Raw genomic sequence first — 53517 nt, forward strand, 5'->3', positions numbered from 1 at the left:
TAGAGCTCACTGCAGTTGTGTATGCATTGAAGTTATGGCACCATTACTTATTGGGGAATAAATTTGTACTTATGACAGACCATAGCAGTCTAAGCAGTTTATTTAAGCAACCCAATTCAAATGTGTAGCAAGCTCGATGGACAACATTCCTGATCGAGTTTGATGTTGATATAAGCCACCTTAAAGGCAAGGAAAATTGAGTAGATGATGCCTTAAGAAGGAAGGTTCAATGTGTGTACGAAATTTGATATCATCGTGTGGAGTTTGATGTGACAGAGAAGCTCAAGGAAAATGCCCTTAAGGATCCTGAATATACATTCCTATGGCAGCAAGCTATGCAAATGCAAGTCTCAGGAAAAAAAACTGAATAGAACATTGATGATCGAAAATTATTGAATATTAGAGGAAGGGTGTATGTCCCTAACAGGTAAGCTTCAAACAAATGTTGTTAGATGAATTTCACCGCGGTCCTTATGTTGCAAATCCAGTTTATCAAAATCTATTATCTACAATCAAGAAAAGGTATTTTTGGCCTGGAATAAGCAAGTACATTATTGTATACTTGGCAAAGTGTTTGAAGTGCCAACAAGTTAAAGTTGAGCATCAACACCCTGCTGGATTGCTCCAACAACTCCCTATACCTGAGTGGAAATGGGAGATGATTACATTGGACTTCATAACTGGACTTCTGCAGGGAGGTAGAGGATAATATTCTTTGTAACTTCCCCATTTGATATTACCATATTTCTAGACTAACACCCAATGTAATCATCTGCGATCGCAAGCCAAGGTCTTCCTAAAATCAAAGGATGTCCACCAGATGGGGATTGGGTATGTAAAACCAAAATGTCTTCAGGGTATTTCCATAAGTTTACTGAAATAGTTATATCTTCCAGTTTCCCTACTAATCTTGTAGTAGAATGATCTTCCATTCTAGGACTAGTAAACCGACCTCATGGATTGATATCCTCTACTTGCTACTTCTTCTTCCCTGAATCGCACTTCTATTATTAGGGGAGGTTCTAGTTGTGAAACTGATTGCCCTCCAAATCTCATATGAGATCTCACCCTAACAGTATCTCGCGACGATGCTCCTGACTCAGATCTAGAAATTATCTCTTCGATGTAGGTATTTCTGCCTAGATCTCTCCCTCTTCTTTTCGGGGGTCTTCCTCCGCCCCTTTTATTTTCATCTCTATTCATGCAATCAGAAAATAAAAATAAAACATTCAAGCAAATCGAAATCTCAGGACCCAAAGCAGGGTAAGAAATTCCCTCCCTAGGACGAGAGAGTGGCCCCTAAAAATAAAGAAAAATAAGAAAATAACCCAATCACAAATCTAATCTCAAGACCTGAAACAGGGTGACATAAAAACTTCCCTTCCCAAGACGAGATATCAGTTCCTATGAAAAAAAAACAAGACAATCTAGTGCTCAAGACCTGGAGCAAGGTGAAAACTTCCCTCCCCAGGACAAGATAGTGGTCCTAGAAAAGAGCAAGAATCAAAGCAACCAAAACGATCTAATGCTCGGGACCTGAAGCAGGGTGAAGAACTCCCTCCCGAGGATGAGAGATCAGTCCTATGGTCAATACTGGTCATAATTCGCACCTTTGATTGGCTCCCCGACAACAATGCCAAAATGTTTGTGTTCAAATATGAATCATGCAATTCACTCAATTCCACATTAATTGTGAAACCGAAGGATCTACGAGTTATTTCAAGGCTATCATGCAAGTTACATGCAGGCCACAATTTTCGTACCTAGTATTGAACATTCAATTATAAACTTAACAATGTGTAACAACAAGCAATAACTGTAATCACAAATAAGAGTAACAACAAGTAATGATTGTAACAACAATAAGAGTAACAACAAAGTAAGACTCACAACAACACACTGATAATCATTCACAACAATAAATAACTCAACCGAAATAAACTTATGCACACATCTATCCAAAAACACCTGGTCATGAGAGTAGGCCCAACTCCCTGATCAAGGTTGTGGCAAGATCAAGAAGTCACAAAATGCTCAGAAGATCAAAATTTCATTAATCAAAAGGGTATTACAACGTATGTTGTTACAGACTCAAAGTTAACGTAATTCTCTGTGATCTTAACTGCCTGCTTTCACAGCCTCGTAACTCTACTTATACAATTTGTTAACACTAACAACTCTTAGAATTATGGAAGTTGTCTGCCTACAACTAAATAGTGGCTCCCAAAGCAAAAACAAAATATAAAGATAGCAGTGCATTGATTGAGAGGTCGATCCACCCTTGCATTTGATGTCTCAGGATATCGTTGCCAGCTCGATGGTCACCATTCGTTGAACAATGGTTCCGATCATTCTTCCTCCAAATTTGCAAGAATAATCGAATTACCAAGCCACTTAAACAACAATCCCTTATGACTATGTTTCATAGATTCATGATTCATAACGACATGACAAGAGGTATACTTATGCAGTTTATAATGTAAAATGACCAACAATGATGAACCTGTCTAATCTGCAATGCACTGCTAGGCCCTCTCCAATCCTCAATGTTGATATAATGGATTTTGACCCTTCAACTACCACTTTAATCCAAATAATTAACATGTCATCTCTTCACCCCTACAACCACAATATTGAGTCGTCGGCACCCCTACTGCTCTTCGATGGTGAAATATAAACTCATTCCTGGTCTGACTACATATATGTGGCCCTTCTTTAATTTCTTTTGCATGGCCTTCACCGTCCACGACCTTAGAAAACTTTATCCACGTCAATTGTGAGGCCGCTTGGCCCCAGCGACCCCTACACAACCCTCTTGTGGACTTTCGTGTACGTAATAACGAAAGTACATCACTGCCGCTGCTCAGAATCAGATGGGTTCCCGCGATTCTTAATCAACTGAACCAATTTGCGAATCCGTAGTCCACTCCATTAACGAATATATTTACCATGCTTTTGTCAATAACTAAAAATCCCTGTGTAGTAGTTTCAATATTTCTTCTGCTACAACATGCAAGGATCAAAATATTAATGGTCTTTAACTAGAATTTAATAATAAATCTTTTCATTAAAAAAAATTTGGCTTTTAAATACGTTTTTAATATATAATTAATTCAATGCTTTGAAAATAGTGTACCGAGTTGTAAGCTCTGTGCATGCTAGAATGCACGTGGAAAAAAATGCAAAATTTTACTTATCCACTAATTAATCTCCATTATGAGCTTTTCCATATTCATAATAGTTTATATTTCAACTTACTAAATTTGTCCCGTGAATCTCCATTACCATCTGGGTATTTATGATATTTTCCATTTTCAAAACAGTTTATATTCCATTTAACTGTTGTTGTTATTGTCTAAGGCCAGGATTATAGATATTAATGGATTATAGGTATCGATTGATCGAGACATCTAAGTTTTTTCTTAGACAATAAATATCCTGGATGGGTTTGGCTCCGCAAATTTAGCCAATCAAAATTTTTCATTTGTGTTTCTTAGTAAGTGATATTTTAACCACGTGGCATTGTCCTTTCCATATCGCAGCAGAGTGCGCGGCCAGGATTCACAAAAACCATAGCGGCGATGAGCCCAAGCTTTCGATGGCGGATTTGTTGGAAATCATAACATCGTAGGTGCTGAATTAAGTGCCCACATGCCTTCACCTCTAATTAACTGTTGCATAAGGCCAATGCCATAGTTGTTTCGCCGACACCTCCCATATGGTACACCCCAATTAAAAAACACCTCTCTCGGGTAGAGTCTTCTAATTTCAAATCCCGTAGTCTAAGAGGAATGGTTTGGAATGGAAATTTTGGTCATATTTAGAAAAAATCCGGTAAAGATTTTTGTAAATCCAAGTTATAGTTTCAAAATTTTAGGTATTTTAGACGTTTTTGATGGTGTTAAATCCACTCCCATCATCAAAAACACGATTCAAACACTGCCTCTACAAAAAAATTGATTTTTTTTTGCTCGGATTCCAACCACTTTTAACCGTCCCGACCATTCCTCCGGCTGAGTGGACCACTCCATTTAAAATTTGTTTTCTAACGGCAATTCAAAATTAGGCTTCACTTACCATCATAACTGCCTCGTCAACATCTCCATTAAACCTATCATTCGCACCCATTTGTTGAAGTATAATAGGCTTCTCATGGGGTTCTATATTCGCACCCATTTGTTGAAGCATAATGGGATTCTCATGGGGTTCTATAGGGAGTTTGAATACGTGTTTGAAGATTGTTTCATTCTTCTTGCTCTCATCCATTGTCTCAAAATCGTAAAAATGGCGAAAACCCTTCAGCTCTGCCACAAGAGTTTTCACCTCAACGAACATTTTGACAAGCATGTGATACTGCAGGAACTCACATATCTCCTCCTCCAGCGGGTGGAATTGAAAGGCATCTCTAAGGTTATGAAAATGGTTGGTTTTCTCACACCATTTCATCAATTCATGAGCATGTTTAGGAAGCGTGTGTTGATGGTATTTTTGAAATTTTGTAAATCAATAAACAGATCTGGAAAAATATTTGAATAATGCTCGTCAGCGATAAGGGTCAGTAACATAGTATCTCAAAATCGAATTCATTGTAGCTTTTCTCCTTTTGATATATCTAGCGATTTGTTCTTTACTTCAAATCGTTCTAACTTTAGTATGCAGTTTCCTCCATCGAAATTTTATCATAGTGCAATGTATTAGTTGAAGTTCAAAACAAATATTTATAACTATCCATGGGTAATCGTAGTGAAAATGTGAGTAATGTGTTGTGGGTCGTACATTCAAGGCGATTTAATTATTAGTTCACCTCACTTTTCATGATATTGCCTTAGCCTAACCGTTATTTGGAAACTTTTTCGGCATTTGGTTTTTCAAATTTTAATGTGCTGGAAATTATGAATGTGATATTTAAATTTTTTTATAATTAATTGAATTTATTTATATATTTATATAAAATTGAATTTATTTCTATATTCCAAAATATATTTTAAATAATAAATTTTTATTGGCAAATTGAAAATATAAAATAATTCAACAAAAAAATTAACATCTATTTTTCTATATAGTTATGTGGCATTTTTTTTCTATGCAATTACCTGATATTTACACAGAAGGTGTTCTTATGATTGGTTTAGTTGGGAAAATTCAACCAATCAAATCTTTCTATTTATGTTTCCCTCTAGCAAGTGATTTTTTACCACGTGACACTCTCATTTCAAAAGATTATGTTAGTTGAGATTTAGTTTACTTTGGAATCTATTATAATTTATTTAAATATTTATTTGCAAGCTTTAGTGGCAATATGTTCACATTAAAGATAAATTGTTCGGTTAATAATATCTCTAAGTTTAAGAGTGCTTCCAACCTCTGGTCAAATTTTAATTTACCTCTTTGAAGTTGTCGTCGGGATTGTACTCACATGATTTTCTTATACTCTTGTGAAGTATTCAAAACATTGGCATGAGGCCCTCCAAATGTCATTGAAACCCAATGATTTTCTTATAATCTTGTGAAGTATCCAAAAAATTGGCATGAGGCCCTCCAAATGTCATTGAACCCCAAACCTCTGAGCAAATTTCTTATACTCTTGTGAAGTATCCAAAAAATTGGCATGAGGCCTTCCAAATGTCATTGAAACCCCGTGATTTTGTTATAATCTTGTGAAGTATCCAAAAAATTGGCATGAGGCCCTCCAAATGTCATTGAAACCCCAAACAAACCTCTTAGCAGATTCAATAGCCATGTCTACTTTGAACTCTGTCAGAGACTTCGATATTTGTCAAAGCCAACAAATGTGGCCATGACAACCTTAACACCTCTGACACCTCTTGGATAGAAGTTAGACTATTTTATTTATTTTGGTTGGTAAACAGGACTCTGAAAAGTCCAATGACATTTTAGATGGACATTTAACGATAATAATATTGTTTTCTTTTATGGAAATTTAGAATTCAAGAAGGGAGACCGAAAACGAATTCCAACCTCCAAGCAGTTAGGACTGAAAACAAATTCCAACCTCCAGACAGTTAGGAATGGTTACACCTTTCTTTCTTGGAGAAAAAGAGATCTTAGTGGGAAGAAAGGGTTTCAGTTTTGGATTTTTGGGAAAAAAAGCAGAAGTGGAGTAATCAAGGAATATCTAGAGCTGGACTTGCTCTAGTGGATAACCTCGTTATGAGAAGGAATCAGAGGTTGGAAGACTAGACTAAAGTCCTGAGGTCTGTTATCTAAATCCATAATAAAGATAATTGTTTCCTGTTGTCTGGAGTGGAAGCTCAGGGGTAGAAGAGGACGACATTTCCCTTCTTATGGTTGGGTGGAGAAGGTCACCCTACTGAATTCACTAAGTTAGCATATAACAAATAAATACATGACTAGAATATGTAAATTTTGTGCATGGGTGGATTATTATAGTACATTGTCCACAGAATAGATTGCAGTTGTTCTGATTTTACATTCTGTTAAAAGGAAAAATTGAAGTAGTTAATTCCAATTAAGGGAAACCTGGGTATAAGTATGTTATAGACTTGTAATGGAAAATTGGAAACCCAATTTTGTATTTGCTGAATTAGACCCGAAAAAGGGAAATTGGAAAAGAACCAGTTGTACTGGTAGGAATAAAACATGAAATGGAAACTAAAAACCCAATATTGTTTCTCGTAGTTAATAAAGGGGTCTGTTTGTGATTGGTAGTGAATGTCATATACGAGATTAACATTTCTTTTTTAAAACCCAAGAATGTGAAATGTGGGAAGAGGGTTTGGGTTGTTATACAAACTAGCCATTAAGACTTAGAGTCTATATATGTATATATATGAGAAAAAGAAAATTGATTGTTAAATCATTTATATTTCCTTAAGAATGTGAGTCATTAACGATACTGGGTGATTCGAAAGGATTAGCCAACAGGGGTTTAATAACATATTTAAAGGTCGCACGATTAGGACTAGGTCACCTTAGATACGATCAACCATGTTCAATCCCCAAAGAAACCCTTCTTGGGTGTTTGAAACCGCAGGAAAACCAAAATGCAGTTCAGTGACATAAAATGAAAACTAAAGTAAAACGACAATGTTGAAAACACACTGAGATTTATTCCTAACTTAATAACTGTACAGAAAGTGAAAGTTGTAAATTATCTCTGAAATGATTATGCGTGCCAGTAAAATTACGGAAATATAGAAGAAAGGCACAGTGTTATTTTCCAAAACGGATGCAAAGTTTATAACATTAACAACTTCCAAAATTGTCTTTCAAACTAGTGAACCTTAAATAACATTATAGAACATGCAAACCACCATTCCAATCCTTATATCATATTCCTTTAATACAAGAAAAGTAATAAAATGAGGAGACGTTGCTCCGTGAACTATACATGTATACTCACTGCAAATGAAAACTCGGAAAATGGAAAAACCAATATGTTAAACTTAACTGGTCAAACCCAGAAAGAATTCATAAACCCGGTGGGATTCTACAGGCAAGAATCACTTAAACAATACTGATTTTTGGTTATTTTTGCAAAATGAGAAAACCCTCATCTAAAAACCCTAACCGCCAACAATGACACACAAAATAAGAGAAAGTACCTAGAAAAATCAAGGATATCAATGTAAACATATGCTCGACTTCTAAGGCTGGTATACGTAGCCTGAAAAGAAGTGAGGAAAATGAGTAGGCGAGAATCACTTAAACAATATTGATTTTTGGTTATTTTTACAAAATGAGAAAACCCTCATCTAAAAACCCTAACCGCCAGCAGTGACACGCAAAATAAGAGAAAGCACCTGGAAAAATCAAGGATATCAATGTAAAAATATGCTTGATTCCTAAAGTCAGTAGACGCAGCCTGAAAAGAAGTGAGGACAGTGAGAAAACGTGGAGAGTCAAGTTTTTTAACCATAATGAGATAGGAGGAAAGAAATTACCAATTACAAGTTGTGTGGGGTCGACTCTTTGAAACAGAGATGCAATGAAAACTCCCTGCACACGAGGTAGCATAGCCTGTAATAGATTTGCAGCACGGTCATAACCTTAATCACAACTAGGAAAATTATGTGTGATAACTTGCGCATGTGAAAAATCAGTTTACCTGTGAGGGATAGCCACTCGGAAGCCACCTTTGAACCCCGACGAACGCCGAAGATGAGATAATTCAACCATGGTTCCATGGATTTGTAGAGATTTCCAGTAATAAGCCAAACATTGAAGATAAGGACCCTCTTCCCAAAGGAAATAGAGTGTCACCATATATTTGCAGAGCACATTGCGTAGAGCCTCGAAGGGAAATTGAGACATCCGGGAGGCGTTGATTCCAAGGTTGGTTAGCCTAACGGAGTGGACAAGCACCATAACCATCTGATCAGTGGTCAGAGAAACCATGGTGGGGATGTGCCCATCTGTCCTTGAAATTGCATAACAGTTGTATGGCATATCCTTCTCTCGAAGTTTCCAAGCCTCCATCTACCATGGGTTAAGGCAGTGGTGATTTAACCCAATAAACAATGTGATTATAACTTTACCATATAGAATATACAATTGTGGACACATAAATCATATGAAATTTTAACGTAAATGATAGGAGGTATAATTATACAAAGTTTGAACCCCAATGTTTAAATCAATCATGTTTTACCTTTCACCTAAGCCATGAAGGTATAATATTTTTTTTTTTGTATTGTTATGTTTTGGAATAATGTGTGATGCATGTTACATGTGGTATTAGAGCCATAGGCTCTAGCTCTGTGGCCTTGCGCAAGAAATCTGTCAATAGCCAAATGTTTAAATGCACAGAGAAGAGCAAAAAGGAACAATATGGGAAGGGGACGAGGGACCACTCCAACTAACCCAGAAATGTGGGTTCATTTGTGGGAAAATAGGACGAATGAAAATGTTGTATTACTGGAGAAGGTTCAACAAATACGAAAAGAAATGATGAAATAGTGTGCTAACAACGAGAGACTAAAGTTGGAGCAAGAGAAAATCCTAAAAATTCTCTCGGATCGACAAAACATGAGGGATCTAAATCCTAGTGCAAACAATGGACACAAAGAGGAGAGAAGACAACAACATAGACTTCCTCCGGAAATAGAGGAAACCTAGATGAATAATAATGAGGCAGAATCTGGAAATACTTTTGGGGGTAGAAGGCCTAAAAAGTCGAGAATTGAGTTACAGGGAGAATTAAGAAAATAAAACCACCATTATTTGACGGCAAAGCGGAATAGGCAACAGAAGCTTGGTTAATTAATATGAACCAGTATTTTCAAATATATGAATCCAATGATCATTTAAGAGCACTATTAGCTATGTACCAATTGCGAGGTAAAGCCACCCTTTGGTGGGAAGAGATAAAAACAGTTCAAAACGTATACGATGAGGCGGTAACTTGGGATACCTTTCAGAAATATTTCAAAGATAAATACTTGACAGAAAGGTTCTATTGTCAGAAAGTGAAAGAATTCCATGACTTGCAGTTGGGATAATAGTCTATGGATGAATTTATAGTCAATTTTACTTCCTTACTGCACTATGTTCCATATATACGAGAAAAAAGGCGAAGGTGCAGCGCTTCCTAAGTAGTTTAACTTCTCATTTGAACTAGCAAATAGAGTTTGATAATCCAAAATTGATGGATGAAACTATTCAATAGGCTTGTATTTGTTACTAGCAGATGCAATAAAAAGGTGAAGGTAATAAGAACTAGTGAGGAAAAAGAGGATAGAAAGGATTTCCATGAAATTTTAAGGGTAACAGATCGGGTGGGAAAAAGTCTGTACCCAGGAAAACATGGGGAGGAACCTTTGGAAAGTATCTTCCGCGAAGTCTAAACTTGAATGAAGCAAAAACAACATAAAATCATAATAAGGAAGAACTTGGACAGCTGCCAAAACCACCCGTGAAGTGCAGGGGGTCTGGGGAACCCCATTATTACAATAAATGTCTTCATCGTGATAGAAATGGAGTTACAACAAGTTTTCAAGAGGCTTCCACAGTTGGAGATGTGGCCAGAACCATTCGCAAGATCAACACTGCCTTGGTCGATCATCAGGCAGAATATCATCTTGCTATGGTGGAGTTTGAAGGTAAGATAGCTAAGCAGACTGTGTCTATTTTGATTGACCCAGGAGCCAGTGTTAGTTATGTTAGTCCAAAAATAGTTGAAATGTCAATTATCGAGTATGAAATTTAAAACCTCATGGCTAGTGCAATTAGCAACAAGTGCAAAACGTAGAGTGACAACCTAGGTAGAAAATTGCCTTGTGGAAATTGCAGGACAATCCACCAAAGTGAATTTAAATATATTACCTTTGGGTTCTTATGATGTATTAATCAGAATGGATTAACTGGAAGGACATTGGTCCTTATCAAATTGTAAGGATAAAACCATCAGTTTCCTCATAGAGGACGGAAACACACAGGAAATACAGGGTATTAAAAGAAATATTAAAATACGGTCAATCACCGCTAACCAATTGAAGAAATGTGTCCGAAAAGGTTGTCAAGTATATGCGTTTCAGGTTCGATATGCCAACTCGAAGGATAAATTATCAGCTTTGGGAGATATACATGTGGTTCAATAGTTTAGTGATGTATTTCCCGAAGACATACCTAGATTACCGCCAAAAAGAAGTATTGACTTCACCATAGAGCTTGTTCTTGGGGCTGCCTTGGTGTCAAAGACACCTTACTGCATGAGTATCCTTGAGTTGACTAAACTCAAAATGCAGCTACAAGAATTACTAGATAAAGGGTACATTCGACCAAGTGTGTCGCCTTAAGGAGAGCCTGTGTTGTTTGTTAAGAAGAAGGATGGGACATTGAGACTTTGTATTGACTATAGGAAATTAAACAAGTTAACCATAAAAAAAAATCCTCTACCTCGAATACATGACTTGTTTGACCAGGTCAAAGGAGCCATTGTATTCTCTAAGATTGATCCACAATCGGGATACCATCGAATTCGCATCAAAGACGAGGATATATGTAAAACAATGTTTAGAACATGTTATGGTCACTATGAGTTTATTGTGCTATCATTTGGGTTGGCTAACGCCCCAACAAGTTTTATGAGTTTGATGAATGGGATTTTTCATCCCTACTTGGACAAGTTTGTTCTAATTTTTATTGATGTTATTCTGATTTACTCAAAGAATGCACTAGAACATGAGGAACATTTAAGGATTTTTCTCCAAACTTTTAGAGAAAATCAACTCTACGCCAAATTAAGCAAATGTGATTTTTTTAAGGAGCAGATACAATATCTGGGGCATGTGATATGTTTTGAAGGCATTGTTGTTGACCTGAAAAGATTAAAACCATTTTAGATTGGACTATTTATAAAAACGTAGCAGACATTTGGTCTTTTATGGGCTGAGCAGGTTATTATCATAGATTTATCGAGGGGTTTTCTAGAATTGCATACCCCATGACATCCCTACAGAAAAATGGTAGAGATTTTAAATGGATAGTAGAATGTCGACTCAGTTTTGAACAATCAAAACATTTGTTAACCTCTACCCCAATCTTGAAAGTCGCTGATCTAGAAAAGGATTTTACTGTGTACACGGATGCCTGCCAGCAAGGAGTTGGAGGAGTTCTGATGCAGGATGGTAAAGTGGTGGCTTATGAGTTAAGGAAGCTCAAGGAACATGAACACCGATATTCAACTTACGATCTAGAGCTCATTGCAGTTGTGCATGCATTGAAGGTATGACGCCATTATTTATTGGGGAAGAAATTCATACTTATGACAAACCATAACAGTCTAACCAATCTATTTAAGCAACCCAATTCAAATGTGCAGCAAGCTCGATGGACAACATTCCTGATCGAGTTTTACGTTGATATAAGCCACCTTAAAGGAAAGGAAAATTGAGTAGATGATGCCTTAAGAAGGAAGGTTCAATGTGTATACGAAATGCGATATCATCGTGTGGAGCTTGATGTGACAGAGAAGCTCAAGGAAGACGCCCTTAAAGATCTTGAATATACATTCCTATGGCAGCAAACTAGGCAAATGCAAGTCTCAGGAAAACCAGCTGAATACAACATTGATGATCGAAAATTATTGAATTTTAGAGGAAGGGTGTATGTCCCTAATCAGGTAAGCTTCAAACAAATGTTGTTAGATGAATTTCACCTTGTGCTTATGTTTTGAACGCAGGTTATTAGAATCTATTATCTATAATCAAGAAATGATATTTTTGGCCTGGAATAAGCAAGGACATTATGTTATACTTGGCAAAGTGTTTGAAGTGCCAACAGGTTAAAGTTGAGCATCAACACCCTATTGGACTGCTCCAACCACTCCCTATACCTGAGTGGAATGGGAGATGATTACATTGGACTTCATAACTGGACTTTTGGATGTCTAGACCGACACCCAATGTAAGAATTTGTGGTCGCAAGCCAAGGTCTTCCTAAAATCAAAGGATGTCTACCGGATGGGATTGGATATGTAAAACCAAAAGGTCGTCAGGGTATTTCCATGAGTTTACTGAAATAGTTGTATCTTCCAGTGTCCTTACCAGTATTATAGTAAACTGATCTTCCAATTCTAGGACCAGTAGACTGATCTCATGGGTTGATATCCTCTACTTACTACTTCTTCTTCCTTGAATTGCACTTCTATTATTGGGGGAGGTTCTAGTTGTGAAACTGATTTCCCTCCAAATCTCGTATGAGATCTCACCCTAACAGCATCTCACGACGATGCTCCTGACTCAGCTCTAGAAATGATCTCTTGGATGTAGGTATTTCTGCCTAGATCTCTCCCTCTTCTTTTTGGGGGTCTTCCTCCGCCCCTTTTATTTGTATCTCTATTCATGCAATCAAAAAATAAAAATAAAACATTCAAGCAAATCAAAATCTCAAGACCTGAAGCAGGGTAAGAAATTCCCTCCCCGGGACAAGAGAGTGGCCCCTAAAAATAAAGAAAAATAAGAAAATAACCCAATCACAAATCTAAGCTCAGGACCTAAAACAGGATGACATAAAAACTTCCCTTCCCAAGACGAGAGAGCAGTTCCTATGAGAAAAAAATAAGACAATCTAGTGCTCAAGACCTGGAGCAAGGTGAAAACTTCCCTCCCCAAGATGAGATAGTGGTCCTAGAAAAAAACAAGAAATCGAAGAAACCAAAACGATCTAATGCTTGGGACCTGAAGTAGGGTGAAGAACTCCCTCCCCAGGATGAGAGATCATTCCTATGGTCAATACTAGTCGTACTTTCGTGCCTTTGATTGCCTCCCTGACAACGGTGCCAAAATGTTGGTGTTCAAATATGAATCATGCAATTCACCCAATTCCACATTAATTTTCAACCCAAGGATCTACGAGTTATCTCAAGGCTATCATGCAAATTATATGCAGGCCACAATTTCCGTACCTAGTATTGAGCATTCACTTATAAACTTAATAATGTGTAACAACAAGCAATAACTGTAATCACAAATAAGAGTAACAACAAGCAATGATTGTAACGACAATAAGGGTAACAACAAAGTAAGACTCACAACCACACACTGATAATCATTCACAACAATAAATAACTCAACCGAAATAAACTTATGCACACATCTATCCAACAACACCTGGTCATGAGAATGGGCCCAACTTCGTGATCAGGGTTGTGGCAAGATCAAGAAGTCACGAAATTCTTAGAAGATCAAAATTTCATTAATCAAAAGGGTAATGCAACGCACACGGTTATAGACTCAAAGTTAACGTAATTCTTTGTGATCTTAACTCCCTGATTTCACATCCTCGTAACTCTACTTATACAATTTGTTAACACTAACAACTCTTAGAATTATGGAAGTTGTCTGCCTACCATTACATAGTGGCTCCCAAAGCAAAAACAAAATATAAAGATAGCAGTGCGTTGATTGAGAGGTTGATCCACTGTTGCATTTGATGTCTTAGGATATTGCTGCCAGCTCGATGGTCACCATTCGTTGAGCGATGGTCTTGATCATTCTTCCTCCAAATTTGTAAGAATAATCAAATTTCCAAGCCACTTAGGCAGCAATCCCTTATGACTATGCTTCATTGATTAATGATTCATAACGACATGACAAGAGGTATACCTATGTAGTTTATAATGTAAATTGACCAACAATGGTGTAAAATGGATACAGGAAATAGAGTAAAAAGGGCGTAAAAACATGCAAATTCAACCACTAACAGCCTATATGGCCCTTTTCAATGTGCAAGGTGACCAACCTCCACATGGTACGATTGCTCATCCCTCTGCAATCTACAATGCACCATTCGAACTTGTCTAATCTGCAATGCACTGCTCAGCCCTCTCCAATCCTCAATGCTGATATAATATATTTTGACCCTTCAACTACCACTCTAATCCAAATAATTAACATGTCATCTCTTCGCCCCTACAACCACAATATTGAGTCGTCGGCACCCCTATTGCTCTTCGATGGCGAAATATAAACTCAATCCTTGATTGACTACATATACGTGGCCCTTCTGTAATTTATTTTGCATGGCCTTCACCGTCCATGACCTTACAAAACTTTATCCACATCAATTGTGAGGCCGTTTGGCCCTAGAGACCCCTACGCAACCCCCCTGTGGCTCGTTGACTAATTCTCCACTGTTGTGGTGTGGTAAGTGTGCCCAATCATCAAATATTGAATCTGTGTTCTCTATGCGATAGGTTTGCAAATATTTGGCCCTACCTTCAGAAATGGAACAACTTATACAAACTTGAGCTCTCCTCTTCAACGTGCAAATACATGATTCCTTAGCCCTCAACTTCAACCAGACTTTTGTATGATCTCTCAGCCCTCCATAGAATTGATGTGATGCCCCCTTCTTAATTAGTTGTATGACTTCACAATCCTCCACAAAACTTAAATCTGCAAGATAAAAACCCTCAATTCTTAAACAATTACGAGTGGCCATAGATCTCTACTGAAATAAGCTTGATCTTTGAGACAAATGATAGATCTCAACCTCCTACACAAAAAATAAGATTGATTTCTAAAAGGGGCAATAGATCTCAACAATTGATAAATAGATCTACCCTGTGAGTCTACAAAAATCTTCAACATTAAGTCACAATAAAATTTATTGATGGATATCGCACTACTTTTTCAAATATCAACTGGGGTGGATGTGAATAAGCCACCAAAATTGATAGATTACTAGCTAGGGTGATCATGGCGAATCATTGAAAACTAGTCTCTCCTAGAACCCTTTATCATTCTCAAAGTTATTCTGCATTAAACCCTCAAGTTGGAAGGAAAACCAGCTCTAATACCATTGTAAGATCCCAAACAACAAAATATTCAATAGTTTTGGCACATTATATAATGTTCTAATTAAAATTCCTACAAGCAAAAACATGAAACATAAAGGAATATGAAAAATCCATCCACTTATTCTATTAATAACTAGAAAAATACTACATGCCAATATAATTAATAGTGAGGCCCTTGCCAATCACAGGCATGACTGCTCATCAAATGACTCAACTAAACACTGAAGCACACTTGTGAACCCTAGATGGATCCACCAGACAAATATCATTATGGGGATTTTGTCCTGGGATCAAGCTAGAATTGGCCCATTCAAGTTCTCACAAATACACAATAAGATAGATTAACTCAATATCCTCCAAATACCTTGCTCCTTTCGCCTTTTATAGGCTTAATGGACTCTCTAGAAGTCTTTATTTTGTTATTTTTCTCTAAAACGAAAAGCAAATACCATGGACAAATACCACAAGTAAATATCATCCATCTTAACTACATAAAAAAATGGAATATTACAACATAAATAATAATAATAATAATACAAATAAATGAGAACATGTTTCACACTCCTCCAATTGACTCAAATCTTATCTAATGTTACTCTTCAATCTAGACCTAGTTTTCCTTCTCTTGACAAACAAGTTGATGGTCATATTAGATATATAATGTCTTTTTAAATTTAAATGCTTTAGCTAGAATAATTGAGAAATTGTTTGACATACTACCAAATGACTTAGATATGACTCTAAACCACTCAATTTACATTTTGTTTTTTGTTTTTAAAACAAAATAATATTAAAATATTAACCTATAATTTTAAATAGTTATAGCATACATTTAAAATGTAATATATTTTATCTATTAAAAAATTATTTAATTGTAAATATTAAGCCTTGTTTTTACATTTTATTTATTGAATGAGAATAAAATGACATCCAACGATAAATATAATAAAATAATTACACCAAAGGCGTTATTTTAGGGGAAGGCTCGACCTATGAGAAACCACCACCTGTTTATCTCTGCGCATTTATCACCGACTTTTAGACAGAGCCGCAATGGAACTGAAATGCCTACAGTTGTAAACCTACTTCATTGACTTGTACTATGTTGATTTGTATTTATAGTATAATGAGATAAACTATTTCTAAACTTTCATCTGGCAAGCCAATCAGATAATGTCGCTGTTGTTGTTAAAAACTCCACTATCAATTTTGTTAGTGTAGCCTCTGCCATCCACTGTTCATCGGTAATTTGCAGCTAGAAAGAGGGACTTGATCCATGTTCAGAGTTAGAGTCGACATCAGCATCATCCAACACTAGGGAATTCTCCAACGAACCGAGTTTAAAGCAGTTAATACCATCATTAAAGAGAAATTAATACTTTACAAAAGGTATTATTCTCTACATTCACTTTCATTACCAATTCCATGACTATAATAACAATATGCAAAATGGTGATCCTCAAAGCCAAACTAGACAAATTAGAAAATTTCTGAAATAATTGGAGTACCTAACAGATATCAAAGTTTTCAAATATCACTGCAACCTTCCTAGTAACAATTTTGGCCAACAGTTCTCCTATTCTATCAACTAAACGCAACTTTGTAAAAAACAAAATCGGTCAGAAAACTCATGAAAATGCTTGAACGGACCGAAATAGAAGACTGAATAGATTTGAAGTATTTTTAAAGTCACTATGATGCTTGTTAACAAATAATTCTACCATTATGGCGAAATTCCAAGTCTTGAGCCAACAAAAAAGGTGAGCAAAAAGAAAAAGACAAATTAAAGTCTGGATAAAATCCAAATCTTGGCAATGAATACACCCTGATTCGAGGGCACAACTCTGTCCCCTATAGGCTTATTAAATAAACAAATATTCTTTCTTTTATAGTTTCTGGTTCAAATATTTTGTGTCGCTGTGACATCAAAACTCAACTGACAACTCTAGGGTTCCAGCGAATAGGGTACTTGCATCTCCTAACAAATGCAAGAGTCCATGTGACATTTAATGACGTGCTTACATGTATCATGAAAATGGAAATCTTTTTGTATATTGAGCTAGAAACATACTTTAAGCCTAGCATCTAATAAAAACCTAAATATCACAAATTACTGCAACTTTTGAGTTGTTGCAGAGATGTATTATTGAATTCGTGGCAACATGATACCTCAGCCTAGAAGTGATAGTAGACTCAAAGTTCCCCTGTTTTGTTTAGGTTTTGACGACGTAAAACACTTTTGACAAATATGAAGAGAATAAAATATTTTGTGCAAAATATGATCGGAAATATAAGCGTAGTAAGGTTTTAGGGATTTCGCCGAACTCCACATTATTAATTATAAGGAGAATAGATGTGCCTAGATTTTTGTAAGTAAGAGAAATTGGTTCATGAGTTTTACTATTGGCTATTTCCCCACTTGGAACTTTCTTGAGACAGGTTACTTGGTGAAGATCCCTCGAGGCTAGAAAGCATTCCCTCACTACGAATGCTACAGGTGTGGGAGCGACCGATCAATGACAGCAAATTCGAGTTGCCCACTGAGAGCGGGGCGATCCTTATACATAAAATAACTATGCACAGGGAATTTTTACAAAATTTTCCACTAAATTTCTGATGAAAGGGTTTGAATGTTCACAAAATTTTGTGCAAATATTTAAAATTCAACCTTTTGCTTTGCAGAAACCTACATGGGCAATCGCCTCTGGCTTCTAAGTATAAAATGATTTGGGGTAGTTTGTTTGAAAATTTATGAGATAACCCGCAATCCCTTTTGATATGTTGGATATCCAGTAAATCAAAAGTTACCTTTAGATATCTCTATCATGTATAAGTTGATAAATACAAAATGAAAACTATATTTATTTTTTAAATTTTCATTGATTCTCCAACTTGCCTTTTGATGACAGAATAAAAAATAACACATTTTCTTTTCCCAGAAAAGATACTTTTGATTATAAAAAATATTATCTCACTACATGAACTTGTTCGGACGGAATAAAAAACAACACATTTTCTTCTTTATTAGAACCTGTCTTGAAGCATCTTAGAACATTTGATTAAAATATTGATATTACATATAAAAAGCCCCATCAACAAAAGGAATGTAATTTATGAGAAAACCAAACTCAATGCCATCAATTCAACTCACGTTACTCTTATCATCCATAACTTATGTTATGAATATACCCATGATACTTTATGAAATATACCATTCATTTGACCTAATTACACATTGTTAATGAACTTCTGCAGTGCTGAAAAGTCCAGTGTATTAAACTCTTTCACAACTATCAGAAATCGAGAATCATCAACTTTTCCCACTGTTTCTACCATATATAACCGAATTGCCATTTGAGGAGCTGAAATGAGAGAGAAACATTGAGTGATTTAGAATCTTCCATTTACAACTGCGTACTTCCACAATTCCAATTGTTAGAGGTTGCAATGACATGGAGGAGCTAAAATGAAAGAGAAACATTGAGTGATCTAGAATCTTCCATTTACAACTGTGTACTTCCACAATTCCAATCGTTAGAGGTTGCAAGGACATGGATATTAGAGGTATGTCTCTACACCTCTCTATAGTGTGCCTTTATAGACAAGGAAGTTATTTTATCTTTTTTGAATTTTTTGTTAGTTCAATGATCATTTATTAGGATAAAAAAGTCTTTGATTAACATCTTCTTTCCATGCTCAACCATCTTCAAAGGCTTAAGATCTTTTAGAAAGTATTGTTGAATCCATGTGTACTAATTACAACTTCCAAATAATCAACATACATTCATGCAAATGATCTCTTCCATTGCATTGATGTTCCATCTAATTTAGGCCTAAGCTTTTCTCCATTACTATTGTTTTCTTCATAATTTAGGGACTTCATTGGGCTCACTACACTTATGAACTTTTAGCGCAGACACTATTTCATTAGTCTACTCTTTATTTGCATGTTGATGTAATCATTCATGGTCACATCCATGTTATGTTTGGCATTCCATGGAGTGAATGGAAATAGATGGATCAAGTGGGTCAGAGTTCAAAAATCAAGGGCCTTAAATCGCCACATGTTTATCCAATTATTTAATGTGGATTTGGTGTGACCTATCTATCTACAACCTATTCGTCATGGTTAGGGATTGTCGACGTTTATAAGTTGGAAGTAAGAAGACATTGTCGACAAAGACACCTACTAGAGTAGCATCGATAGAAACAACACACATGCGCTAATAGAAAAATAGGAATCCCAATTAAAACAAATAGAACCATCAACATTTTGAAGCCTCAATATGGTTATTTATGGCTTTAGCTTTATGATATGGACTTGAGGGGCAATAGGCCAAGGTCAAGGGCAAAGACAAGAATTGCAATTTTGGAGACAAACTTGAGGTGGAGGCCTTCACTTCTATTTCTTAGTAGCAAATCACCAACAAGGTTCAAGGTTAAATTCTCACCTTAACTATGCACACTTATATTTTTGTCTTTGGATAATTACTTTGCTTACATATAAGGTGTTTCGTGTTCATTTGAATAGATGGTTTCCTACCTCCATTTGAATTGTAATAGTAACCCATGAAAATGTCATGATACATAATGATGCTCTATTTCCTTGTACCCAATAGTCATTAGAAAGTTCTCCTTATATATCACCATTTTATTGTTATTAAAAACTCTACTAAAAATACTAACTAGAATTGACTTAACAAGAATGGTTAACTCAAGAACTCCTACATTGCGAACTCCTTCTATATGCATTCACATTTACCCTCTCCTTCTATGTGCATTCACATTTACCCTCTCAGAAAACCCTTTTGAAAATTCACTTTTCTCGAATAAAAAAACAACTCCTTCTATGTTCATTCACAATTACCCTTACTAAAAACTTTTTTGAGAATTCAATTAAAGAAAAAACAACGAATCCTCCCATCTTTGAATAATGTGCCTATTAGAAATTCTTTTCCCACTTAAACGATATGCTAGTTATTAAATTATTATATGGTCTAATAATGTAACTATTAGACATTCCATTCTCACTTAAAGGATATGCTAGTTATTAAATTATTATATGGTGTTTAATAAACTTGGAATTTGAAAGCCTGGAATATTTTTTCTTTATTTTTATTAATTATTATATGGTCTAATAATGTAACTCTTAGACATTCCATTCTCACTTAAAGGATATGCTAGTTATTAAATTATTATATGGTGTTTAATAAACTTGGAATTTGAAAGTCTGGAATATTTTTTCTTTATTTTTATTAAGTATTTTTAAGTTATTTGTCATAAATCTTTCACTGATTAAATTACTAACAGTTACATAGTAGAGGAGATTATTTGGAAAAAGAAAAAGACAGGTTTTATTTCTTAACTTTAATTTATTTTCCTAACATTCCTTTTATGGGATTGCTGTCACTTATTTAGAAAAGGAAAAAAAATAAAAAACCTGGAATATGATTTACTTATCCAATGGAACCACCATCGACTAGGTATAACATTATGGCTTCGTCTGTGTACTATTTATAAAGTCAGTTTTCACAATTTTCAAATTTTAACAGCATGGAGTACATAAATTTGCCCCAACCTTGTGTAATTTTAATTTATTTATTTTAACCAAAGAATTGCACATGTGGCCATCAATTAATTTATTTATTTATTTTTAATCAAACAATTGCACATGTAGCTGATGGCTGCCTTTAATTGCAGTGGAAAAAGGTATCCTTTGCATTTATTGTGAGAGCAATCGGAGTACAAAAAATTGGTACGACATTGTTACTTTGGGACCAGGTTACACGTTTTAATTTATATTTCTGGTGAAATAATTAGCTAATATTAACGTTAACAAATAAATTTTATGCTAAGCCACGGTTGTATATGTTTATTGCTCTATTTTGCTAAGACCGAAATCGAACCGTAGATATATACAGCCCCCGCTCAATACAACTGGATAGCATAGCATTTATTTGTTGCCAATATTAACCATCATTATATTGTTTTTTATGCTTTATAGAATCATGAGTGATGCTATTGATTATTGTTTCTGATGTAATTGTTTAAGTATCATTTGATTTCATTTGGGTGATAACAGGGACAATATTTTTATTGAAAAAAAAATACTGTATTTTATGTTCTTATTAATAAGGTAATGTGTATATAAAGATATTATATTAAATATTATATAGGTATTATATATATATATATATTATTATATAATGTATTGTTGCAGTTTGTATAATGTTAATCAATAAGTTTAATGTATCAAAAAATTAGTAGGATATTATGATTGTGTGATATAAGTAAATATTTTATTTTATTATAATTTGGTTATCTAATTCTTTTCCTATGGTAATTTTAGGTTGTTTAAATAGTATTTTTGAATGTAGAAATGGTTTGGATACTCGAAAAAAACTAAAATAACTTGAATCGTGCAGTTTATATAGCTTATATTTGCAATTTCCACAAATTTTTACTAAATTTCAAAAAAACAAAACAAAACATCAAAAACTTAAACTAAAATTGAAAGATAATAATCAATAAACACTAATTAGATGACTAATATTCATTTTGAAACTCAATATTTAGTGTAAACTAATTTAGTTACTCATATTCATTTTGCCACAAATATTTAAGGAATTGTTTAAGGAGGTGGCAAATTTGCCATGACTTCAGGTGTAAAGAGATTCACCACCATCAAAATTCCCTTAGGCACCCAAAATCTTCAAACTTGATCGCTATAACCCAGATTTCCCAAAATTTTTGTTTATCAAAATCTTGCATCAATTTTTATTATTTTCAAAACAAATTTACAACATCATTACATTAAGTAAATATTTAATACTTCCATAAATTCTAAGATACATATATTTAGTCCAATATTATGACTTTGTGTACACCCTAAATACAAAAATTCAATGCAATAATATAACTTTGTGTACACCCTTACAATTACTGTACACCAATTTGATGATCAATATTTATTTTGCTACCAATATTTAATGTTGCACCAATCATCAGATTTTTGAACATTTAATGCTGAGATCTGTAGAATACGAATCAGGGGTTAAATTTGACGCCCGTATGCCCGTTTTTCGAGTTTTTACCCGTTAAATACGATTGGTTTCTAAATCTGCACGTAATCGGTGACTAGCCAATAATATTTCAAAAAGTCATATTGACGGGTATATGAAAAATTAACCAGTTTTAACTTTTATATATATATTATTTTATATATACACCGGGTATATGGAAAATTAACAGGTTTTAACTTATATATATATATATATATTATTTTATATATACACCGGGTACGTCAAAAATTAATAAGTTTTAACTTTTATATATATATATTATTTTATATATACACCGCATACTTCAGTGATGGCACTCCGGAGTGCACTCATTCGAATTTCAAATTTGATTTCCCGCTTTGTTTTGAATTTCAAATGGACTTCATAGAGGCATCGATCTTCCGGCTGCGCGGCACGTGTATGTCTGTTTTTCGCTTTGAATTTTACCCGTCTCTGCATAGAGGTTGAGAAAGCTAACATATTTGAGCTGGGAAAAAATGGGGAACGAGAAATTCGTGAGAGCTCTGAAGGCCATGAAGCCTCTAGGCCTACGAGTAATGATGTATCTCCAGTCCTGAAGCGTTTGCTGAAGGTATACTTGCATTTTCCGCTGTATAATTCCATGTATGATAGTTATTGCATTTTGATTTTTTTTTTATTTTGGGCGTTCTGGTACAGGGATTTGACAATGAGTGGCCACTTGCATGTAAGTAATTGGGCTTTTTGTTTCAGCACAAGAGAAAAGAAGGAAAGAGGCGGGGTAAACGGACAGTGGAAGAATTTGATGATGATTACGGTGATACTGAGAGTGAGCATGAATGTGAATATGAATTTGTGCCTCCCTTGACTCGAGCTCGCAGTGCTTTGGTTAATAAACCCAAAAATGAGGAAATCGTAGACGTAGAGGAGGGTTTCCATGGTGGAAATGGTGTGTCCATTGAGGAGGAAGCAGCAGAGGCTCCCTCTTCCCCTTCCCGTAGAAGTTCCAGGCACAGAATTGGCTCTTTCGCTTCCTATGTGTCTGCCTCTGCCTCTGCCAGCGGCCAACGAGTTAGTTCACGGCTTCAAAACGAAAATGAGATTGAAGGGAGAGGGAAGCGAATTGCCTGCGAAAACGAGATTGAGATTGAAGGGAGAGGGAAGAGAATTACCTGCGAAAATGAGATTGAAGGGAGAGGGAAGAGAGTTGCCTGCGAGCCACCACCTTTCGTCCTGCCTCCGGCCACCAGTGTTTTACCGAAAATTGAGGTCACTGAAGATTTGGAAAAATATAATTATGGTGGTTGTTTCGGTACTCCCATTGTTGAAGAGATCGATGAGAGTAGCAAGGGGTTTGATGATTGCCAGACAAGCGGTGAGCTGAAAAAGCCCGAAATTGAGCGGGATGGATGCACATTTCCCTTTCCGGTGATGAATGTGGTTCCAATTACTGCTATCAACGTCTGCCCAGAACCTAGTTCGGACCAAAATGGTACTGTAAATTACCTTGTTTCTGTTAACGTGCATTACTATTTTCTTGAATTGAATTTTGGCTAGTAGGGTATGCATAAATATAATTATGAATATATATTTTTTCATTTCATAATATTAATTTTTGTTGTTTCTATATATATTTCCCATTTATTTTATTAGTATTTCTATTTTAAACAAAAAAAACTCAGAACATTTGAACAATCTGGAAAATTTGCAGAAAAATTTGATCCGAATTGTACAACAAAAAATAAAAAATTTGAACAATTATGAGTACAATTTGAAATTAGATGAAACTTGTACAAATAAATTTTAAAAGTCATTTGATGGGCAGTTTAAAAATAAAAACGTCATAAAAAAATTCCTTGAAGGGTAGGGTCACCCATCAAATTTAACCCCTGATACCAATCATCACATTTCATATATAATTCTGCACCTGAAAATATACAAATCATCAGATTTTTGAACATTTAAAGCTAAGATCTAGAGAATACGAATCATCAAATTTCAGTTGAGAGGTTTTTATGCCAGCCAATGCTGATACCAAATTATGACTTTCTATGTACGCTATTTTAATTTTCTTTGCTCACCGTCCATATAAAAATATTTAATGCTGCACCTGAAAATATACAAATCATCAGATTTTTGAACATTTAATGCTAAGATCTGGAGAATACGAATCATCAAATTTCAGTTGAAGGCTTTTATGCCAGCCAATGCTGATACCAAATTATGACTTTCCATGTACGCTATTTTAATTTACTTTGCTCACCGTCCATATAAAAGTCAAGGACTGTTCATGTGGAGAAAGGTATATGAATAAGGCGCCGTCTCATGACGTCACAATTTTGTACGGATGCGAAAAATTCCTTAGAAATCTAATTTTTCGGATCTGAAAATTTCTGAAGAAATCTAACTGTGGGTTTCTATTGTTTACTTCACTATGCCAAGTGGTAGACGGTTCAATATGGATTTTCAGAGCTTCATTCAGACTCTGTTCGCAGCTTTTGGCTTCGCAACTCTGTTAATCTTTTTCTTAAAATTGCATTACAAGAGCGGAAGGAATACTAGATTGCCTCCAGGACCCTATCCATGGCTGATCATTGGAAATCTCCTCCAGTTGACGCTGCCTGCTTACCGTGCTCTTAAAGACCTTGCTGACAGATATGGTCCTATTCTGTTTTTGTGCTTAGGCTCTGTCCCTACCCTAGTCGTTTCTTCTTCTGAGATGGCCAAACAGTTTCTCAGTACTCATGATTTGATATTCTCCAACAGGCCTCTAACAACCGGTGGGAAATATATATTTTTCAATTACCAGGATGTGGCCTTCGCACAGTATGGAGATCACTGGAGGCAAATGAGAAAAATATGCGTTTCAGAATTGCTGAATGCCAAAACAATTGAGTCCTTCAAGCATGTGCGAGAGGAAGAGATGTCTATGATGATCCATTCCATCTGGAAGGAGAGCGAGAGCGGAACAATTACGGTAAATTTGAGCGAGGCCATTTCTAATGTAGTCTCCAATATAGTTTGGAGAATGCTGACGAGGCGAAAATTTTCTGATGATCATTTGAGTGCCAACGGCCAAGGATTTAAGGATCTGACCTCAGAAGTGTCAATTGCGTTAGGAGCCTTTAACGTTGGAGACTTCATTCCGTATTTGGATTGGCTTGATTTGCGAGGTGTCAAGCGGCGCATGAAGAAGATCCATTAAACATTCGACGAATTCGCAGATAAAATAATAGAGGGCCATGTTGATCATCGAGTGGCAGCCGCCACGAATGGCAGGGATAAGGCGGAGTCTGTTAAAGACTTCGTTGATGTGCTCCTCGATTTGGCAGCTGAGACCGATAAGGCGGAGAACGAAATCACACGAGAAAAAATGAAGGCATTTGTTCTGGTATGTCTCTCGCTCCTAATCTTTTCTTTTTATAAGATTACCATACTGTTGGTTCTGATTCTTCAAATTCAATCAACCAAAGTGTTTGATTTTATAACGCAATGAATTTGTCTTTGGAAAAGGGCATGTTCGTCGGGGGAACAGCGACTACATCTAATACATTAGAATGGGCAATGAGTGAGCTGCTCAGGCATCCACATGCCATGAAGAGATTGCAGGAAGAAATCGAGCATGTAGTCGGCAAACATCGCAAAGTGGAGGAGTCGGATTTGGCGAGCATGAAATACCTGCAATGCGTGGTGAAAGAGACTCTCCGATTATACCCAGGGTCGCCACTAGGGCTTCCTCATGAGTCTGTGGAGGCAGTGAAAGTAGGAGGATACGATGTACCTAAGAAAACAATGTTACTGCTCAATTTGTGGGCTATTGGAAGGGATCCCAACGTGTGGGGAGCAGATTCTTCAGAATTCAAGCCTGAGAGATTTATGCAGGAAGCGTCTGTAGATTTAACAGGAAGCCCATCAGACTTCAGAATGCTTCCATTCGGCTCAGGAAGGAGGGGGTGTCCTGGGGTTCTGATGGCCATTACTATGCTTGAGCTTTCATTGGCTCAACTATTGCACATTTTCGATTGGAGAGTCGAAGGCGATCAGGTGGATATGAGGGAAGCATGTTCAGCGGCCTTGTCGAGACAGAATCCATTGTTTGCTTTTGTAACGTTGAGGATGCCCATGAGTTGCCTCTAGACTGTCGACATGTGAGGGTAGCTTTCCTTGGTAGAGCCATCTATCTTGAAAATTCCTTAGTGGGAGGATCAGAATTGGCAGAAAATATCGGTCCGCCCGGTTTGTGGGTGCCTGACGTTTTTCTTTTATGCAGAAGAAACATAATGTGCATTATGAGTTTGCACAGTCCTGTCTCTTTCATCCTCTTTTTTCAATATTCTCGCTCATCTTTCAGAGTTTGTGGGGCCGTTCCTCATTTACTTTATTTTCTTTACGTTTCTCCGGTTTCTGTGCGCACCAACTGGAGCACTCGTACAAACAGTGTGTATTAAGTCAAAAATTATGATAAGTATTTTGCGATCTATAGGCGTTTTCAAAAGATTAATGGGTTCTACTAAAAGTCAACTGCAATGGGAATGTGGATTTATTTTTTTCTTAAATAAAATTAATATCGTTATAAATGATGCTTAGTTAGCAGTTTGTAACTTAGTCGATTTTCACTGTAGTGTTTAGGTTTTTTTTGGATGTTAATTAGATTTGTATATTTGAAAAATGTGAATGTTTTTTTGGTAATTATTTGAAAGTTTTCGAGTCTAATTATTATCCGGAGGAGAGAACCAAAAAGATAAGAGTCTAATTATTATCAGAATAAAATGATAAGAGAGAGCAGAAGAGGAGATTAAAAATAAAATAAAATAATAATCTAATTCTTACTTGTCTCTAGTTGTAATTCTTTCTATGTAAGTAGCCAATTCCTATTCTATAGGAGTTGGCTATATCTACTGGTTTCTAGTTTGGTGTGTGGTTGAGAGATTTCCTCAACCAACAAATTGTGTGTGCATGTATATATGTAATTATATTTGATTAATGAAATATAGACAATATCAAAGTTTATCATGGTATCAGAGCCCTGAGGGTTGGCGCCTGGTGGGCTTGCCCAGTCGTAGGTGAGGAAAAATAAAGAGTGTATTTGTATTGCTTTATTTTTTAATTTTTTTTTTAAGTTTGCCCATCATCCGTGTGCGTGGCATCTCTGTTGCCCGATCTGTGGAGGAGTTGTAGAGACTGAAATGGATCACTTGAAGAGGAGTTGTAGAACACTGCTGTGGATCTGCTGATCTGCAGTTGTGGTGTGTTTTCCAGTGGGGAGAGAGATCCTATCAGGAGGTAGCAGGTCGGTTGAACTGGCGGTGCAGCGGCTACTTTTTTACCATGCTTGCAGACATCATCGTTGTTTGGGCGTATGAGAAGCAAGATTAGCCGAGCATCCACGGTGCAAATCCTGTTGACAAATGAACATGATGAAGGGGACATCATTGATAAAGAGGACCTCTCTGGGAGACAGCTTATTGCTCATATTGGCACTGATCTTCCATTTTGTCTTCGAGGGGATCGCCATCGGTGTTGCAGCGACGAAAGCTGATGCGTGGAGAGCGTTGTGGACAATGTGTTTACACAAGATTTTCGCTGCAATTGCGATGGGGATAGCCCTGTTGCGCATAATTCCCAAGAGGTCGTTCCTCTCATGTGCAGCATATGCTTTCGCCTTTGCGATTTCGAGCCCCATTAGAATTGGTATTGGAATACTTATTGATTTTGAAGAAGCTGTTGAGAAAGATGCTACTAATACTTCTATACTAGATGGAACAGTCCATCCTCTGGCCGATTACGTTATTAACTATGTCAAGTTCTTATTCGATTACCAATCAACATTGAAGCAACTTTTTCAAGAAAATGGGAATGGTGGCTCTTCAAATTCTCAGTTGGCGGTTGCAACAACGCGGAAAAAGGCATCGCTGGCTGCAATCTGCTGGCTTGTGGAACTTGGCTTCCCCAAGCCTAGATCACCGCTTTCTTTCCAATTCGACTGTGCAGGTGTACTCATATCTAAGAAGGACACCACCAAAGTTGGCCTTTCCAAGGTGGATATCGATTACTATGTGAACGCTGAGGAATTTCTATGTGTGAGAGATATGCGTAGCGGAAGTGTTGTGGTTGAGGAATGTGCAGTTGTAGAAATTGTCCATGTCATCGTTGTTTTTTTTAGTGCTTCAAGTCATTAAAAATTGTTATGTCATTATTGTAAATTTGGTTTAAAAAAAAAAAAATTGGATGTTTTGTGACAATTAGTCTGGCCAACTATTGTTGCGAGTTTGAATCTATGTTGGAATTTGCTATTCCAACAATAGACAAATTTATTTGCAGGAATGATTAACCATGGGATATGATGAAGACATGAAAGGGAAAATGACTTTAGAGGAGCTGCATCAGAGATTGGAAGATGATGGACAATCGAGTTTGTGTGAATTATTGTCAATTTGTGGAAGAGACTTTATTATGTTGTAAAGTGAATCACATGTGTAAGCAAGTCTAGGATGTCTGTATTGGTCATTGTAAAGTATGTACATGGTAATTCCAAGAAATGGAGTGTGAAATGTAAACCTCGTAAGGCATGAGTATTCCCATATAGTTCGTGGTAATCTAAAAACCACTTTGTATTGGCAGTGTCGGTTTGTGGTAAGCCAGAAACCACATGTAAGAGTGAAGTGGGACAAAGATTCCTGTTGGCATGGTTTAGGGTTAGCCGAGAAAACCCATGGCCTGGTTGAGTCAGGTCTTTAGTGAGCCTTAGTTGTTGAAGTGCCCTAGTGGCAAGTTTGTAACTCAGAGTCACTGGAGTGCCCTAGTGGCAAGGTTGTTGCCTAGAGTGGTTGGAGTGCCTTCGTGGCTGAGTTGTGCCTTCATGGCTGTATTGAGCCTTGGTGGCTGAGAGCCCTTGGTGGCATGGTTGAGGGTGATCTGATAAAACCCATAGCATGGTTACGGGTAATCCGAAAAAACCCAGGTTAACAAGGATGGAGGGGGATATACAGGTACAGGTACAGGTGTCCAGTTATAATGGTTGGAAGAACCATGTATGCGAAAGACATCCTACAAGACTGGCAGTTGCAGCGGTTAGTACCCATGCATTCCGATGGATGGTTGCTCCTTTATTTGGACATTAAGATATCCTTTTTTTTTGTATATTTGACCACAACTAGATTTTGCAAAATGATATCGAGACAAGTACTCATTAAGGGGGAGTGTTGGAATATCTAATTCCTACTTGTCTGTGGTTGTGATTCTCACTAAGTAAAGGAGTCTGTTCCTAGTAGTTAGGATCCATTTCCTAGTTTGGTGTGTGGTTGAGAGATTTCCTCAACCAACAGATTGTGTGTCCAAAATAGTGTCTCTATCTTGAGACAACACTTTGTATATATGTAATATTATTTTTAATGAATAGAATATAGAGAACGTGAAATGTGGGAAGAGGGTTTGGGTTGTTATACAAACTAGCCATTAAGACTTAGAGTCTATATATGTATATATATGAGAAAAAGAAAATTGATTGTTAAATCATATATATTTCCTTAAGAATGTGTCATTAACGAAATAGGGTGATTCGAGAGGATTAGCAAGTAGGTGTTTAATAACATATTTACAGGTCACACGATTAGGACTAGGTCACCTTAGATACGATCAACCATGTTTAGTCCCCAAAGAAACCCTTCTTGGGTGTTTGAAACCACTGGAAAACCGAAATGTAGTTCGGTGACAAAAAATGAAAACTAAAGTAAAACGACAATGTTGAACACATACTGAGATTTATTCCTAACTTAATAACTATACAGAAAGTGAAAGTTGTATATTATCTCTGAAATGATTATGTGTGCCAGTAAAATTATGCAAATATAGAAGAAAGGCACAACGTTATTTTCCAAAACGGATGCAAAGTTTATAACATTAACAACTTCCAAATTGTCTTTCAAACTAGTGAACCTTAAATAACATTGCAGCACATGCAAACCACCATTCCAATCCTCATATCATATTCCTTTAATACAAGAAAAGTAATAAAACGAGGAGGCGTTGCTCCGTGAACTATACATGTATACTCACTGCAAATGAAAACTTGGAAAATGGAAAAGCCAATATGTTAAATGGTCAAATCCAAAAAGAATTCCTAAACCCGGTGGGATTCTATAGGCGAGAATCACTTAAACAACACTGATTTTTGGTTATTTTTGCAAAAATGAGAAAACCCTCATCTAAAAACCCTAACCACCAGCAGTGACACGCAAAATAAGAAAAAACACCTAGAAAAATCAAGGATATCAATGTAAACTTATGCTCGACTCCTAAAGTCGGTAGACGTAGCCTGAAAATAAGTGAGGACAGTAAGAAAACGTGGAGAATCGAGTTTTAAACCATAATGAGATAGGAGGAAAGAAATTACCAATTACATGTTGTGTGGGGTTGAATCTTTGAAACAGAGTTACAGTGAAAATTCCCTGCACACAAGGTAGCATAACCTGTAATAGATTTACAGCACGGTCATAACCTTAGTCACAACCGGGAAAATTATGTGTGATAACTTGCGCATGTGAAGAATCAGTTTACATATGAGGGATAGCCATTGGCAAGCCACCTTCAAACCCCGACGAATGTTGAAGACGAGATAGTGCAACCATGGTTCCATGCATTTGTAGAGATGGCCAGAAATAAGCCAAACATAGAAGATAAGGACCCTCTTCCCAGCGGAAATAGAGTGTCGCCATATATTTGCAGCGCACGTTTCGTAGAGCCTCGACGGGAAATTGAGACATCTGGAAGGCGTTGATTCCAAGGTTGGTTAGCCTAACAGAGTGGACAAGCACCATAACCATCTGATCAGTGGTCAGAGAAACCACAGTGGGGATGTGCCTATCTGTCCCTGAAATTGCGTAACAGTTGCGTGGCATATCCTTGTCTCGAAGTTTCCAAGCCTCTGTCTACCGTGGGTTAAGGCGGAGGTGATTTAACCCAATAAACAATGTGATTATAATTTTACCATATATAAAATACAATTGTGGACACATAAACCATATGAAATTATAACATAAATGATAGGAGGTATAGTTATACAAAGTTTGAACCCTAATGTTTAAATCAATCATGTTTTACCTTTCACCTAAGCCATGAAGGTATAATATTTTTTTTTGTATTGTTATGTTTTGGAATAATGTGTGATACATGTTACATGTGGTATCAGAGCCACAGGTTCTAGCTCTGTGGCCTTGGGCAAGAAATTTGTCAATAACCAAATGTTTAAATGCATAGAGAGGAGCGAAAATGAACAATATGAGAAGGGGACGAGGGACAACTCCAACTAACCCAGAAATGTGGGTTCAGTTGTGGGAAAATAGGGCAAATGAAAATGTTGTATTACTGGAGAAAGTTTAACAACTATGAAAAGAAATGATGAAATAGCGCGCTAACAACGAGAGGCTGAAGTTGGAGCAAGAGAAAATCCTAAAAATTCTCTCGTATCGACAAAATACGAGGGATCCAAATCCTAGTGCAGACAATGGACACAGAGAGGAGACAAAACAACAACAAAGACATCCTCTGGAAATAGAGGAAACCCGGATGAATAATAATAAGGCAGAATCTGGAAATACTTCTGGGGGTAGAAGGCCTAAAAAGTCAAGAATTGAGTTATAGGGAGAATTTAAGAAAATAAAACCACCATTATTTGACGGCAAAGCGCAAGAGGCTGTGGAAGCTTGGTTAATTAATACGAACCAGTGTTTTCAAATATGTGAATATGATTATCATTTAAGAGCACGATTAGCTATGTACCAATTGCGAGGTAAAGCCACCCTATTGTGGGAAGAGATAAAACATGTCAAGACGTAGACAATGAGGGGGTAACTTGGGATACCTTTCAGAAATATTTCAAAGATAAATACTTGACAGAAAGGTTCTATGGTCAGAAAGCGAAAGAATTCCATGACTTGCAGTTGGGACAACACTCTATGGATGAGTTTATAGTCAAATTTACTTCCTTATTGCACTACGTTCCATATATACAAGAAAAAAGGCGAGGGTGCAGTGCTTCCTAAGTAGTTTAACTGCTCATTTGAAATAGCAAATAGAGTTTGATAATCCAAAAACGATGGACAAAACTATTCAAAAGGCTCGTATTTGTTACTAGCAGATGCAGTAGAAAGGTGAAGGTAATAAGAACTAGTCAGGAAAAAGAGAACAGAAAGGATTTCTAAGCAATTTTAAGGGTAACAGATAAGGTGGAATAAAGTCTGTACCCAGGAAAACAGGGGGAGAAACCTTTGGAAAGTATCTTCTGTGAAGTCGGAACCTGAATGAAGCAAAAACAACATAAAATCCTAATAAGGAAGAACTTGGACAGCTGCCAAAACCACCCCTGCAGTGCTGGGGGTCTGGGGAACACCACTATTACAAGATATATCTTCATCATGCTAGAAATGGAGTTACAACAAGTGTTCAGGAGGCTTCCATGGTTGGAGATATGGACAGAACCATTTGCAAGATCAACACTGCCTTGGTGGATCATCAGGCAGAATATCATCCCGCTATGGTGGAGTTTGAAGGTAAGATAGCTAACCAGACTGTGTTTTTTTTTATTGACCCATGAGCCAGTGTTAGTTATGTTAGTCCAAAAATAGTTGAAAAATGTTAATTATTGAGTATGAAATTTAAAACCTCATGGCTAGTGCAAATAGCAACAGGGGGAAAATGTAGAGTGACAACCTAGGTAGAAAATTGCAGGACAATCCACCAAAGTGAATTTAAACATATTACCTTTGGGTTCTTATGATGTATTAATCGGAATGGATTGGCTGGAAGGACATTGGTCCTTATCAAATTGTAAGGATAAAACCATTAGTTTCCTCACAGAGGAAGGAAACACAGGAAATACAGGGTATTAAAAGAAATATTAAATTACGGTCAATCACCACTATCCAAACGAAGAAATGTGTCCAAAAGGGTTGTCAAGTATATGTCGTTCAGGTTTGATATGCAAACTCAAAGGATAAATTATTAGATTTGGGAGATATACATGTGGTTGAAGAGTTTAGTGATGTATTTCCCGAAGACATACCTAGATTACCGCTAAAAAGAAGTATTGACTTCACTATAGAGCTTGTTCCTGGGGCTGCTTCGGTGTCAAAGACACCTTACTGCATGAGTATCCCTGAGTTGACTGAACTCAAAATGCAGCTACAAGAATTACTAGATAAAGGGTACATTCGACCAAGTGTGTCGCCTTAGGGAGTGCCTGTGTTGTTTGTTAAGAAGAAGGATGGGACATTGAGACTTTGTATTGACTATAGGAAATTAGACAAGTTAATCATAAAAAAAAAATCCTCTACCTCGAATATGTGACTTGTTTGACCAAGTCAAAGGTGCCATTGTATTCTCTAAGATTGATCCACAATTGGGGTACCATCGAATTCGCATCAAAGACGAGGATATATGTAAAACAATGTTTAGAACATGTTATGGTCACTATGAGTTTATTGTGCTATCGTTTGGGTTGACTAACGCCCCAACAAGTTTTATGAGTTTAATGAATGAGATTTTTCATCCGTACTTGGATAAGTTTGTTCTAATTTTTATTGATGTTATTCTGATTTACTCAAAGAATGCACTAGAACATGAGGAACATTTAAGGATTGTTCTCCAAACTTTAAGAGAAAATCAACTCTACGCCAAATTAAGCAAATGTGATTTTTTTAAGGACCAAATACATTATCTGCGGCATGTGATATCTTTTGAAGGCATTGTTGTTGACCTGAAAAGATTAAAACCATTTTAGATTGGACTATTCCTAAAAACATAGCAGACATTCGGTCTTTTATGGGCTGAGCGGGTTATTATCGTAGATTTATCGAGGAGTTTTCTAGAATTGCATACCCCATGACATCCCTTCAGAAAAATGGTAGAGATTTTAAATGGAAAGTAGAATGTCGACTCAGTTTTGAACAATCAAAACATTTGTTAACATCTGCCCCAATCTTGAAAGTCGCTGATCCAGAAAAGGATTTTACTGTGTACACCGATGCCTGCCAGCAAGGAGTTGGAGGAGTTTTGATGCAGGATGGTAAAGTGGTGGCTTATGAGTTAAGGAAGCTCAAGGAACATGAACAAAAATATTCAACTTATGATCTAGATCTCATTGCAGTTGTGCATGCATTGAAGGTATGGCGCCATTACTTATTGGGGAAGAAATTTGTACTTATGATAGACCATAACAATGTAACCAGTCTATTTAAGCAGCCCAATTCAAATGCGCAGCAAGCTTGATGGACAACATTCTTGATCGAGTTTGACGTTGATATAATCCACCTTAAAGGCAAGGAAAATTGAGTAGATGATGCCTTAAGAAGGAAGGTTCAATGTGTGTACGAAATGCGATATCATCGTGTGGAGTTTGATGTGACAGAAAAGCTCAAGGAAGACGCCCTTAAGGATCCTGAATATACATCCCTATGGCAGCAAGCTATGAAAATGCAAGTCTCAAGAAAACCAACTGAATACAACATTGATGATCGAAAATTATTGAATTTTAGAGGAAGGGTGTATGTCCCTAATCAGGTAAGCTTAAAACAAATGTTGTTAGATGAATTTCACCATTGTCCTTAATGTTGCAAACCCAGGTTATTAGAATCTATTATCTATAATCAAGAAAAGGTATTTTTGGCTTGGAATAAGCAAGGACATTATGTTATACTTGGCAAAGTGTTTGAAGTGCCAACAGGTTAAAGTTGAGCATCAACACCCTGCTGGACTGCTCCAACCACTCCCTATACCTGAGTGGAAATGGGAGATGATTGCATTGAACTTCATAACTGGACTTCTGGATTTCTAGACCAACACCCAATGTAAGAATTTGTGGTCGCAAGCCAAGGTCTTCCTAAAATCAAAGGATTTCTACAGGATGGGATTGGGTATGTAAAACCAAAAGGTCGTCAGGGTATTTCCATGAGTTTACTGAAATAGTTATATCTTCTAGTGTCCTTACCGGTCTTATAGTAGACTGATCTTCCAATTCTAGGACCAGTAGACCGATCTCATGGGTTGATATCCTCTACTTACTACTTCTTCTTCCCTGAATTGCACTTCTATTATTGGGGGAGGTTCTAGTTGTGAAATTGATTGCCCTCCAAATCTCGTATGAGATCTCACCCTAACAGCGTCTCGCGACGATGCTCTTGACTCAGCTCTAGAAATGATCTCTTGGATGTAGATATTTCTGACTAGATCTCTCCCTCTTCTTTTTGGGGGTCTTCCTCCGCCCCTTTTATTTGTATCTCTATTCATGCAATCAGAAAATAAAAATAAAACATTCAAGCAAATCAAAATATCAAGACTTGAAGCAGGGTAAGAAATTCCCTCCCCAGGATGAGAGAGTGGCCCCTAAAAATAAAGAAAAATAAGAATATAACCCAATCACAAATCTAAGCTCAGGACCTGAAATAGGATGACATAAAAACTTCCCTTCCCAAGATGAGAGAGCAATTCCTATGAAAAAAAACAAGACAATGTAGTGCTCAAGACCTAGAGCAAGGTGAAAACTTCCCTCCCTAAGATGAGATAGTGGTCTTAGAAAAAAACAAGAAATCGAATCAATCAAAACGATATAATGCTCAGGACCTAAAGCAGGGTGAAGAACACCCTCCTCAGGATGAGAGATCATTCCTATGGTCAATACTAGTCGTACTTTTGTGCTTTTGATTGCCTCCCCGACAACGGTGCCAAAATGTTGGTGTTCAAATATGAATCATGCAATTCACCCAATTCCACATTAAGTGTCAACCCAAGGATCTACGAGTTATTTCAAGTCTATCATGCAAATTATATGCAGGCCACAATTTCCGTACCTAGTATTGAGCATTCACTTATAAACTTAACAATGTGTAACAACAAGCAATAACTATAATCACAAATAAGAGTAACAACAAGTAATGATTGTAACAACAATAAGGGTAACAACAAAGTAAGACTCACAATAACACACTAATAATCATTCACAACAATAAATAACTGAACCGAAATAAACTTATGCACACATTTATCCAACAACACCTGGTCATGAGAGTGGGCCCAACTCCCTAATCAGGGTTGCGGCAAGATCAAGAAGTCACGAAATTCTTAGAAGATCAAAATTTCATTAATCAAAAGGGTATTGCAACGCACACGGTTATAGACTCAAAGTTAACGTAATTCTTTGTGATCTTAACTCCCTGATTTCACATCCTCGTAACTCTACTTATACAATTTGTTAACAATAAAAACTCTTAGAATTATCGAAGTTGTCTGCCTACCATTACATAGTGGCTCCCAAAGCAAAAACAAAATATAAAGATAACAGTGCGTTGATTGAGAGGTTGATCCATCGTTGCATTTGACGTCTTAGGATATCGCTGCCAGCTCGATGGTCACCATTCGTTGAGCGATGGTCTTGATCATTCTTCCTCCAAATTTGTAAGAATAATCAATTTACCAAGCCACTTAGGCAGCAATCCCTTATGACTATGCTTCATTGATTAATGATTCATAACGACATGACAAGAGGTATACCTATGCAGTTTATAATGTAAATTGACCAACAATGGTGTAAAATGGATACAAGAAATAGAGAAAAAGGGCGTAAAAACATGCAAATTCAACCACTAATAGCCTATATGGCCCTTTGTGATGTGCAGCATGACCAACCTCCACATGGTATGATTTCTCATCCCTCTCGAATCTACAATGCACCATTCGAACTTGTCTAATCTGAAATGCACTGCTCGGCCCTCTCCAATCCTCAATGCTGATATAATAGATTTTGACCCTTCAAGTACCACTCTAATCCAAATAATTAACATGTCATCTCTTCGCCCCTACAACCACAATATTGAGTCGTCGGCACCCCTATTGCTCTTCAATGGCGAAATATAAACTCATTCCTTGATTGTCTACATATACGTGGCCCTTCTGTAATTTCTTTTGCATGGACTTCACCGTCCATGACCTTACAAAACTTTATCCACATCAATTGTGAGGCCATTTGGCCCTAGCAACCCCTACACAACCCCCCTGTGGCTCGTTGACTAATTCTCCTAATTCTCCACTGTTGTGGAGTGGTAAGTGTGCCCAATCATCGAATATTGAATCTGTGTTCTCTATGTGATAGGTTTGCAAATATTTGGCCCTACCTTCAGAAATGGAACAACTTATACAAACTTGAGCTCTCCTCTTCAACGTGCAAATACATGATTCCTTAGCCCTCAACTTCAACCTGAATTTTGTATGATCTCTCAGCCTTCCATAGAATTGATGTGATGCCCCCTTCTTAATTAGTCGTATGACTTCGTAATCCTCCACAAAACTTAAATCTGCAAGATAAAAACCCTCAATTCTTAAACAATTACGAGTGGACATAGATCTCTACTGAAATAAGCTTGATCTTTGAGACAAATGATAGATCTCAACCTCCTGTACTGAAAATAAGATTGATTTCTAAAAGGGGCAATAGATCTCAACAATTGATAAATAGATCTACCCTGTGAGTCTACAAAAATCTTCAACATTAAGTCACAATAAAATTTATTGATGGATATCGCACTACTTTTTCAAATATCAACTAGGGTGGATGTGAATAAGCCACCAAAATTGATAGATTACTAGCTAGGGTGATCATGGCGAATCATTGAAAACTAGTCTCTCCTGGAACCCTTTATCCTTCTCAAAGTTATTCTGCTTTAAACCCTCAAGCTGGAAGGAAAACCAGCTCTAATACCATTGTAAGATCCCAAACAAAAAAATATTCAATGGTTTTGGCACATTATATAATGTTCTAATTAAAATTCCTACAACCAAAAACTTGAAACATAAAGAAATATGAAAAATCCATCCACTTCTCCTATTAATAACTAGAAGAATATTACATGCCAATATAATTAATAGTGAGGCCCTTGCCAATTGCAGGGATGACTACTCATCAAATGACTCAACTAAACACTAAAGCACACTTGTGAACCCTAGATGGATCCACCAGACAAATATCATTATGGGGATTTTGTCTCGGGATCAAGCTAGAACTGGCCCATTCAAGTTCCCACAAATACACAATAAGATAGATTAACTCAATATCCTCCAAATACCTTGCTCCTTTCCCCTTTTATAGGCTTAGTGGAATCTCTAGAAGTCTTTATTTTGTTATTTTTCTCTAAAAAGGAAAGCAAATACCATGGACAAATACCACGGACAAATAACACAAGTAAATATCATCCATCTTAACTACATAAAAAAGGGAATATTACAACATAAATAAAAATAATAAAAATACAAATAAATGAGAACATGTTTCACACTCCTCCAATTGACACAAATCTTATCTAATGTTTCTCTTCAATCTAGACCTAGTTTTCCTTCTCTTGACAAACAAGTTGATGGTCATATTAGATATATAATGTCTTTTTAAATTTAAATTCTTTAGCTAGAATAATTGAGAACTTGTTTGACATACTACCAAATGACTTAGATATGACTCTAAACCACTCAATTAACATTTTGTTTTTTGTTTTTAAAACAAAATAATATTAAAATATTAACCTATAATTTTAGATAGTTATAGCATACATTTAAAATGTAATATATTTTATCTATTAAAAAATTATTTAATTGTAAATATTAAGCCATGTTTTTACATTTTATTTATTGAATGAGAATAAAATGACATCCAACGATAAATATAATAAACTAATTACACCAAAGGCATTATTTTAGGGGAAGGCTCGGCCTATGAGAAACCACCGCCTGTTTATCTCTGCGCATTTATCACAGACTTTTAGATAGAGCCGCAATGGAACTGAAATGCCTACAGTTGTAAACCTACTCCATTGACTTGTACTATGTTGATTTGTATTTATATTATAATGAGATAAACTATTTCTAGACTTTCATCTGGCAAGCCAATCAGATAATGTCACTGTTGTTGTTAAAAACTCCACTATCAATTTTGTCAGTGTAGCCTCCGCCATCCACTGTTCATCATTAATTTGCAGCTAGAAAGAGTGACTTGATCCATGTTCAGAGTTAGAGTTGACATTAGCATCATCCAACACTAGGGAATTCTCCAACGAGCCGAGTTTAAAGCAGTTAATAGCATCATTAAAGAGAAAATAATACTTTACAAAAGGTATTACTCTCTACATTCACTTTCATTACTAATTCCATGACTATAATAACAATATGCAAAATGGTGACCCTCAAAGCCAAACTAGAAAAATTAGAAAAATGCTGAAATAATTGGAGTACCTAACAGATATCAAAGTTTTCAAATATCACTGCAACCTTCCTAGTAACAGTTTTTGCCAACGGTTCTCCTATTCTATCAACTAAAAACAGCTTTGTAAAAAACAAAATCGGTCAGAAAACTCATGAAAATGCTTGAACGGACTGAAATAGAAGACTGAATAGATTAGAAGTATTTTTAAAGTCACTATGATGCTTGTTAACAAATAATTTTACCATTATGGCGAAATTCCAAGCCTTGAGCTAACAAAAAAGGTGAGCAAAAGGAAAAAGACAGAAATTAAAATCTGGATAAAATCCAAATCTTGGCAATGAATACACCCTGATTCGAGGACACAACTCTATCCCCTATAGGCTTATTAAATAAACAAATATTCTTTCTTTTATGGTTTCTGGTTCAAATATTTTGTGTCGTTGTGACATCAAAACTCAACTGACAGCTCTAGGGTTCCAGCAAATAGGGTACTTGCATCTCCTAACAAATGCAAGAGTCCTTGTGACATTTAATGACGTGCTTACATGTATCATGAAAATGGAAATCTTTTTGTATATTGAGCTAGAAACATAGTTTAAGCCTAGCATCTAATAAAAACCTAAATATCACAAATTACTGAAACTTTTGAGTTGTTGCAAAAATGTATTATTGAATTCGCGGCAACATGATACCTCAGCCTAGAAGATATAGTAGATCGAAAGTTCCCCTACTTTGTTTAGGTTTTGACGATGTAAAACACTTTCGAACAATATGAAGAGAATAAAATATTTTGTGGAAAATATGATCAGAAATATAAGCGTAGTAAGGTTTTAGGGATTTCGCCGAACTCCACATTATTAATTATAAGGAGAATAGATGTGCCTAGATTTCTGTAAGAAAGAGAAATTGGTTCATGAGTTTTACTATTGGCTATTTCCCCACTTAGAACTTTCTTGGGACAGGTTACTTGGTGAAGATTCCCTCACTACGAATGCTATAGGTGTGGGAGCGACCGATCAACGACAGCAAAATCGAGTTTCCCACTGAGAGCGAGGCGATCCTTATACATAAAATAACTATGCACAGCGAATTTTTACAAAATTTTCCACTAAAGTTCTGATGAAAGGGTTTGAATGTTCACAAAATTTTGTGCAAATATTACATTTAACAGAATATGTAAATAAAATTCAACCTTTTGCTTTGCAGAAACCTACATGGGCAATCGCATCTGGCTTCCAAGTATAAAATGATTTAGGGTAGTTTGTTTGAAAATTTATGAGATAACCCGCAATCCCTTTTGATATGTTGGATATCCAGTAAATCAAAAGTTGCCTTTAGATATCTCTATCATGTATAAGTTGACAAATACAAAATGAGAACTATATTTATTTTTTAAATTTTCATTGATTCTCCAACTTGCCTTTTGATCACGGAATAAAAAATAACACATTTTCTTTTCCCAGAAAACATACTTTTGATTATAAAAAATATTATCTCACTACATGAACTTGTCTTGACGGAATAAAAAACAACACATTTTCTTCTTTATTAGAACTTGTCTTGAAGCATCTTAGAACAATTGATTGAAATATTGATATTACATATAAAAAGCCCCATCAACAAAAGGAATGTAATTTATGAGAAAACCAAACTCAATGCCATCAATTGAACTCACGTTACTCTTTATCATCCATAACTTATGTTATGAATATACCCATGATACTTTATAAAATATACCATTCATTTGACCTAATTACACATTGTTAGTGAACTTTTGCAGTGCTGAAAAGTCCAGTGTATTAAACTCTTTCACAACTATCAGAAATCGAGAATCATCAACTTTTCCCACTATCTCTACCATATATGACCGAATTGCCATTTGAGGAGCTGAAATGAGAGAGAAACATTGAGTGATTTAGAATCTTCCATTTACAACTGCGTACTTCCACAATTCCAATTGTTAGAGGTAGCAAGGACATGGAGGAGCTAAAATGAGAGAGAAACATTGAGTGATCTAGAATCTTCCATTTACAACTGTGTACTTCCACAATTCCAATTATTAGAGGTTGCAAGGACATGGATATTAGAGGTATGCCTCTGCACCTCTCTATAGTGTGCCTTTATAGACAAGGAAGTTATCTTCTCTTTTTTGAATTTTTTGTTAGTTCAATGTTCATTTATTAGGATAAAAAAAGTCTTTGATCAACATCTTCTTTCCATGCTCAACCATCTTCGAAGGCTTAGGATCTTTTAGAAATTATTGTTGAATATGTGTGTACTAATTACAACTTCCAAATAATCGACATACATTCATGCAAATGATCTCTTCCATTGCATTGAGGTTCCATCTAATTTAGGCCTAAGCTTTTCTCCATTACTATTGTTTTCTTCTTAATTTATGGACTTCATTGGGCTCACTACACTTATGAACTTTTAGCGCAGACACTATTTCATTAGTCTACTCTTTATTTGCATGTTGATGTAATCATTCATGGTCACATCCATGTTATGTTTGGAATTCCATGGAGTGAATGGAAATAGATGGATCAAGTGGGTCAGAGTTCAAAAATCAAGGGCCTTAAATCGCCACATGTTTATCCAATTATTTAATGTGGATTTGGTGTGACCTATCTATCTACAACCTATTCGTCATGGTTGGGGATTGTCAACGTTTATAAGTTGTAAGTAAGAAGACATCATCGACAAAGACACCTACTAGAGTAGCATCAATAGAAACAACACACATGCGACTAATAGAAAAATAGGAATCCCAATTAACACAAATAGAACCATCAACATTTTGAAGCCTCAATATGGTTATTTATGGCTTTAGCTTTATGGTATGGACTTGAGGGGCAATAGGCCAAGATCAAGGGAAAAGACAAGAATTGCAATTTTGGAGACAAACTTGAGGTGGAGGCCTTCACTTCTATTTCTTAGTAGCAAATCACCACCAAGGTTCAAGGTTAAATTCTCACCTTAACTATGCAAACTTATATTTTTGTCTTTGGATAATTACTTTGCTTACATATAAGGTGTTTCGTGTTCATTTGAATAGATGGTTTCCTACCTCTATTTGAATTGTAATAGTAACCCATGAAAATGTCATGATACAAAATGATGCTCTATTTCCTTGTACCCCAATAGTCATTAGAAAGTTCTCCTTATATATCACCATTTTATTGTTATTAAAAACTCTACTAAAAATACTAGCTAGAGTTGACTTAACAAGAATGGTTAACTCAAGAACTCCTACATTGCGAACTCCTTCTATATGCATTCACATTTACCCTCTACTTCTATGTACATTCAGATTTAATCTCTTAGAAAACCCTTTTGAAAATTCACTTTTATCGAATAAAAAAACAACTCCTTCTATGTGCATTCACATTTACCCTGACTAAAAACTTATAAAGTCAGTTTTCACAATTTTCAAATTTTAACAGCATGGAGTACATAAATTTGCCCCAACCTTGTGGTATTTTAATTTATTTATTTTAACCAAGGAATTGCACATGTAGCCATCAATCTATTTATTTATTTTTAACCAAAGAATTGCACATGTAGCAGATGGTTGCCTTTCATTGCAGTGGAAAGAGGTGTCCTTTGCATTTATTGTGAGAGCAATCGAAGTACAAAAAATTGGTACGACATTGTTACTTTGGGACCAGGTTATACGTTTGAATTTATATTTATTGTGAAATAATTAGTTAATATTAATAGCAATAAAATAAATTTTATGCTAAGCCACGGTTGTATATGTTTATTGTTTTATTTTTCCAAGGCCGAAATTGAACTGTAGGTATATACAGCCCTCGCTTAATACAACTAGATAGCATAGGATTTATTTGTTGCCAATATTAACCATCATTATATTGTATTTTATGCTTTATAGAGTCATGAGTGATGCTATTGATTATTGTTTCTGATGTAATTGTTTAAGTATCATTTGATTTCATTTTGGTGATAACAGGGACAATATTTTTATTGAAAAAAATACAGTATTTTATGTTCTTATTAATAAGGCAATGTGTATATAAAGATATTATATTAAATATTATATAGGTATTATATAAGTTTATATATATATATATATATATATATATAGAGTAAGTATTTAATGTATTATTGCAGTTTGTATATTGTTAATCAATAAGTTTAATGTATCAAAAAATTAGTAGGATATTATGATTGTGTTATATAAGTGAGTATTTTATTTTATTATAATTTGGTTATGTAATTCTTTTCATATGGTAATTTTAGGTTGTTTAAATAGTATTTTTGAATGTAGAAATGGTTTGGATACTCGAAAAAAACTAAAATAACTTGAATTATGCAGTTTATATAGCCCATATTTGTAATTTCCACAAATTTTTACTAAATTAAAAAAAAAAAACAAAACAAAATATTAAAAACTTAAACTAAAATTGAAAGATAATAATCAATAAACACTAATTAGATGACTAATATTCATTTTGAAACTCAATATTTAGTGTAAACTAATTTAGTTACTCATATTCATTTTGCCACAAATATTTAAGGGATTGTCTAAGGAGGTGGCAAATTTGCCATGACTTCATGTCAACATTTTTTTTCAAAATATTTGACAGAAGTGCTTGAATCTCGTTTTTGATGGTGGAAACATATTCACCACCATCAAAATCCCCTTGGGCACCCAAAATCTTCAAACTTGATCACTATAACCCATATTTCCCAAAATTTATGCCTAATTTTATCAAAATCTTGCATCAATTTTTATTATTTTCAAAACAAATTTACAACATCATTACATTAAGTAAATATTTAATACTTCCATAAATTCAAGGTACAAATATTTAATCCAATATTATGACTTTGTGTACACCCTAAATACAAAAATTAAATCCAATAATATAACTTTGTGTACACCCTTCCAATTATTGTACACTAATTTGATGATCAATATTTATTTTGCTACCAATATTTAATGCTACACCTGAAAATATACAAATCATCAGAATTTTGAACATTTAATGCTGAGATCTGCAGAATACGAATCATCACATTTCATATAGGGGAGGGACGCCATTACCTGCGCGCCCTCCCCTCCACCTGGCCCAGAAGCATGTGGACAGCACGCGGCGTTGTACGACACGCGTCCAGCTTGGAGGGACACCCGTTGTGCAGTGTGACAAGCATTAAAACTTCAACTGCCGACCTCCCGCCCGCTCGTTTTTGCCTTTATGTCGCGATGTGTGGTTTGCCTGTGGGTTTTCTGTTTGGGTCCGGTGTTTGTTCGAAGCCCTCCGCCGACGATGGCGGGGGAGGGCTCCATTACCTGAACATGATGTCCGCCATGGTTGAGCTCATGTCCGCCATTGCTTGCTTGCACGAATCCATGGTTGGAACAGGGTTTCTGTTGTTCTTGTGGTTTTCTGGCTGCAATTGTTGTTCAGTCTGGACCGCCGGTGGTTTAGGGTTTCCTGGGTGGTTTTTTAATTTGTGCTATTTGTTCTTTGGGGAGGAGCCAATACCAATTTAAGCCAGTTCGAGGTCGAAGGTGGAATTTACAGGTAATTGCAGGTTTTGGTGTGGTTTTTTTGGTTTTTTTTTTCTCCATTTGCTAATTTCCCACTTGTTGCAGGTGTGGCAGGTGTGGCGAGCGCTGGAGAAGGTCCGCCGAAGGTGTGCGGAGATCTGGACTTATGGCTTCTATCCGATAGGATTTTAATCCTACCAGCCATTTTCTGTTGTGTTTTTCAACACCTCACCTGGTTTATTGGAATTTTTGTTAAATTTGGAGACAGGTTTTGGGTTTTGTCAATTAAGCCATGGGATGTTGTTGGGTTTTGTCAATTAAGCAAGGTTTTTTGTCAAAATCACCTGGATTTTTTCCTTCACTTTACTTCTTTTTTGGCAAACATAAACTTGCATTGTTGCTGCCTTTTGTCAATAATCCCCGCAAGTATCTTAGTGGTTTGCATAATGATATAGTACATGACTTGGTAGTAGATTTTGAACTTCAATCAATACCGACTTGTGCCACCTTGTTCGATGAACAAAAGAGGGCTTCATAATTAGCTGTGAAAAACTTGGCCCTAAGGATGCTAGTGTGGTAGTTTAATGCTTTCTTGCTTTGCTCATTTAGAAAATGTAATCAATGGAAAGAAACTCTTGTAATGAAAGTTCTTGTTTTGGTCTTGCGTGTCTATTGCATTTTGCAGGATCTTATCAGTGAGATACCTCACCTAGTTCGACCCTATTTTGGATGCATAGATCTTACCCATGTGAACCGTCTGTTTTGAATACTCACCCTTTTGGTAGATCCATAGCACCCTTGTAGACAATTGTGCTATGTTGCTAACTGATAGATTACAAATATAGCCTATATTGTAGGAATGGTTTTTGACTTTTTTTCCATATTATAGGCTGCCTTTCAATATTGGAGCGTGAACAGAGAATGTTTTAATGACATCCTATTCCTCCTTGGATATCCTTTGCATTTATGGGAATTTTCTTGTGTAACCAAATTCCTCCATGATAGGTTTGCAATAGTAACAACCTTACAGTCTTTATTATCATCAAAGAGTTTCCAAAACATGGGATAGGCAAGAGGATGGTAATACTGGATTTGAATAAGCGATTGAATGACATGAAAATCTTGGTCTTCACATCCTTCAATTTAAGTGCTTCAGATCTTGAGTTTAGATGTGCCCAAAGAGATTATTTTATGTTCGAACTCATGTAATTTGACAAATCTGGGCCTATTGACTTATCTTTTATTGTTTCAACTGCCTTTCGAGCTTCTGTACCATTCCATATATGTTATTAGTGCTTGCGGTAGCTTGGGTTAGGTCCCTAAAGACTATCTCCCATGTCTGCCTATGCCATTCAATTTTGTCTATCACATGATTTTGTTCGTTTCCTTGGAACAATTCTTAGCTCAATTATTTTAGAACTATATATGACTACATATTTGATTATATTAAAATCAGATTTGTTGGATTTATTTACTTATTTATGGTTGAGAATCTATTTGCAGCTCTGTGTCTTATTATCTCAGTGTTTCAGGTTTTACTCAGCAAATTTAAATAGTAATTACTTCAAAAATGAAGAAAATGACTTCAAAGAGTCCACTAGTTCTAATTGTAACTCTTTATGATCTTTGTGGAGTACATATGTTGTGTAGGCTTTAAGTTTAGTTCAGTTTTGAGGGTGCATGCATGGTCCGTTTAGAGAAACAATGAAACCAAGTACACAATGAAACCAAGTTCTTATTGCAGGTGTTTAGAGACATTATTTTGCCTTATTCTGTTATCTGAGAAAGGAAATGTAGGGTGCGCCACTGTGTTGGTTAGTGAGTTTTGGTTTTGAGCTATTGTTGTGTATTAACTTCTTTCTGTATTCAATAGAAGATGGATGTGTTTGAGAGTTAAGATATTTTACAGAAGTATGTACTTGTAGGTAAAACAATGTAAACTTTGAAACGAGAACTGATACTGTTACCCGTTTCGTAGAGATAGCAAAAAAATGACCTGATTTTCAAAAGTGGTGATGCAGAATACACATGTTTTTTTTAGAACATGGTTTTTGGAACTTTAATTTTTTTCATGTGCATTAAGTTTTAGAATGGTAATGATTTCCATGCTGATTTTAAAAAGTGAGTATTCTGCATCACACCATTTTTTTAAAAGACTTATTTTTTGACTTTAAATTTTCTAGTGTGTGAAATGTAAAAAATTATTTTCTAAATTTGATAGTTTTTGAAGTGGTCATTTTATTCATATTTTCTTGTTCTCTATCTTTTTTTTTTTTTTTAGTGGGGTTTTTATTGTTTTGCGTTTTTAAATTAGAAAGTCGATAGTTTGAATTTTAGATAATCTACATATTTATACATCCTTAATTAATTTTTCAATCCACATGAAATATTGTCTCTAAAAAACAAATATAAAAAAATATATAAAAAGACAAAAAAAAAAAAAAATGTTAAAAAAAAATTATCTCAAAAACCCTAAAAGAATTTGGAAAAAAACAAAAATTAAAAAATATATATATATAATTAAGTAAGTAAAGATAGAGAAATTAAGAAAAAACATTAGCAAAAACTAGGAAAAAAATAAAAGAAATTAAAAACAAACTAGTTTAAAAAAATAAATAGAAAATTAACGAAAAAAATTAAAAAAGTAGTAAAATTGATATTAAAAAAATAAAATCAAATTATAAAAAAAAAAAAACCCAAAAAAATATGAATATGGCGGAAAATATATGTCTTTTCAAATGAGAAAATAAATTAAAAAAAAAAAAAAAACATTTACAATTTATAAAAAAAATACCTTCTCTTTTTTTTAAAAAAACCATAAAACAAATTAAAATTATATGAAAAAAAAAACCCCAAAAATGCATATTTTTTATTTTTATTTTTTTGAAGTTAATAATAATTATTTTTATTGAACCTAAAAATTTTATTTAAAAGAAATTAAAATTAAAATTATTTTTTTTTTAAATAAACCTTTTTTTTATTTAAAAGAATTATAAATTTTTTTTTAACACTTTTTTTTTTTTAAATTTATAAATACAAATAATTAAAAAAAAAAAAAAAAAAAAAAATTTCAAAATATTTTTAATTTTTAATTTCAAATTTAAAAATTTATTAAAAAAAAAAAAATTAACGCATTTTTTAAATATCAAATTTAAAAATTTATTAAAAAAAAAAAATTAAAATTACAAAAAAAAAAAAAAAAATAACGCATTTTTTTTGTTTGTTTTTTATTAAAAAAAAAAAAAATTGGTTTCGGGCCCTCGCCCCCCGGCCGCCCGTGGTGGCGCAGCCGTGGGCGGAGGGGCCTGCGCGGCCGCGCCCCTCGGCCGCCGGCGGTGGCGCAGCCGTGGGCGGAGGGGCCTGCGCGGCCGCGCCACCACGGGCGGCCGAGGGCAGGCCCTCCGCCCACGGCCGCGCCACCACGGGCGGCCTGGGGGCGGGGGCTCGATTATGGGAATCGAGCCCCCGCCCCCCGGCTGCCTGTGGTGGCGCGGCCGTGGGCGGATGGCCTGCCGCCCGTGGTGGCGCGGCCGTGGGCGGAGGGCCTGCGCGCAGGCCCTTCGCACACGGCCGCGCGCAGGCCCCTCCGCCCACGACCGCGCCACCACGGGCGGCCGAGGGGCCGGGGCCCGAAACCAAATTTTTTTTTAATAAAAAACAAACAAAAAAAATGCGTTAATTTATTTTTTTTTAATTTAAATTTTTTTTTTAATAAATTTTTAAATTTGATATTTAAAATATGCGTTAATTTCTTTTTTAATTTTTAATTTTTAATAAATTTTTAAATTTGAAATTAAAAATTTAAAATTTTTTGAAAAAAAAATTTTTTTTTTTTTAAATTATTTGTATTTATAAATTTAAAAAAAAAGTGTTAAAAAAAAAATTTATAATTCTTTTAAATAAAAAAAAAGGTTTATTTAAAAAAAAAATTAATTTTAATTTTAATTTCTTTTAAATAAAATTTTTAGGTTCAATAAAAATAATTATTATTAACTTTAAAAAAAATAAAAATAAAAAATATGCATTTTTGGGGTTTTTTTTTCATATAATTTTAATTTGTTTTATGGTTTTTTTTTTAATAATTTGAATTAAAAAAAATAAATAAATAAATAATAAAAAAAAAAAAAAAAAAAAAAAAAAATCAAAAAAATCAAAAATAGGTATTTTTTTTTATAAATTGTAAATGTTTTTTTATTTTTTTATTTATTTTCTCATTTGAAAAGACATATATTTTCCGCCATATTCATTTTTTTTTGGTTTTTTTTTTATAATTTGATTTTATTTTTGATTTTTTTAATATCAATTTTACTAGTTTTTTAATTTTTTTCGTTAATTTTTTATTTATTTTTTTAAACTAGTTTGTTTTTAATTTTTTTTCCTAGTTTTTGCTAATGTTTTTTTTCTTAATTTCTCTATTTTTACTTACTTAATTATATATATATTTATATATATAATTTTTATTTTTATTTTTTTATTTTTTTTTTATTTTTTCCAAATTCTTTTAGGGTTTATGAGATAAATTTTTTTTAACATTTTTTATTTTTTATTTTTGTCATATATATATATATATATATATATATATTAAATTTATTTTTTTTCCAAATTCTTTTTTGATATGTGAAATAAATTTTTTTTTTTAACTTTTTTAATTTTTCTATTTTTTTTAAATCTAGTTTGTTTTTAATTTTTTTTTTTGTTTTTCTTAATTTTTTTTTTTATTTTTCTATTTTTACCTACTTAATTTTTAGTTTTTTTTTTTAAACTTTTTTTTGTTTTTTTTTTTTGCCAATTTTTTGATGGTTTACAAGATAATTTTTATTTTTTTATTTTTTATTTTCACTATTTATTTGTTTATAATTTATTATTTTTTTTAGTTTTTTAATTTTTACCATTAATTTTTTTTTTTCTTTTTTTTTTTTATACATTTTTTATGATTGATATATATTTTTTTTATATTTGATTTTTTTTTAAGTTTTATATTTTTATTTTGTGTTTTGTTTTTAGTATATATCTTAATTTATGTTTTGTTAATTTTTTAAACTTTTTTTTGTTTTGTGTTTTTCATTGTTTTAATTTTTTATTTTTTATTTTATGTTTTCATTATTTTTTTAAAATTTAATGTTTTTCGGGGTCATGATAAAATATTTTACGCTATTATTTCGAAATGTTGAAATTTTACGTTCGCAAAAAAAAAAAAAAAAAAAAAAAAAAAAGTGTTCTTCCAGAATTAACACTATTCGTTTTGAGGGTGTTTTTTGGATAATTTTTCTGCAAAAAATTGGTTTTCACCGCCATTTTTAAAACATGTTGAAAATTTACCCAAGAAAAAAAAAAGGTGTTATTCCAGCATCAACACTTTTCGTTTTTAGCACTGTTTTTGATGTTTTTTTGGGGTTTTTTGGCCAAAGTTCCCGTTTCAAAGTTTACAATGTTGTAAGCTTACTTAGATCTAGGTTATTCTTTCAAAGTTGAAAAACTGCTTACAATGGCCTGCTTTCTATGATCCTTGTTGACTGCATATGAATAATTAAATCTGAAGCATATTGCTACTGTGACTTGATAAATACCATAAGACAATAATAATAAGCCCAAGACCATTGCACATTGACCATAAGAGGCTAATAAAGTCATATGTTTTTATATTGGTGACTTTCTAAGTGTTTTTCTAAGGTCTGGTATATGTTTTCTGATATCTGAAATATGCTTTTCGAGATCTGGTGTACTTGTTTCAGTAATAAGAAATCAATTTTCTAAGGTTTAATATCCATAAGAAATCACTTATCAGTCTTGGGAGCATCATTTTGAAGCTAATGGTGAAGTATTAAGTGATTTATTTTGTGAAATATTTTTCATCTTTGCAGTGGAAAAAGAAGCCCCAAGACATAATATGAATTGAAATAACAATTTCAAAAGGGGAATAAGTATCTAAGTTATCATTGTAGCATCTTTTGTGGACTGATATCATCTCTCTTAAATATTTCAGAGGTTGGTGTATTTTTTGAGCCATTGGTTTCAAGTCTAACTATTATGTTTGCATCCATTGGGTGGCAGACTTCATTGGTTTCTCTTTTTGTCTTTCTTATTTGAGCGTTGCATGTTTCAATCTCATCTCATTGCAAAACATTACATTGACATTCTGATTTGTATTTTTCATATAACACAACATGTTCTAGCTACTCTTCGGGAATATTAACTCTTGCATAATATATCGTTCCTATACTTATCATCGTTCCAAAATTGTTGCATTATTAAAGTAGAAAAGGAATCTTATAGAAGTTAGATCTAAAATTAACATAAAGGTGACTTTTGTGCATGGATTTTAGTTTCTAAATTAGCTACTTTCAGTTGAGGGTTGCTAACATTTACTTTTCCTTCCACACCATCGTCTTGGAGATAGGCTTGTGGATGTGAATGAACTTAGTAAGCATGTTGATTAATGATTTTGAGATTGTGTGGATGTGGATGATTGCTTCAGCTTTCCTCATCATTTGAAAAAATTGATAGATCCCAAGCAGTTCAATAGGTATTTGACCTCTTTAATCTGTATTTTGTCGGGGCAGAGGTTAAATTATAGTAAGGGACCTAGAAGGATATGAGACATGGAACCTAACTGGATGGTTTCTTCTTGTTGATGATTACTTCCTCATCATCTAAAAGAACTGCTAGATCCGAAGCATTTCAGGCATCGTCCTACTCTCAGGCATCGTCACCCCTAGCTTCCTTTTCAGTTTCCCTTCATGTTGTTGCAATGGACCATGCCACTATACAGGTGTATGAAGAATCACATCGACATATCCTCCCTCTCATTCTCTTAGCTCTAGATGTTGTGGGTAAGCTTACTTAGATCTAGGTTATTCTTTCAAAGTTGAAAAACTGCTTACAGTGGCCTGCTTTCTATGATCCTTGTTGACTGCAATGAATAATTAGATCTGAAGCATATTGCTACCGTGACTTAATAAATACCATAAGACAATAATAATAAGCCCAAGACCATTGCATATTGACCATAAGAGGCTAATAAAGTCATATGTTTTTCTGTTGGTGACTTTCCAAGTGTTTTTCTAAGGTCTAGTATATGTTTTCTGATATCTGAAATATGATTTTCGAGATCTGGTGTACTTGTTTCAATAAGAAGAAATCAATTTGCTAAGGTTTAATATCCACAAGAAATCACTTATCAGTCTTGGGAGCATCATTTTGAAGCTAATGGTGAAGTATTAAGTGATTTATTTTGTGAAATATTGTTCATCTTTGCAGTGGAAAAAGATGCCCCAAGACACAATATGAATTGACATAACAATTTCAAAAGGGGAATAAGTATCTAAGTTATCATTATAGCATCTTTTGTGCACTGATATCATTTGTGCTTAGCTCACAAATAAAACTGCTTTACAACCAACCAAGCTGCTGTTGGCTTTTCAATGTAGTGAATGCATAGAACCGTAATGTTGTTAGCGTTTCAAAGCAATAAAATAACCTAGGTTGTAAGCCAGAATGTTCCTGTGACAAGAAAAAGACACAATCCATCCAAAATCCACATCATAATGTGGTTACAACCAAAAACATATGACACCCCTATTCTTTATGGCCCTGAGAATCTTGAGTGCCAAAACTCCCCGAGTTACCTTCTTGAGCCAGGTAGGTTGGCCTATCTGTCAAGGGTTGATTAGGAAATGGTTGATTGCTGCCATATGATTGACTCCAATTTGCAGCTTCCAACCATGGAGGTATTGAGTACCCATACCTCACATTTGCACTACTGAACCCTGCATTAAGTGGAGGTGTGTAATGAGCATACATAGAATTGGCACCAACTCTGGTAGGAATAAGGAAAGTGGGTAAACCCTCAGTTTGATAGTGAGGCACTTGAATGTTTATGAGATCTTGGAATGATGGTGTATTATCTGCAATGGAGTCCAATGAGTTTGAAATAATCCTGGTTTCATTAGCTATTCTTGTATCATTGTCAACCATATTGATCATCCCTTGTTCCTTTTCAAGCATTTGTTGTGCCTTTCGTTTTTTCTTTTCCTGTCTTGCCATTTGCTTTTGTTGGTCCTTAAATTTCCTTGCTTTATCTCTTTCAATCCTTTCATCTGCTCGACGTTGTGCTGCAACAATCCTTGCTGCCTTCTTCTCCTTGACTAGATCCTTCTTTTTCTGTTTTAATTCTTGCATTTCAAATTTATTTTTTTTCAGACTCAACTAATAGGTTTATATAGTCCTCTAAGGTGAGTAACTGTGAGCTTCGGCCCAGACGAAGACTACCCGGTGCACCTTGCTTTTTTTTCATTGATACTCTCTGTACTGGTAGCTTTAGGAACCGTCCAAGTGTCTTCTCCACCCTCCCACCTGCATGTCATTGCTTGGTACTTCCCTTTCAGTATCTGTTGGAACTGATTGAACTATATCATTATCTTCATTTGATGCATCATTATGT

At 35.0% G+C, this 53517-nt stretch overlaps 1 protein-coding gene and 1 pseudogene across 1 annotated transcript; both read left to right on the forward strand.

The window, feature by feature from the left end:
* The first annotated feature begins 24781 nt into the window (after positions 1-24781).
* Positions 24782-25528, forward strand: LOC149252332 (cytochrome P450 750A1 pseudogene; annotated as a pseudogene).
* Positions 24987-26783, forward strand: LOC149252333 (cytochrome P450 750A1-like). The gene is made up of 2 exons (XM_089456652.1): positions 24987-25714; positions 25837-26783. Exons 1-2 carry the CDS (start codon positions 25697-25699, stop codon positions 26458-26460), a joined length of 642 nt encoding a protein of 213 aa, XP_089312778.1. The 5' UTR covers positions 24987-25696; the 3' UTR covers positions 26461-26783.
* The last annotated feature ends 26734 nt before the right edge of the window (positions 26784-53517 follow it).

Source organism: Pinus tabuliformis, chromosome 7 (assembly GCF_031772625.1).
Source record: "Pinus tabuliformis cultivar Carrire ecotype Pingquan chromosome 7, CPIR1, whole genome shotgun sequence".
NCBI classification, from domain to species: domain Eukaryota; kingdom Viridiplantae; phylum Streptophyta; class Pinopsida; order Pinales; family Pinaceae; genus Pinus; species Pinus tabuliformis.